This window comes from Conger conger, chromosome 11 (assembly GCF_963514075.1).
Source record: "Conger conger chromosome 11, fConCon1.1, whole genome shotgun sequence".
NCBI classification, from domain to species: domain Eukaryota; kingdom Metazoa; phylum Chordata; class Actinopteri; order Anguilliformes; family Congridae; genus Conger; species Conger conger.
This window is the reverse complement of record NC_083770.1, coordinates 41154827-41219826: the sequence shown is the minus strand read 5'-3', so window position 1 is coordinate 41219826 and position 65000 is coordinate 41154827. Positions and strand designations below refer to the sequence as shown.

Sequence of the window (65000 nt, the reverse complement as noted above, 5' to 3'; positions counted from 1 at the left end):
AATCAGTAGTGAACGTGGTTGAGTTGGTTAATCAGCAGTGAACATGGTTGAGATGGTTAACTGGTGAATGTGGTTGAGGCGGTCATTTGCCCAGATGTCAGACGTCAAACAGTAAACAGTAACGACAGTAAAAACACTTGCGCTCTGCTCAGACGGAGAGCAGTAAAAACACTGGGCTCCGCTCAGATGGAGAGCAGTAAAAACACTGGGCTCCGCTCAGACGGAGAGCAGTAAAAACACTGGGCTCCGCTCAGATGGAGAGCAGTAAAAACACTGGGCTCCGCTCAGATGGAGAGCAGTAAAAACACTGGGCTCCGCTCAGATGGAGAGCAGTAAAAACACTGGGCTCCGCTCAGATGGAGAGCAGTAAAAACACTGGGCTCCGCTCAGATGGAGAGCAGTAAAAACACTGGGCTCTGCTCAGATGGAGAGCAGTAAAAACACTGGGCTCCGCTCAGATGGAGAGCAGTAAAAACACTGGGCTCCGCTCAGACGGAGAGCAGTAAAAACACTTGCGCTCTGCTCAGATGGAGAGCAGTAAAAACACTGGGCTCCGCTCAGACGGAGAGCAGTAAAAACACTGGGCTCCGCTCAGATGGAGAGCAGTAAAAACACTGGGCTCCGCTCAGACGGAGAGCAGTAAAAACACGGGGCTCCGCTCAGACGGAGAGCAGTAAAAACACTGGGCTCCGCTCAGACGGAGAGCAGTAAAAACACTGGGCTCCGCTCAGATGGAGAGCAGTAAAAACACTGGGCTCCGCTCAGACGGAGAGCAGTAAAAACACTGGGCTCCGCTCAGATGGAGAGCAGTAAAAACACTGGGCTCCGCTCAGACGGAGAGCAGTAAAAACACTGGGCTCCGCTCAGACGGAGAGCAGTAAAAACACTGGGCTCCGCTCAGACGGAGAGCAGTAAAAACACTGGGCTCCGCTCAGATGGAGAGCAGTAAAAACACTGGGCTCCGCTCAGACGGAGAGCAGTAAAAACACTGGGCTCCGCTCAGACGGAGAGCAGCAAAAACACTGGGCTCCGCTCAGACAGCTTAACCCCACTCAACCCTCAGAGCATTCATCACTGCACACAGAGCTTGGCAGGTGAACTTCACACTGGCCTTGCCAGAGCTCACTCTCGCTCTCCTCTCTCTTCTCTCCGTCTCTCCCTCCCACTCTCTCTCCCTCGCTCCCACTCTCTCTCTCCCGCACCCTCCCTCCGTCTCCTCTGTTGAACATCTCTCTATGTGTCTCTCCTGAGCCTGTGTCCCTCTTCATATTCTCTCTCAAATTTCTAATTCAAAATTCTTTACTGGCATGACAGAATACATAATTTTGAATTTGAAATCTCACTCAAATTCAAATTGCTTTATTGCCATGACAAATTTTTAAATACATATTGCCAAACAATTATTATCAATCAAAATAATAACGAAGATAAATGTAATAACAACAACAATAAATAGAAAAGATTCAAACACATTTGAATCAACAGTCTCTCTCTGTCTCTCTCACTCTACAGGTAGGTAACAGGGCTAACTGCCAGCTTAACAATGGGTAAACAATTCTTATTTTCTTTAATTCTTAATTAATTCTTATTCATTCTCACAATTCTCAAGCATTTCAGCTCAGTTTCTACTGTTCCTGATGTCTGTGTCCATTATCCTTAACCTTCTCTTGCTTTCCCTCCTCTCTTCTCTATCTCTCTCTGTCCCTCCTCTCTCCCTTTCCCTCTTAATCTATTCCTTAATTCTCTCTCTCTTCTCCCTCCCTCCCTCCCTCCCTCCCTCCTTACCCCAGACTCTCCCGTTACCCGGCCTGTAGACCGCACTGGTAAATCATTCAGACGGTATCCGGGTCTCGGGTTCGAGTTTCTGCAGCCTGCCGGTTGATTGCGGCGCGGCCTGTTATCTAATATACTGTACGCACCTGTGTTCTGTGTCCCGACTCATCTTTAATTCACCCGCGCTGCCCCAGGTCCGCCGCGCAGCGAGCGAGCTCATCGATGGAGACGCCGACACAACGCACGGTCACCCCTGGAGACGCGCGGTCACCCCTGGAGACGCGCGGTCACCCCTGGAGACGCGCGGTCACCCCTGGAGACGCGCGGTCACCCCAGCGGACGGGTGACCGAGCGCCGGCCAAACGCAGCCATCGCAGAAACGACAAACACAACAAAAGTATTCTACTTTCTTCATCTTGGCCGAAAGTGGAACTTTGAGAGCTGAAAGATCACTTGCATGTATGTGTGTGTGAGTATGTGTATATGTACATATCTGAAATGTGTATTGTGTAATTGTATCCTTACAGTGGAAGTTTATTTAAAAATAAATAGTTAAAAAAGAAAAGTACACTTTTATTGGGGTGCTGTTCTCTGAAGAGGTGAGCCTTAATATGTAATGGTAATGGCCAGTGTGACTGGCTGTCAGGGCTTGGGTCAGCACATCTTTCTGGAATCTTCTGTTCCATGGCGTCCAGCTCGGGGGTAGGGACCACCTATACACTTCACACACCTGTACACCTGACCGAGCTGTACACCTGACCCACCAGTATAACTGAACACAGGTACCTGCCTGTCCAGGTTCCACTGCAGTTCAACGGCATTCTTGTCAGACCATTTCCCAATCATAATTTTATTACTTCCTGGGTTAAAACAAATCTCCCCCTACAACTTGTGAGAAGGAAGTTATAAGATAAGTTCAGTAGTTGCTTGATTATTTCTACAGCATGAACCCAGCGATAACTCAAGAATAGCACGGGCCCAATAACCCAGGAATAGCACGGATCCAGGTTCAGCAGAGAGGTGTAACAACAGCGCACTAAAGGCAAGGTGAGCGAACACAGCACAGCTAAAGAGCAGACTGAACCAAAAGTGCCTTGTCCAAAGGAACAATCAAATATAATAATAAATGTTCAAGTGAACACAATGGTCCCTCTATAATCTTTCCCCCACAGTTTAGTATCCACAACAAAACAAATTAAGTTGCTTCCTACGCAATCAAAAGCAAGGATCCCACAAACTGGCATCTCCCAACAACATCAGGTAATGTAAGCTGTGTCTAAAGGAAAAACAGCTCATATAAGATCACCACCTCGTCTTTCCAGTTGGGTCTCAAATCTGGCGATGATTATTTTAGATTTAGACACAAAACTGTAAAACAGGTCAACTTGCTAAAATGTTTAGCAGCTAACAGCAGCCATTTTGCTCTATGAGCAGCCATCTTCTTCCCCTCTAAATAATGACCACTTCCTGTCACAGGTAAAGCTCTACTGAGGTTTAAAGGCACAGTGCACAATTTTATTGCACACCATTGTGCAATAAAATTCAGAAACATTAAAAAAGGCAAATACATAAACACATGAATGCTTTAATTTTTTTATGTGGCCATGTCACAACCATTTAGACAGATTTTCTGCAGGTTTAAAATAAGCATATATTTTCACCAATAATCAGAAAAAAAAAAGTTTGTTCTGCTTATGATGGCGTATTTTCAAATATTCTTGAAGCAGGAGTGTTTTCAAGTTTTGCCAGTGTCTGAAGAGTCGAAAGTATTTAAAATATGTGTTTGAACCGGTTCTTTAAATTTCACAACAAACACAAATACTTCTACTCAGACACACCTAGAGGATCCAAACCCTTCTTACTGGGAGAGTCCTGCAGCACTATTTAACAACATCATAATCTTCATAATACTCTTCAGAGAAATTATCATGTTCATTCAGAATGGATTTGGTAGCAATGGAACCCAGTGAGATCACATGACAGGGAAACTCCTGCCCAGGTGCATGCTGGGACCTATCAAAGCGGTTTCCTTTAGTCTGTAAAACAGCTCGCGAACACAGGGAGCGAGGGGAAATTTGGAATGGGAACAGACCGCAAAAAAAAAATCCATCTCAATCTCCCGGATAAGAGTTCAGGTCTGGTCTGAACAGGTTTGAACCGACCCAAACCGGCTTTTTGAGAATGGTGGGCTAGTTTTTTTTTTCCCTTTCTTCTTCTTGCATTCCAATCGGAAACCCATTTTTAACTCTGCCTGTCTGTCTCCTGTGCACTTTGTTGTTGAAACAGTTGCTCCTGATTAGGGGTCCGTCAGGGGCCCGGGGAGAGGGGGGCATCAATGCCACAAATAGCTTTTCACTCCTCCTTTTCTCTTTTCCCTTCCCCTCCCCTCCCTCCCTCTCTCGCTCCCCCCATCTGCAGCCTGACCTCTGCTGATCCCCTCTCTGATTCCTCCTCCTTCAAAGGGCCCCAGGACGTCCGTAATTGGAGGGGATGTGACGGCCAGGGGCCCCTCTTTGGGGTGGAGAGGCCCAGTGTGGCTCAGGGGTCGTGGGGAGACACTAACTCTGACGTGCAGGCTTCGGCCTACACCGCCCAGCTCAGACCGGCCTGGAGCTGCTTACTGTACACAGGCTCTACAGCCAATCACTGACTACTGAGGCTTAACACTGCAAAAACAAAACAACAAGACAAACTCAACAAATATTTGAGTGCTTATATTGAGACTATTTCTTCATAAAATAGTTTGACTCATTACCCCATTGCATTACCCCATTGCTTAAACCAAGCGCATATTTTTGACGTAAAGATCTGAAGTCTTATTACAAGACTGAAACACGGTCCTGCAGGACTTGAGGACCCCTTAATGGGACAGGGTTTCCACTGGCCCAGATCTGACCCAGGTCAGAAACAAGCCACTGAAGCGCAGCGCAGTTACTGGTGGGCCAACATCGCCCGAGTCCACGAGTCCCCTGTTTGCTCGACTCCCTCCATTAAAGACGTACAGACAGGCCAACAGACCACAGAGCCTCCCTCAGCTTCTCTCCCTCTCTCCTCCCCCCCTCTCTTTTTCTCCTCCCTCCTTCTCTCCTCTCTCCCCCCTCTCTACCTCTCCCTCTCTCCTCTTTCTTTCCTCCCTCCTTCTCTCCTCTCCCTCTCCCTCTCTCCTCCTCTCTCTCTTCTCTTCTCCCTCTCTCCACCTCTTTCTCTCTTCTCCTCTCCCTCTCTCCTCCCCTCCCTCTCTCTACCTCTCTTTCTCTCTTCTCCTCTCCCTCTCTCCACCTCTCTTTCTCTCTTCTCCTCTCCCTCTCTCCTCCCCTCCCTCTGAAATTCACTGAGGCTTAGCTGGTCCGTGGGCCTCATTTGCAGAGTGCTGGCCTATGATTAATTAATCCCCAAAACTAGCCGAGCCTGACTGAATTATTCATCCTGCTCTGTGTCTGTAATTCACCCCCCCCCCCACCCCTGGAGTCTCAGGTCCCAGGCCCGGGTTGGGGGGGTCAGGGGGGTAGAGCGTGGAGCAGGGGGGGTCCGCAGGGGGAGATGACGTGGTCCACAGCCCGTGTCATTAAATAACAGCAGCCCAATTTAGCTGAAGCCGAGCGTAGGAGACCGGGGGCCCGGGGGGGCCTATGGGGGCATTAGCATAGGCTGGAGAGAGGTGTGTGTGTTACTCAAGCCTCCCCCACCCCCCCACCCCATGGCCCCCCTGGATCTCCGGCAAGTCTGAGTGGAAAAATGACCCCCCCCCCACCCCCCCACCCCCCCCCCCCCCATGTTCTCACTGAGTCATTCAGCAGCTCCCTGCACCTCCCTCCCCCCTGAGTCCCCTGGGCAGTCTGATTGGTTGCGATGCCAGAGAGGCTGACGGCGTTACGAGTGTGGAGTGGACTCTCCCGCGGAGGATTGGAGCGTTCGGCCCGATAGGGTTCCACACGAGAGCGTCTGAAACATGCGCCGGACGGCCGACAGGAAGACTCTCTCTCTCCTTCTCTCTCTCTCTCTCTCTCTCTCTCCCGGTCTCTCTCCCGGTCTCTCCATCTCTCCCGGTCTCTCCATCTCTCCCTCTCTCTCCCCCTCTCTCTCTCTCCTGGTCTCTCCATCTCTCCCTCTCTCTCTCCCCCTCTCTCTCTCTCCCTCTCCCGGTCTCTCCATTTCCCCCTCTCTCTCTCCCCCTCTCTCTCTCTCTCCCTCTCCTGGTCTCTCCATCTCTCCCTCTCTCTCCCCCTCTCTCTCTCTCTCCCTTTCCCTGTCTCTCCATCTCTCCCTCTCTCTCTCCCCCTCTCTCTCTCTCCCTTTCCCAGTCTCTCCATCTCTCTCCCTCTCTCTCCCCCTCTCTCTCTCTATCTAATGTAATGTAATGTATCTCTCCCTGTCTCTCTCCATCTCTCCATCCCTCCCTCTCTTTTCCTCTGTGTGACAGGGTCGGGGCATTGTTTGGCTTGGTGAAAGAGGAGGCAGCAGGCAGGAAGGCGGGGTGACACCTGAAGCTGGAATCGGAGAGTAGAAAGAGAAAGCTTATCCTGAGGTGGGGGCGTGGCGGTGACCAGGTGGGTTATTTCTACCGCTATCTACACTCTCAGAAATACAGTGGCAGTGGAGGTACATTTTTGTTCTTCAAAGATCAAATTTACCAAATGGACCCTGAACGTACAGAGATGTTCTTTTTGTTTCCCAAGCAAAAAAGGTACAGATTAATCATGAATTGCTGATTAGGAGTACAATTTGATGTACATATAGGTTACAGCATGCCTCATCCCCCTGTTTTCCCTACTGTAGGGGTCAGCTGGGTGGAAAGAATGTACGGAATTTCCAGGGTCCTGAGAGAGAGAGAGAGAGAGAGAGAGAGAAAGAGGGGAGAGAGAAAGAGAGGGAGAGGGGGGTCTGGAGGTCTGTAGAGGGTGGTCTATAATCACTCGAGGCCCAGTAGTGTGGCACTTTCATATGGACACAAAGAAACCCTTGTCTTCACTTCTATTCTTTCCTTTTTTTCTCCGGGATTGTGGGGCTTCTCCCGGACGAAACAGGCCGGAGTGATTAGTGTATAAGTCTTAATTAGTTTCTGGGGATTAAAACTGATGCAGATTTGGAGCAGTGGTGAGGCGGGGTGGGGGGGATGCAATCGACTTGCTAAATGATTATATTATGCGTAGGTGTAAATTGGGGTTAATACCTGAGATAAAACAAATGGCTTAAAAATTCCCAAATTGCTTTCCGCGGCATGGGGATTTATCCAAATGCTAATTATCAATAATGCATTTCATGCAGTCTGAGTAAGACTCTTCCAGCTATTTATTCATAAGTAGAGCACATGTCGTAATTATGTTCATTTTCATACCGGCAGGCGATTGGAGGCAGGTTGGAAAAATGCGGAAAATCGAGAGAACGCTCCGTTCTGGGGCATGGCCTCAAGGGTGGGGCGATTTTCCGTTGGCTTAAAAAAGTTAATACGATAATTCCCACTGTTAGTCGGAGAATCCTACAGGACTGAATTTATAATTCCCACTATTAGCTGGAGAATCCTACAGGTCTGTATTTATAATTCCCACTGTTAACTGTTGAAATCTACAGGACTGTTTTTATAATTCCCAGTGTTGACTGTACAATCCTACAGGAATATTTTCATAATTCCCAGTGTTGCCTGGATAATCCTACAGGACTATTTTCATGATTCCCAGTGTTGCCTGGAGAATCCTACAGGACTATTTTCATAATTCCCAGTGTTGCCTGGAGAATCCTACAGGACTATTTTCATAATTCACAGTGTTGCCTGGAAAATCCTACAGGACTATTTTCATAATTCACAGTGTTGCCTGGAAAATCCTACAGGACTATTTTCATAATTCACAGTGTTGCCTGGAAAATCCTACAGGACTATTTTCATAATTCCCAGTGTTGCCTGGAGAATCCTACAGGACTATTTTCATAATTCCCAGTGTTGCCTGGATAATCTTAATTTTAATACCTGACAGTAGGTGTGGCCGGTACATTCCAGGTACATTCATACTGGGCTGAAAGGGAGCCACACAATGTTCAACTGCAACACTTCAGATTTGCAGCAAGAGAAAAAAAATGATTCATGTGAGTGATCTTCTGGTAACAGATGTGAGTGATCTTCTGGTAACAGACAAAGTGCTTCAGTAACTACTAGCAGCCAGATAAAATAAACTGTTTTAGCTGGCTTCTGCTAGTTACCTAAGATGGGGAAGTTCTCCAAGAATAAACATTTTCTGCTTTCCAACTGCCAGAATTTTCTACAATCTTGTCACAGAAATGTGATTCCTCAGAGCCTGGTGTTGTGCTGAGTGGGTCTGTGTAAATAAACACAGTGAGATCACAAAATGGCCGCTTGCCTGCTAGCTGTTTGCTTTGAGGATTGTGGTTTACTGGTCTAGGTCCACCGGATGGAGATCTGCAGTGGAAAAGCAGTCAGCATTGCTCACAGAACATTCACAGAAATCTCTGTGAAAATTCTTGGATGTTCAGAAAATTTTGTTTTTAAGTCACTAGGAACATGTCAAGTAAGAATGTAAAAGTTTTTGTGTTCATTTAAAAAATATCTGCAGTTGTCAATGAAGAGTCACCAATGGGATCCAGAGTCGTTTAGGGAATTTTCCCATAATAACATCATCTCACAACAAAACTGGAAATCTACTGGAACACCCCAATGTTCTTTAAATATTTCCCATTTACGGGGAAGTGGGCTAGTGTGCCTACCCCTCAAAGAATGATCCCACACCAGTGCTATCCGCTCTTTCAGAAATACCATGACAGCGGAGGTGCAATTTTGTTGTTCAAGGATCAAATTTCCCAAATGTACCCTGAAAGTACAGTAATGTTCTCTTTGGGTGGAAATGAGAAAGCTTCAAATCAAAAAAGAAACAAATGAATTGTACATTGCTAGGGCTAGGGTTACAATGTGATGTGCCTGTACAGTACCGCCCTGCCACCCCAGAAACGTTCCCGATGCCTTTCCCTTGGTTTCCCCACTGCAGGGGTCAGCTGGGTGGATAGAATGTACACAATCTCATGCACCTACAGGGTCCGCCCCAGCAACAAGCATTTGCTGCCCTTAAGGGAACTTTTGGTACCTTTATTTCTGAGAGTGGCCAGGTCGGGCTTCTGCCTTCAGTGACCCGGCTGTAAGGGTCAGGGTGTCTCGGTGTCTGGACCCGCAGGTCTCCGCTCTCTCACCCGAGTCAGACAGACGAATGCGATGGAGCGTGTGTTCAGGTCCGCCCCTCCAGGTGCAGACGTGCCTAATGAGGCTGTCCGTACCTGCCCTGCTGCTCCAGTAATTAGCCCGGTGGCTCAGGCCCAGGGTTCAGGTCAGTAGCTCCGGTGACCAGGCAGCCAGCCACGCAGAGGCGTCTGGGCAGAGATCAGCTCAGATCCGCCCACACGCTGGGCTGCGTGGCTACAGGCTAGCCGTGGGGAAAAGAATATATACATACATACTTATAACCTTACGAGGCCTTGAGTAGATGTGTTGGAAAATTATTCTGATCTGTGATATCCATCAATATTGATTTACTTTTCCACCTTTGTATGAAGCTGAAATACAAGATAGAGGCAAGACCACAGGTACAAATAAAATGACCATTATGCTTTGACTAACTTCCTCATCCACAGTTAATTAAAGGGATTTACTGGGCAAGTGTGTGCATGTGTGTGGGTGTGTGTGTTTAGGGGTGGAGGGGGGTTGTGTGGATCTTTTTCTTGCATTGGCCAGTCATGACAACAGCTGTCAGCTGTAGCTTACCTTAGCCGTAGCGTGGCGCTAAGGTTTGTATAGGACTGTGTTAACTTGGAAGCTAAGACTGTGTTAAACAGATGCTAACATGATAGCATTGTGATAGCATTCTTCTGAGATACAATTCTTTTCATCTCTCACCTTAGCAGCTGGTGCACAGAAATAAATGTACAAAAAGTGCAGAGAGAAGGTACAGATGCTTATTGCTGGGACTACATGAAATTGTACCCCTAGCCAGCAATACATAATTAATTTGTCTCCTATTCATTTGTACCCAAAGAGACCATTACTGTACTCTCAGGGTACATTTGGTAAATGTAAAGTCTTGAAGAACAAAAATGTACCTCCGCTGTCACTATATTTCTGAGAATGTAAAATGGTGAATCTGCGGGCTTGTTGTTAATTTGAGTTGGAGCGAAAGGGGGGGGGGGGGGGGGAACAGTGGGGTGACTGTTTCCGTGGCTGTTTTGGAGAGAACATCCCCTGCGTACCCACAATGCACCACGGGCGGTTCTCTCCCTCTCCTGTCAAACTCCGACACGGAAATTAACCCCTGTGCCTGAAACTCGGAGGGTAGAACAGACGCTTGGCCTCATTCTAGGACCCCCATCAACCTGACCCCCCCTCCACACTGCACCCCCCCCCCCCCCCCCCACTGCCCCCCCTCCCCCTGTCTCTGAGACAGCCGAGTTTCGCCAAGCGCCGATCCCCCACAACAACAGCGATCATGTGACCCGGGATGCCTCGCTAAAGGTCAGGTTGCCGTCTCACTGCTGGGGCAGCCAATGGGGGAACTGGAGCGAGCGTGAGCGAGAATCTTCCCAGCATTCCTCTCTGTATCCGCTTCTTTCCTTCTGAGGGAATGTCAAAGCCAGGGGCAATTTTATTACCCCCAATACCAACCCCCCCCCCCCCCCCACCTAAACCATCCCATCTCATCCTCCACATGCCCCACTGCCCTCTGGGTACCCATCAGCCCTTGGGCCTATCTCTCTCTGAAAGGTCAGAGTGTCGGTGAGGGTCGGACGTGAGTCTGACGGATATCACTGAAGCGTGACACCATCCCCTTACACACACACACGCACACACTCGATTAATAAAACCCACTACTGTGTGAAAATGCTACTTAACACAATATGACCAGCTGTACACATGCGCACACACACATTCACAGACACACTCTCACACACGCAGGCGCACGCACGCACACAGACATGCACACACACACTCACATACACACAGACACACTCTAACAAATGCAGACACATGCACACACACTCACAGGCTCACTCACACACACGACACACACTCACAGACAGACATGCACACACACACGCACACACACTCACAGACAGACACGCACACTCACACACACGACGCACACTCACACACAGACATGCACACACACACGCACCCCGCTAATGCACAGAAAAGCTGCTAATACGTCCGGTCTCTCTGGTGCAGGGGTGTTAACCTCGGGTCAACTGTTCATGGCTCAGTATGATTTTATTGAATTCTTCTTTTTATTACTACAGATGGGCCTGTGAATTATCCCTTAACCACAAGAGAGAGAGGGGGGGGAGGGAGGGAGAGAGAGAGGGGGGGGAGAAATGGGGGAGATTGAGAGGGAGAGAGAGAAAAGAGGAGAAAGAAGGAGAGAGGGAGAGAGAGAGGGAGGGGGAAAGAGACGGCAGGAGATTGAGAGAGAGGGAGGGAGGAGAGAGAACGAGAGAGAGGGAGAGAAAGACACGGTGAGTGAGGGAGAGAGGAAAGAGTGAGCAGGAGAGCGAGAGAGGGAGGAGAGAGTGCGAGGGAGAGAGAGAAAGGGAGAGACTATATAAGAATGCTGTAAATGTAATTCTAAAAGTTGCTGATAGCTGCATATCAATGACTGATCTATGGATTAGACACCAGCATCCTTCTCACTAAGCAAAAAGAAGAAGAGACTTTTGTTGATCAGGAGATCTTTTTTAAAAGTCAAAACACTGACTAAAAATTGTGACTAATCGAATAACTTATTTGGTTTTGCTGTTTCATTAAAGGGCATGGCATGTTTACCCTCAGCATTTCGGATTTAAAGAAACAGCATCTCTTCTAAATCTGCAGATATGGTATCACTGAGAACATAACATGAACAGCACACCTAAAACAGAAGCAGGTTGAAGTGCCATTTTTCACTGCACATTTCACTGAGATTAATGATATTTACTGAGAATATTAAATAAAACACAGCATTGACCTGCAGTCAGAGTTTATCATCAAACAGTGATAAAGATGTATTTTAGTGTTGCAGCCAAGTAGAGTTTGTTTAATGTTTGTGTACTCTCGGTGCGGATAAAGCACAGTTTAACGCAGAGTACGAACATCCTTTTAATGCAGAATAATTTGAGGAGGGAGAGAGGGAGAGGAGATGAAAGGGAAAGTCCCAGGTGAAACTTCCCTGATGTGTTCATGTTGTTCCGTGATTCTAATTAGACCCCCCCCCCATCTCCGCCCCCCCCTCTCCGCCTCGCTGAAAGAACGCGTTTAACTCACTGGTTGCTGCTGCCGACATCACAACCAACCGAGCGGGCAATTAAGCCGTTAATGAACGCCTTCGTGGAAAAGAAAAAACCGGGGGGAGAGAGAGAGAGAGAGAGAGAGAAAAAAAAGGCCAACAGATTCCCCAGCAAATGACTAATTAACAGGGACAAAATGAAAACGTAACTCTGTTTTTCTGCAAAGCGTTTCTTCTTCTCCCGGCCTACACCGCCCTCGCGCATCTCGCCTCCGTGACGGCGGTGTTCCGGAACGCTGGCGCTGAGTGCACGCTCGTGAAGGTTCCGGAATGCTGGCGCTGGGTGCACGCTTGTGAAGGTTCCGGAATGCTGGCGCTGAGTGCACGCTTGTGAAGGTTCCGGAATGCTGGCGCTGAGCGCACGCTTGTGAAGGTTCCAGAACACTGGTGGTGGGCGCACGCTTGTGAAGGTTCCAGAACGCTGGTGCTGGGCGCACGCTCGTGAAGGTTCTGGAATGCTGGCAGGGGCCACACGCTCGTGAAGGTTCCGGAACGCTGGCGCTGGGCGCACGCTCGTGAAGGTTCCGGAACGCTGGCGCTGGGCGCACGCTCGTGAAGGTTCCAGAACGCTGGTGGTGGGCACACACTTGGTTCCAGTTACAGCCATAGTGTTTAAAGAGTAATTACATTTTTTGGTTTTAGCTGTAAACATGTTTGTGTCTCTGCTTCATAGTGAAACATTTTCATCCACGCCATTATTTAAACATTTATGAAATATAATAATTTTTGCATAAAAAACTGTCAAGTTTGAATGCTTTCTGCAGTGCACTTTAACCCCACCCAAATTGTGATGTCAGCTTAATTGCAGAGCCATCTTTAGCGAGAGAATGGCATTTGTGTTTTTTGTTTGTTTGTGTTGTTGTTGAGGGTCTTCATTGATGTGACACAGATATCATGATGATTAATGAGATTACTGCCCCACCCAGACATTATCATCACATGATCTCAGACAGCCAATTAGGCCCAAGAAGACTTGTAGGAAGATGCTTGCCAAGCTTTTAGGACAGTGGATATCAATATGACAACGGTGTGATTTAATCCTGAAGTGCATTTTTAATGTGCAGCTCCCAGAGGAGAGCCTTACCTCATGATGTAGGATCAACAAGAGATACTAAAGAGGGCAGAATGGAAGGAGAGAGAGAGAGAGAGAACAGGGAGAGAGAGAGAGGGAGAGAGAGAGAGAAAGGGCGAGAGAGGAGAGAGAGTATTGCCATTTATATATAATCAAGATGTATTTTTATTGTCATTTTTTATTTCTTTATTTTTTCTTCATGTTCCATTTTCTCATCCAGCACACTTTGTCAAGCCAATAAAGCACTGAATTAAACTGAGAGAGATGGAGGGAGTGAGAGAGAGAGAGAGAGAGAACACAGAGAGAGGGAAAACAGGGAGAGAGAGAGATGGAGAGAGAGATGGGGAGAGAGTGAGAGAAGAGGGATAGAGAGGGAGAGAGAGAGTGAGAACACAGAGAGAGAGGGGGAGAGAGAGCGAGAGGGATAGAGAGGGAAAGAGAGAGTGAGAACACAGAGAGAGAGGGGGAGAGAGAGTGAGAACAGAGAGAGAGAGGGGGGAGAGAGAGTGAGAGAAGAGGGATAGAGAGGGAGAGAGAGAGTGAGAACACAGAGAGAGAGGGGGGGAGAGAGATGGGGAGAGAGAGAAGAGGGAGAAAGAGAGAATGAGGGAGAGAGAGATGGAGAGACGGTATGTTCATCTGCAGGTGGGTCCTCAGGGGATCAGCCTCCATTTCATTACGCATCCGACAGCAGAGGGCTGAGCATCAGGCCTTTCATTTAGTGTTCGACTGAGGGGGGGGTCTCACTCCACAGGAATCTAACATAACCCTCCCTCTCTCTCTCTCTATCTCTCCCTCCCTCCCTCTCTCTCTCCCTCTCTCTCCCTCCCTCCCTCTCTCTCTCTCTCCCCCTCTCTCTCTCTCTCTCCAAGGACAGCCTCGCTCCGTGTGACTCTATCACGTGTGGGAATCTAACCAGGATTCAGCAGCCTGCTCTCTCAGTCAGCGGCTAACGCGCTAAGTCCCTCCACCACCAGCGCAGAAAAGACCAAGATTCAGCAGCAAGGGGCTGAGGAGCGGTTTTCCGAACGACGAACGATGGCAGGGCCGGAATTCTCACTCACTCCGCTCGGCCGGAATTCTCACTCCCTCCGCTCGAGGGTTTGAACGGGGAGGGCGGAAATGGAGCGGCTTCCTTCCGCTAACAGGGAAAGTACCGCGAGGATGATTGTGATGATAATTGTTATTATTATTACAATCATAATGCGGTAACTGGGAGAAATGATCGCTCGCTATTGGGTTGCTGATTGCAGGTAATTGGCTCAGCTTGCCAGCCATAGGGGACATCTCTCCTCCATGACACTGATCATAATTGTAATAATTTTAATAATGACAGCATCAAAAACTTCAAAAGAACCTTCATCCAGGTAAGGGGAATGGATGAGGAGTAAACATTTACATGTGACACACGCACACAAACACACACAAAACACAAACACACACACACACACGCACAGAAAACACAACTGTTTTTGAAAGGCAACCTAACTTGCAAACAAAAACACACATGCACACACACACAAATGAAAATATGTACACACATAAAGAAATGCGAAGATTATATAACAAACAAGAACCATATATGCACAGACACTCTCACATGCACACACACACTCACATGTACACACACATAGGGTACCTGCACACACACACTCACACGTACACACACATAGGGTACATGCACACACATAGACACCATACATGCACACACACACACACACACTCAGACACACACACTAACACTCATTGTGTGCACACACAAATACAGAGACACACACACACACACACACTGTGCACACACACACACACCCAGACACACACACTAACACTCATTGTGCGCACACACAAATACAGAGACACACACACATACACACACACTAACACTCATCATGCATAAACACTCACAGAGACACACAGACACACTCACACACGCATACACTCACACACAACATGCACACACACTCACATACAGACACACACAGTCACACACACACACACACCGTGCACACACACACATACACACATACTAACACTCATCGTGCACACACACACATACAGAGACACACAGACACACACAGACACAAATGAAGCTACATCAGCAATCAACGCCTCTCCATCTGGAATGACTCCCAGCGGAGTCCTGAAATCAGCGCTGATATCTTCCTGTGTGGCTCCTTATTCAAAAACAACCCCCCCCTGTCCCCCCCTCAGTTCCCCATCCCCCCTTCCCAATTCTCCTATCCTCTCCCCACCCTCCCCCTTTCCCCCTCTCCCCCATGCCCACCCGCCCCTCCTCTCCCCCCAGCCCTTTTACCCCATCTCAATTTTCTGCCTTCTGCCCCTGTCAGACAGCTTTGTGTATGTGTGTGACTGTGTGTGAGTGTTTGTGTGTGTGTATGTGTGACTGTGTGTGTCTGTGTGTGTGTGACTGTGTGTGTGTGTGTGTGTGTGACTGTGTGTGTCTGTGTGTGTGTCTGTGTGTCTGTGTGTGTGTGTGTGTGTGTATGTGTGTGACTGTGTGTGTGTGTATGTGTTTGACTGTGTGTGAGTGTTTGTGTGTGTGTGACTGTGTGTGTCTGTGTGTGTGTCTGTGTGTCTGTGTGTGTGTGTGTCTGTGTGTGTGTGACTGTGTGTGTGTGTGTGACTGTGTGTGTCTGTGTGTGTGTCTGTGTGTCTGTGTGTGTGTGTGTGTATGTGTTTGACTGTGTGTGTGTGTCTCTGTGTGTGAGCACACATATAATATGCTCACTAAACCTTTTTCTCCTCCTTCTGTTCTGCTCTCTTCCTCTTTCTCTATCAATCTCTCTCTTCCTCCCCCTCTCTCTCTCTCTTCCTCCTCTTTCTCGTGCTCTAGTTCTCTCGCCCTCTCTCTGTTGACAATGGGCCCTTGAAGGAGGAGAGGTGGAGGAGTTGAAGGAGGAGAGGTGGAGGAGTGGTGGATGAGTTTGAAGGAGGAGAGGTGGAGGAGTTTGAAGGAGGAGAGGTGGAGGAGTTTGAAGGAGGAGAGGTGGAGGAGTGGTGGATGAGTTTGAAGGAGGAGAGGTGGAGGAGTTTGAAGGAGGAGGTGGAGGAGTTTGAAGGTCAGTTTAAATAAAAACACTCCAGCCTGTATGACACTCTGGCTGTACACAGAATTAATGTAGCTGTCACACGCCACACTCCCAGGCTGAGTGATCGACCTGTACGGGGCTGAGAGAGAGAGGGAGAGAGAGAGCAAGAGAGAGGGGGAGAGAGAGAGAGGGGGGGAGGAAGAGAGAGAGAGGGGGGAGAGGAAGAGAGAGAGAGAGAGACAGAGGGAGAGAGAGAGGAGGGTGGGAGAGGAAGAGAGAGAGAGAGGGGGAGAGGAAGAGAGAGAGAGACAGAGGGAGAGAGAGAGAGAGGGAGAGAGAGGGAGAGAGGAGGGTGGGAGAGAGAGAGAGAGAGAGGAGGGTGGGAGAGAGGGTGGGAGCGAGGAGGGTACAGAAAAAAGAGAGGAAAGCAGGATAGAAGACAAAGAGAGAGAGATTTCAGATTTCAGACAGGAGTACAGACCCCAGCGGTCTGGACTAGGCCCTGTGTCGGTCAGGCGGGGCTGCAGCAGGTTGGGACGTCAGGGCCTGATGGACAGGTACTGAAGCTCCACGATCCTCCCCCAATCTCACCGGCCCTTTCAGCTCTTAACCAGTCACAACCAAACACACACAGGAACACATACACTGGGACACACATGCTACGCAACCAAACACACACAGGAACACATACACTGGGACACACACACGCTAGGCAACCAAACACACACAGGAACACATACACTGGGACACACACACGCTAGGCAACCAAACACACACAGGAACACATACACTGGGACACACACACGCTAGGCAACCAAACACACACAGGAACACATACACTGGGACAAACACGCTAGGCAACCAAACACACACAGGAACACATACACTGAGACACACGCTAGGCAACCAAACACACACAGGAACACATACACTGGGACACACACACCACTAGGCAACCAAACACACACACTGGAACACACTGGGTTATTAAGTTCAGTCCAGTGTGTGCATCAAATCACACTGCTACATCTATACGTATATAGTTATTTATAATATATGTATGTATAGATATTATATGTATGTTGTTCTGTAATGTAATATATAAATAATAAATCGTTCCATGTATGTAATTTATGCATGTTATGTAGACATGTTTTTTAAAGCATTCCCATTTGAATTTTAGATTTTGTGATATATTGACATAATGCTCTCACAATGTGGGGCTGATGCATATTCATGTTATTTATATTGTAATCGCAGCGGTTGGCGGTAATGTAGGGGGAACCGGAGCGCGTTTACAGATCGTTGCTCTCTGCGCGTCTCCGGGTGCCGCGCGGCGTCCCGCTAAACGCTCGGGAAGAGGACCGCTGCAAGGCAGAGGCCGCCACGGGAACCGCCAGAGACAACGTCTCCCACGACTCTCCTCTGCGCATCTATTTCTGTCGTCCAGCGTCGGACATATTTCATATTTCACACGTGTAGCCTACGGTTACGGTGCACGACTGGGACCCGGGAGGTCGGTGGGTCAAGCCCCGGTGTAGCCACAATGAGATCTGTGCATCTGTTGGGCCCTTGAGCGAGGCCCTTAACCCCACATTGCTCCAGGCAGGATTGACCCCTGTTTAGCGTAATCAACTGGAAGTCACTCTGGATAAAAGTGTCAGCTAAATAACAGATTATTATTATTATTATTATTATATGTACTAATACCGGCCTGGCGGCAGAATCCCTCCAGATTTTTAACTCCCAGCAACACAACAAAATGGCCGCCAGGAGCCGTGCCCTTCCATCTCATCTTCAGTTAGCGGAGGATCTGAAGGGGCGAGTCAGTCCTGTTCCAAAGCAAAAAAAGGATTTCATTAATAATTAAAAACTGTGGAAGTCTTTATGATGCCTGGTGGAATTCCTCAAGGGATCTGCAACACGACTCCGGAAACGCAGAATAGAAGTACATTTTTAACACCTCCACAAAAAACCTGCGATTTTCACGTGGGGTCGACCTGGGTGAAATCAGTATTTCTAATGTTCTGCCTGCAGCCTGAAGCCTCTGCAGATTTTTGATGATCTGATGATCTTTAAAAATATATGGATATGTTAAGATATGTTACTGGTTAGTAATACAAAAAAATATTTCCCATGTATCTCTACACACTCAGAAATATATAGAAATATATGTATATATATATATATATATATAATATAGAACCTAAAAGGTACTAATGCTTGTCAGTAGGGTGGTACACTATAGTGGATACATAAACTTGTACCCCTCACCAGCAATGTATCATTAATTTAGTAGCTTTTTTGCTTGGAAAACATACTAATTTGTACCCAAAGAGAACATTACTGTACATTTGTAAAATTTGACCCTTGAAGAACGGAAATGTGAGAGTGCAGGAGTGGTTTACAGGTGAATGAGTGCCGGTATGTAATGAGTTAAGGTATTTCAGAGTCACGTTTGACCCAGCAGTCATGGCGGCTGCTTCTGAACCCAGCGCTCTCGCAGTTCAGGAGCTGATATCAGGAGCGGGAGAGCAGTCGTTCACATGGCCATTATACCCGCGGTTACAGCCATGATCTGCATGTTTATTCCCTGCTGTCTGGGCGGGAAGGTGTGTGATTGAAGAGCAGCGTTGCCTACACCCGGGGAGATGGAGTGGAGGTTACCGTGGCGATAAATGAACCTACACCCCCGGCAACGAAGCACCTCCTTCATGCTTGCGTCCCCCTCGGCTGATTTTCCCTGAAAGTCGCTGATGCCAGGAGGCTGTGCTCTGGGCGGTGGTTTGGGGGATGGGGGAGTCGTCCAGGAGACCCCCCCCGGCTGAGGCTGACACCTCCACTCTGACATGGTCAGAGAGCGTGTAAACACCCCAGCTGTGTCTCCCAGGTGCGTCTCTAACGCCACGGGGCACGCCCGTGCAGATTCCACACCAGTCTCCTCAGTAAGTCTCCGACTGAATTCTCCCAGGTAATTGGTGGCCTGGTGCAGTATCCCTGAATGTGAATATTATGTGAATCAGGGACTGTGGAGCTCGGCCATTGTACCCCAGAGCAAATGTATTTCACCTGCGCTGCTTCACTGTATATACCGCCATATAAATGTAAAAAAGGAAAAGAAGAAAACATTAAGTGCTGTAAGTTACTGTAGATGAGAGTGGATTTAGCCCTTTATGGTGTGAAATCACAGACACGTGAGTAGAATGTTCTTAGCTGAACATTCTAATGTTGATGATGTCACAATCACTACTGGAGATCGACAGCAATGGAGTTCTAGAACACTGACTGGGAATTTTTACAAAAAAAAGACATTCCAAACAAAAACCCCTGACTCTTCAAAAGGTTCAAATAAAATTAATGATCGGGTGACAGGAAGGGATTAAGAGGCGGACGTCACAGATGGTGCACTTGCAAGTAAGATGCTGCACTCATGGGTAAGTGAAGGGCATGAACAGCCACTCACGCAAAACACTGGAGAAAGTCAATTAATCATGAGATAAAATATGAATCAGAGAAAGAGAAAGAGATATGCTGGGAAAAATAGAGAAATATATAGAGAAAGAAGGAAGATGGTTGAGAGAAACAGAAGAAAGAAAAAGATGTGTAGAAAAGAGAGATGGAGAAAGGGAAATGGAGAGAGAAAGATGTAGGAGAGAGATGGATGCGCTCTGTGAGAGATACTAGTGGTGACAGTGTCTCCACGATCCGGGATTGGAGGGGGGGAATTGTCGGGGGAGCGAGGCGAGATGGGGGAGAGGCAGGCGTCGTTAGTGAGGACGTAATCCTGGCTAATTAAGGCTGTGTATGACAGCACTGTCAGGGCTGAGTGATCCTTCAGACGCCGTCGCCGCGGTGACAGGGCTCAGAAGCCCAGACGTTCCTCTCTTCTGTTTCCACGTTCCTCCACTCCCCAACTTCCCCTTCTCTTCCCCATGTTATTATCATCTCTGTGTCTAATTGCAAGTCCCTGGGCAGAACACATTAAGGAGGCGTCTTAACAACCGAAAACGACGCAGCCTTAACAACTGTCCGCGCGCGCTTCCAGAGCTGAACTACAGACGTTTCTCTGACGGAACCGGGCTGCAGGTCACCGTCACGGAATCGACTGCGGAACCTGTTGCGTTTAGATAGTAGACGTCGTCGGGTTTGGATCCGTCCTGAAAGGGTTCTGATCTGATGGATCACTGTTCCACTGCCTACGGCTAGGCGTTCCACAAAAGACCAATCCCGCTCTCAACCTAGTGAAAATATGCATTCTGTCGCGTTGAATAAAGATTTTAGTTGAATTTAAAGAAACAAACTCATAACCGGCATGCTGCTGGTCGCTTTCCAATTTAATTGCATTTCATTAAATGTTAATGCATTTTTTTTAAAATAGAAAAACTGTCAAAAAGGAACTATCTATAAAAAAAGGGGGGGTTAGCCTATAATCTAGTGGATTATTACCTTGACTGGGTCTGACAAACGCCAGTGTGGCCACAATAAGATCCTTACAAGTCTTGGGCCCTTGACTGAGTCCCTAAACCTCACATTGCTCCAGGGGAGATGGTCCCACGCTTAGTCTAATCTACTGTAAATTGCTTTGGATAAAAGCGTCAGATAAATAAGGAATGTAATGTCATGGAAAGCAGTGTTATATCAGCACAGTATCCTCCCATAAAGGTGCTGAAGCTGAAACGCTGTGAACTCAAGAAAATACCTGCTCAGCAAACATCCACATTAGTGGCGAGTGCATCTAGCAGGTATTTGCACGGGTAAATGTTCATCTCTTTAATGAGGTGAAGAGTAAAACAAATAAACAAACATCATTAGGGCATTAATCAAGCCGGTGTCAGTGTTGATTTTGGCCGGAATCCAGCAGGGGAGACATAATTGAAGAAAGCCCAGCCCGGGGTGTGAGAGCTTCAGTCCACAGGGCCTCCCCACATTAGAGTGGATTAGACGTCTTTATTGTCTGTTTCCACAGAATTATTCTCCAGCATTACTCTATAGCGGCGGGGGATAATCATTGGGAATGCCGGCCCGCGCTATCTTACATTTAGAAAGGATGCTGCAGCAGTGAGATGGGCCAACAGTCTCAGCATAGTTAATAATTAAAACACAAGACTCAGGTCCTGAGACTTCTGCAGCATAACCACCATCGTTTAAGCCAGAATAAGCGCAGGCAGAATCTTTTGATTAATAGTCGACAGGCTCATTTATAGATCATATTTCACAGTCCCATAGACCTGATCCAGGACTGAATCTCACAGTAGCTTTGTCCGGTACTGTGATACTCTAATAAGGCTAATCATGTTTAAGAGACAATACTTACTGAGTATAACGCACACAAGCAAAGAGGTAAATTAAGCTGAAATCATAATTATTACGCTGAAAATAGCATTAATTAGAACTTAAATAGAATTAATATAAAGCCCTGACTCGCTGAGACACTGCAGGAATGAGACAGTATGTGAGGAGAGGAGGATTACGCCGATCTGTAAAGGAACCTCAGAGCTGCTCCAGGTCCTCACTCCTAGTCCTGGAGAGCCGCAGGGTGTGCAGTGGTCCTCACTCCTGGTCCTGGAGAGCCGCAGGGTGTGCTGGGGTCCTCACTCCTGGTCCTGGAGAGCCGCAGGGTGTGCTGGGGTCCTCACTCCTGGTCCTGGAGAGCAGCAGGGTGTGCTGGGGTCCTCACTTCTGGTCCTGGAGAGCCGCAGGGTGTGCTGGGGTCCTCACTCCTGGTGCTGGAGAGCAGCAGGGTGTGCTGGGGTCCTCACTCCTGGTCCTGGAGAGCCGCAGGGTGTGCTGGGATCCTCACTCCTGGTCCTGGAGAGCCGCAGGGTGTGCTGGGGTCCTCACTCCTGGTCCTGGAGAACTGCAGGGTGTGCTGGGGTCCTCACTCCTGGTGCTGGAGAGCTGCAGGGTGTGCTGGGGTCCTCACTCCTGGTGCTGGAGAGCCGCAGGGTGTGCTGGGGTCCTCACTCCTGGTCCTGGAGAGCCGCAGGGCATACTGGGGTCCTCACTGCTGGTCCTGGAGAGCAGCAGGGTGTGCTGGGGTCCTCACTCCTGGTCCTGGAGAGCCGCAGGGTGTGCTGATTTTTGGTTTCACCTTAATATCAGTGACCAATTCAGACCCAAAAAAGCATGTGAGGTGAGTTAACTGTGTAATCAACTACTTTAATTCTTCAATTAAGTGCTGAGTGACAACAAAAGCCAACACACCCTGTAGCTCTCCAAGACCAGGAGTGAGGACCACTGCATTACACCCTCCTGTCCTGGTTTGGGGTGGTACAGACTTCCCAAACCTCTCGCAACCCAATCCACTTATCCTCCAGGGTTTATTCTCCACTTAACAGCCCTGCACACTCCCAGAAATAAAGTGACAGTGGCGATGCATTTTTGTTCTTCAAGGATCAATTTCCCAAATGTACCCTGGAAGCGCAGTAGCGTTCTCTTTGGGTACAAATGAGAAAGTTTCCCAAACAAAAAAGGTACAATCTAGTCATATATTACTGGCTAAGGGTACGATTTTTGCACCGATAGGGTACTGCCCAGCCACAAGCATGTACCATTTGTACCTTTATTTATAAAGTAGCTCAGTGTAGGGCCAAATGCAGACTGGTATGGGGGCAGCAAACAGAGCGATATGAACACAGACTTTAGGAATGTATGTGCTAGAGCGTGATGATGCAGTGAGGTGATTCAGATTGGAAGAATGTGCACAACATGGTGGGCGCGGTTAATTTTGGCACAGGGTAGAGTGATCCGATTGGCTTATCTGCCTGCGCTATGTGGGTCTGTTTAAGAAAGGTAACGGCCCCCACTCCCAGCTGCCTGTGTGGGAGAGGGAGAACTATTTCTTCGCCAATTAAATCGGGCTTATTAGGTGGCAGGTTGAAAGAGCCAGGGCTGGGAATTTAGCCAGGACACCGGAGAACCCCCTACTGTTTGCGAAGAGCGTCATGGGATCTTTAATGACCACAGCGAGGCAGGACCTTGGTGTAATGTCTCGTCTGAAAGACGGTGTCTCCTACGGCACACCATCACTGCACTGGTGGAGCCCCCTGTTTTACAGAAGAACCTTTTTCTTTTTCCGGGAGAATTTTGTGGAGATTCGTTTTGAAATCTCGCTGCATTTAAAAATGAATCTGCAGTTCATCTCTCTCTTCCATTCTCCATCCTAAATGAAGTAGGGGGAAAGTCTTATATAATTGCACATTCATTTTCATGTAAATATTATTTTTTGAAAAGAATACAAATATTCCACAATAAATAATCATTATGTAAATCAATATCTGCAAAGGGAGGACCGTTACGTATTTTGAACAGCAATTCGTATTTTACGATTTTGTTTGTTGACATGATTTTCTTCAATTAACTTCAGAGTTCAGAGGTATCACCACTGCTTTGGCAGCATATTTCCTGTCATTGTCAAGCTGCTTGGATTTGAATTTGAATTTGTATTTACAGGCTCTTGTGTTCTCACGCATTGCGGCTACGCTAAGCTACGCTACGCTACGCTACGCTACGTGTGGCCATCGGCCCTCTTTCTGCGAAGACGCTTTCACTTCCTCCCGGTCGGTGGGGGATCTTTGCCGGCTGACTGCGTTTAAAACAGAGCCCTTTTCTCATTTCTACACTGGGCGCACGGGAGGCTTAAACAGCTTCCCTGCTCCCGAGTGAGGCAGATGACTGAGTGGTGAGAGGGGGCTAAATTACATGGTGGCGCGGGCTGCTGTGGACCCGGCTCCTCCCTCGCAGTGTGCGACACGCTCAGACGCCCCTCTGAAAGGTAGCGGGCGGGCGGAACTCTCCTGCCCGTCGGAACGCGCTGCGGAATCTCCGATGCTCCTACAGCTAGGCAACAGGTCTCTCGCCGCGGCAACTGCCTCCCGGTCCAAAGGAACCGAACACAGATATAACACGGCTGAACTGAACAAAGAATAATCCTGTTATTTTTTACTTAAATGTGACATTCACGCTGATTTTACAGTACGTATCCTGGCCTAAAATAGCAGCAGTGTTTAATAGATCTGCGATCTCAAATATTTATTTGAAATACTCTGACTTGTCAGCTGGTAGTATAATTTGTAATTATATCTGTACAATCTAGACAAGTGGTCCTCACACCTGGTCCTTGAGAGCTGCAGGGTGTGCTGGTTTTTGTTGTTACACAGCACTTAATTGATCAATGAAAGCAGTTATTACACATAATTAACTCACCTGGTTTCCTGGGTCTGAATTTGTTGTTGATTTTAAGGTGAAAATAAAAACCAGCACACCCTGGGGCTCCCCAGGAGTAGGAGTGCGGACCCCTGTTCCAGACGTTTCTACCCAAATGTGTCGCAAATCGATGTGCAATCATATCATGAGTGCGTCCAAATATACTGCTCTGAATATTGGTGACTCCGTAGGCTGATAAAGGTAAAAAAATTAACAGCATGCTCAGTCAACTTACCCTGTATAAATAAAGGTTCATAAATAAATATTGATGTATTTTATTAGTTTAATTTCAGGATATTTAATTGCCATAAGGACCAATAAGTGTGGCTGTTTGTGAGTCTTCTTACAGGGAACTGCACACAAACTCATTGGTTAAAAACACCACAGAATCCAGTTTGTTTTCCAGGTCATACAGTGTTTTATTTAAGGAAAGTGGAGCGGGGGCTTGGTCCAAATGTCACCGCCTCGTCCTGGGTCTGAACGTCCCGTGGATCTGGTGACAAACAGGCCGGGTCACCAGCACCTGCTACCTACCCCACCGCCCCTCCACCCCCCCTCCACCAGTCTGTCCTCCTGTCACAAACACCGCCCCTCCCACTGGGACTTCAGTGCGTAAAACGCATTGGGCCGCGGCCGTTAAAGTTTATAGTCCGCTGTAAAGTGGGTCTGGGAGCGGTCAGCTGGTTTTTAATGTAGTGCTCTTGTAATAGGAGCCAATGATGCGGCACGTCTCTGCGTTCTCTGCGTGTCCCGTCTCTGTCTCTAACCCCCGGCACAGCCAAACTGTGCCCCTGAGGGCCGGGACACTCAGCGATATGATCTGAATAAAACAGAGCGCTGTTTATTCACCGGATGTACGGTTTCAAACAGGTGTGCTGCACGTCTTCACACGTCTCTCCATTGAGAAAGCTGCTGCAAACATTCACCATTATCAATGAATTCATGTAATGTATTATTAACTTCATTATTAACAATCTCAGCTGCAATTCTTTTTGAAGAGGCATCAGTAAAGGTTATTTGAAAATAAAAATGATTATTCTCAAGTAATTTCACTCAAAGTTATTCAGCCCTGCTGCAGGAAAACACCTGTGTGCACAGGAAATAGGTGAGCATTAACTCTACCCAATGGAGCAATGCGTTATTCAGTACTTTTAAAGGTAGCACACCTGTGTGAATAGGTAACAGGTGAGTGTTCACTCTACCCCACCTGAGCACTGCACCCATACTAGTGATGTGAATATTCATAAGCTGGGTTATGAGGAAAGATCCATAAATGTGTGTGGCACTCCCACAAGTATGGTGACGATGATTGATTAGTTGATTGATTAGTTGATTGATTAGATGACTGATTACTGGATTTATGGATATACTCATATATAAAAATATATTCAGTAGAGAGTACAAAATAGTACTGTTTTTATTTTTTAAGTAATTCTGTCATAAATTAAATAATAAAGACAGACAGAATGAAAGGATAGGAGTGTGTGTGCATGTGTGTGAGTGTCTGTGTGTGTTTGTGTGTGTGTGCGTATGAGTGTGAGTGTCTGTGTGCATTTGTGTGTGTGTGTGTGTCTGTGTGTATTTGTGTGTGTGTGTGCGCATGTGTGTGAGTGTCTGTGTGTGTATCTGTGTGTATGAATGTGAGTGTCTGTGTGTGTTTGTGTGTATGAGTGTGAGTGTCTATATGTGTGTGTGTGTGTGAGTGTGTATCTGTGTGTATGAGTGTGAGTGTCTGTGTGTGTGTGTGTGTGTGTGTGTGAGTGTGTATCTGTGTGTATGAGTGTGAGTGTCTGTGTGTATTTGTGTGTGTGTGAGAGTCTGTGTGTGTTTGTGTGTGTGTGTGTGAGTGTCTGTGTGTGTATCTGTGTGTATGAGTGTGAGTGTCTCTGTGTATTTGTGTGTGTGTGAGTGTCTGTGTGTGTTTGTGTGTGTGTGTGTGAGTGTCTGTGAGTGGGAGTGTGTGAGAGTGTGTATGTCAGTGTGTGAGGAGTGGATTAGTGGGATTGGGGGGTGGGCTGGGTGCAATAGTGGTGCGGTCATGTCCATTTTTACCCCGGTCACAGGACCGCAGTGTTGGGTTAGCCGGGGGATGAGCCCCCACTCCCAGAATAGCCCCCGGGCCTGAGACAGAGGGTCCTAACCCCCCCCCCCCCAACCTGCACACACTGCAGCTGCAGGGGCCTCAATCGGCTTCTTCCACACCCCAACACCTTCCCTGCACCCCCCCGCCCAATTTACACCCCCCACCCCGGCCCACAAATTTCCAAGCAGGACAGAAATACCCCCCAGCCGTAGCCTGGCGCATGCCGGGGATCATTTCCAGAGGGAATAATGAGACAGAAATACTGCCTGGCCCTTCAGACAGTGCTAGCGCTGACGCTAACCGCGGTTACCACGGGGAGGAGAGGGACCTTACAGCCAGCCAGAGGACGCAGAGCTCATCGGAGGTCACTTTGCTTGGACAAAAGGAAAGTAAGGAAAAAAGACACTTCTTTTTGTCGAACAGCAATGGCCACAAACGAAGAACAAGCTTACTGTTGTGTGAATAGAAATGGAAACACAAAAGAACATCTAAGAACTTAAAGTTTGCTTATTTAACACTGCTACTGCACATAAACATCCCTAAAAGGATTTCTGTTGAATCACTACCTTGGCCAATGCCCAGAAAGTGTGTCTGATTAAACCATAAAAAACACGAATACAACATCATTTTTAATCATACTGAAACTATAATATCCCATAGTGCATTTCAGATTTTTGAGAATAGAAGAAAAATGTGCACATTCTGTTCCTGAAAGACTGAAAAACATACATCTCCACACATGCAGCGTCATAACATGCAGTGTTTTAAAAACAAAAATGAATAAGTTATGGATTAATTACATGATCAAGTAATTTCTTGTGCTGTATTTGTGCTGTCTTATAGATTTTGATTCTAGGCACATTTGCTGGGCCCAGCTAATATGAAATAAAATATCTGCTGATTTTGACATTCTGAAAAGAGGAGGGCTGTAGGGTTTTAAGCAGCTTTTCGGACTGCTCTGCAGACATATGGAGGGAGGAGATATTATTTCAGAAGTACAGCTGCTATAATAGCTGCAAATCTGCTTGAGGAGGAAGCGTCGGCCATGTTAGTTTTCCTCTGCAGACAGGATGCTCCAGACCGCAGGACTTCTGCTAACTTCAGGACGGCCAAGGAGCACGTCCACAAGTAAATACTTGATACTTGAACATCCCAATTTCCCTCGGGATGAATAAAGTATCTATCTATTTATCTCAAATGATACTGAGTTTAACAGGTCCTCTGCCATCACAATCTCCTGGTCCAAATGAACCAATAAATGTGAGGATGGACATGGATTATTTTTAGTCAAGTGGTAAATGGGAAATTCACACCAACAATTCATGGATCCTAATTTTACAAACACTTCTGCAATTTCTCCAAGGGAAAAAATGTTTTGTTCAGAAAATTACAGGCCTATTCCTTGTCCGTGTTGCTGGAAAGCGATAAGGGACTCTCAAATGATTATTTTACCCAGGTCTTTATCGATCATATCTCAGGCCCAAACACCCTCAGAGGTGTCCCAAATGTCTAAATACCTTTGCCCCGACTCTCACACCTATGTACCTCCAGGGGCATCATCTTGTGATTACATTGTGGGCACAGGGCATCCCACACTGACCCCCCTGTAGGAAGGGTGTGTAAGGGGGGACAGGGTCTCCTGTGGGGCCCGAACGCTCCATGCTTTTATTATCCATGAACCCCCTCTCCCCTTCACACACTGGAGGTGCCGCACTGGTGCTAAGTGAGGTAATAGCCAATTGATTTAGTTTGTTTTTTGTCAGTGTCTGGTCATAAATCACGTAATTTGCCAGGGGTTTGGGGGTCGGGGAACTCCTCTGTTTGCATTGGGAGTGTGTCAACAATTAATCTACCACTTGACTCCCAACCACACGCACGCACACACACACACACACACACACACACGCACGCACACACACACACACACGCACACACACACACGCACACACACACAAACACTCTCACGTATAAACACACACACACACACACACACTTATACAGTATTGTTGTTGAACTGCAGGGTTGTTTGTCTCTATTTTGTAATCGGCACAGTGAATTGTAAACGTGATTCATATGCACAGGACACATGGGATGAAGATAAAGGATCCCCCAAACAAAGCATGGACGACCGTCTCACTGTCACAATGCATTCTCACCAAAAGTGCTCATTAGAAATACCTGTGAATACAGAACACATAGCAGTTTCTCAGTCATGAGAAAATGATTCAGAAACTCAGATTGTTGAATCATCTTAACTGAACATTCTAAAGCTGATGTAACAATCACTGCTGGTGACAGAAGCACACGGAATTCTGGGTAATCATGTTCCCTCCCTGGGTTTTCCTCAAAGGAAACAGAAAGTGGGAATGCTGCAGGTGGTGGTGGGGGGGGGGGCGGGCATCGGTTGATCTGGGGGGGTCTGTGGGGCAGTCCACAGGCATTGCACCCCCCTCCTTCCCTTAGAGAGTTCCACACAGTGGCACTAAGACAACCAGCAGAACCACCCAGATAACTGTGGCCAGCTGTGTCCATTCCACAGTAGACCGAATAAAACCCCGTCCCATCTGGTCTGGGGGGCGGGGGGGTAAGTGAGACAGGGGCCGGTCACCACCATGAAAGGACGCTCCTGTTCCTCAGGGTTAACTGAGATGGGGGGGCTGTTTTCGAAGCAGTTAGACAATCTGTTTGGTTTGGGGTGGGGGTGGGGGGGGGAGGTGCTGTCGGACTGTCAGGGAATTTGACGGGCAGACCAGACAGGAGGGAGAGAGATGGGGCAAGGAGAGGGGGGGGGGGGGGGGGAGTGACAGAGGTGGTCTTCTTCTCCTGGGGGGGGGGGGTTTGAAGAGATTCCAGGTTTTTAGGTATTCAGTAGCCTGATGATTCCCAGATGTGTGTGAGTGTGTGTGTGTGTGTGTGTGTGTGTGTGCAGGTGTGTGTGAGTGCGTGAGTTTGTGTGTGTGAGTGTGTGTGCAGGTGTGTGTGAGTGTGTGAGAGTGTGTGTGCAGGTTTGTGTGTGTGTGTCTCATGTCAGATAGCTCTGCAGCAGTCTCCTGGTGCTGGTTGAGGTCGGTGCTGAAAGACAGGCAGGTGCAGATTTACAGCTGTGCACGTTAGCACGTTAGCGCAGCACCGCACAGAAACAGCCCAGCCTACCTGCCTGCACACGCACACACACACACTCACACCCAAGGGCAGGTTAGCAGCATATATTAGGCACTCGCTGACTGCTTGTGGCGGGAGTACATTTGTCAACATATTACAGTGTGTCAACACTCCAACAACGAGGCCCAGCAGGGCTCTGCTCCGGGCGGCCGACTCTCCCTGGTCTGCTTCCGGTCTGCCTCCCGTCCGCCATTTCCGTCCGTCCGTTTGAAAAAGCCGCCATTTGCACACGACGGTGGAGAACACCCTCGTGAAAAAAACAGCTCAAGCTATGTTTTGAAACAGCTGGTAGCTGGCAATATCTGGTCATAGCTGGACTTTACACCAGGGAAGCTCTGTCACGTTGCGTGTGCATTCTGGACTTGCGATTACTTAGTTGACTCGTTTCACCATATTTCGGTTCTCACCCACCCCCCTTCTGATTAGTTTGCTGACTGGATGTTGTGTTTGACCATCTCCTCGTCCTATTGGGCTCTGATTCTCGCCATAGCCACGCGGATGCTAAACTAAGCTAAACCAGAGCGTCAGGAAAACACGCCTCCTCGGACCGCCCGACGGTCCACCTGCCGTTCCGGATTCTCCGCTCACATCCAGTCTGGACGGGAGCCCCGTGACGGAATATCTGCTCAGCCCATTAATAAGTAAACGCCCGGGTGAAAAAGCCACCAACACCAACCACTGCACGGATATATGGCGGTATTACTTATTTATCCGGCCGAGCTGAATTATTTATTGTTTATTCCAAATGATCTTTTTTTAAGGGGGGGGGGGGGCATGTTAACCGAGGCGGGGGGGTGACCCACATTGCCGAAGCGGACCGCGGTGTTAATGATCCTGACCCACGTGTACGGATGCTGGAGGGGGGCGGGACTCTAATGATCTCGTTACCAACATCAAAGGGCAAACTGCGAGGGCCATGCCCCTGCCTACCATGAGGGGCAGATAAATTACCCCCCTTCCCTGCCCTTTGAAGTCCACTCGCCATCCACTCTAACAACCACAGGCCCAGCCGGCTAACCGCCCCGCCACTAAATTAAGCACTTATAACTGCCCCAGCCGGAGTTACCATGGGAGAGTCAATACCCCTGACACAGGCAGGGGGGAGGGAGAGGGAGAGAGAAAGGGGGGGGGGGGGGGGGGGGGGGCTGGTTCTGAATCTCCTGGTTCTGTGCGGTTCTGCAGTGTGGTTCTGCTCTGGTTCTGTAGTACATTTCTACTGTGGTTCTGTTCCTGTTGTCCCTCTGTTCCAGGGTCTTGGTGTGGTCCTGTTTCAGGTTCTTGGTGTGGTTCTGTTCCAGGTTGTTCCTGTGGTTCTGTGTTGGGTTTCTGTGGTGGTTCTGTGTTGGGTTTCTGCAGTGGTTCTGTGTTTGGTTTCTGCAGTGGTTCTGTGTTTGGTTTCTGCAGTGGTTCTGTGTTGGGTTTCTGCGGTGGTTCTGTGTTGGGTTTCTGCGGTGGTTTGGTGTTGGGTTTCTGCGGTGTTTTGGTGTTGGGTTTCTGCGGTGGGTTCTGATCCAGGTCGCAGTGGCTCCGTGGTGAGACCAGCGTGAGCAGGGCTGGGCCCGGTGAACCTCGCTCCAGACGAGGTGAGAACGGGCACACACGGGGTCACACTCCGAAGCCCCAAACCCCACGTCTCCGCCCTCCTCTCCGAGGGAGCCTACGCAGATCAAACACTCTGATACACTTTCATAACCTCAATATTTAATCTCATCGCTGCGGGACCTGACCTGCGCACACACTTCATCGGGCGTTTGGAGTGGAAGCCCTTTTCAGCCCCTCCAGGAGCAGGAGAGGTAGAGATACAGACCCATTAATCTGCCGGCTTCTGATCTGCGGCCAGACACAGGCCAGAGCTATCAGTCAGTGCCATCGCCCAATGGCCTTTATTTCAGGAAAACCTTCTGATTCACCATCTTTTGACAAGTGCTTCGAGCAGGTCCTTGAAAACGATACTCCCATTTTGTCAAGTGCCGTGCGTGGAAAAAAAAAGGTGGCTCAGGATTGGAGAAATTTATATCGAAATCCCTGACGTGGTTTCTGAATGCTGGTCCCATCCCAAATGCCAGGGACGTTTTGTAAAAGTACCGCAACCCGTGATTTACTTCCCCAGACGTCAGGGGCTGACAAATAAACAGACGCTGAGTAATTCCCAAAGCCATGGCCTTTGTTTAGGTCGCAAGCTTGGGGGAGCGATTAGGTGGAACAGAGGTGCACAACAAGGGCCGATCCGTTTCAGGATTTTATGCCAACTTCTGCTCTTAATGCCGTAATTAGCTCAATCATATCTTGATCTGACATTTGTATGAATTTCTTAGTAATAAGAAATTCTAAATTGAAATGGAGCCCCGTTCACTTTGGTATCTTTGAAGCTCAGTATCTCGAAACCACTGAGAACGCAGATAGAACCTTACAGGGTCACGTGATGACTGTGCCTTGCGGGTCTCCCACGGTGACGTCTCTCTGAACCTTTTCATTCAAGTGTTTACAGGAAAAGTTCTCAAAGAGGGCACTGCCCTTTTCACTGTTGCAGAAAGGTCCTTCAAGTGTAATCACTCCCGAACATATAAATGGTAAATGGTTGGCATTTATAAAGTGCCTTTATCCAAAGCGCTGTACAATTGATGCTTCTCATTCACCCATTCATACACAGACTCACACACCGACGGCGATTGGCTGCCATGCAAGGCGCCGACCAGCTCGTCAGGAGCATTTGGGGGTTAGGTGTCTTGATCAGGGACGCTTCGACACACCCAGGGTGGGATCGAATCGGCAACCCTCCGACTGCCGGACGACTGCTCTTACCTCCTGAGCCAATGTCGCCCCACATATCAGGACAGTGTGTCAAAACAAGTGCTGTGTAAACCACTTTGACTGGGTGGGACTGCCCAGTGAAGGCAGTCGACTACACACTCGGAAATAAAGGAATGAAAAGAGCCTAAAAAAGTACTGTGCTTATTGCTGGGGCAGCACCCTATTGGTACATACAATCTAACTCCTGCCGAGAAATATATAACTAATTTGTACATTGCTGTACTTTCAGGGTACATCTGGGAGATTTGGTCCTTGAAGAAACACTTTAGTGCAGCAGCCGAATCCAAGCGCCTAAGTTCTTGGAATTAAAGAAATCCAGTAAGTACAAGGTTCAAGGACTCAATTAGACCCCTGCCCCGATTGGACTCACACCTACTCTGTTAGAGTTTAATTAACACTGGCCATTTTACTGTGTGGACATAAAGTCCGGCCAGACTGTCGTCCGGACCGCTGGCCGTGTTGTTGGGAAGCAGACCGATAGGCCCCTGCTGATGTGGTCACCTGTCAGGCAGAGCGGTGCTAATGTTCAGCAGCTGTGTAGCTACTGCCTCTGGAACCCGAACATCAGCCGCTGGGGTCCACCTGGGCCCGGTCCGACCCCCCGCGGTCCCGCTGCGGTAGAGTCCGTACGGTCCAGCGAACTTGGGGCGAAACGGTTCCCCCGAAGGAGCCGCGGTTTAAAGCGCGGCGGGAGTTTTTTCCGTGGCCTTGCAGAAGAGCTCTAAGTCAGGGAGCGGTGCGGGCGCCGGAGGGGCCGTATAACCGGCGTGTAAAAACCCGCCGTTTACTGCACCGTAAAGAGTTACGCCCGGCGTAAATAAAGATGGCCGAACAGCCCTTTTAAAAAACTGAAAGAAACGAGGACGATCAATACGCCGTTAAAACCCTTCCCCAGGACGGCCTCTGCAGGCCCATCCACACAGGGATGGAGTGACACGGGGAGAGGAACACAGTGCTGTCCACATCAGAGTCTGGATCGCTTATTTTCAGGCTGTCCTACAAGCGATACGAAAACTAAAACTGCATTTGAATGGAGCTCTATGGGAATTTGGGGGTGGGACTGGATTCGTGTAAATTATGCTGACGGAGTATGGAACACATTTGTTGGGTAGTTGGGTTTAAGTCATTAAGGGTCGAAGGTATCAAATTAGCCTCAAACCACCATGCTGCTGCCACATATGCAGCAGATATGAAAATAATTAACTAAAAAAACTAAACTAAAATTTTTTTTTTTTTAATATTTCCTTTCCACTCGTTACGCATTGATGTGTGTCATGGATAATCAATGCTTTTATCTGAAGGCTTTAAATTAAAGTTATTGAAATATAAAAAATGCAGCAGAATCATTTTAGCCCTCATTTTAGCTACAGGGTATTTCTAAGATCAAAAATAAACAAAAAAAACTTCCATTAAATAAATTATTAAGTGATGAAAGCATCAGCGGAAAATGATCTGGATTCTGATAAAGGAATGCAAAAATATTTCTGCTCGTCTTGTCGACAAACGGCAATCAGGCCATAGGATCCATTGTGTTCTTCTGAACACAACCTGAGGTCAAAGGTCATTTACATGTCACATGACAGGAAGTTTTGGGCTAGTGTCATGAGGATCACGGCACCTGCAAGCGTTGCATTGGATTCCAGCCAGGTCATTTGAATCTTTTGAGCAAATTCCACGTGCAGGGCCAACAGAATAACGGAAAAATGTCACACAAGAAAGCACTCGGTAAGACCAGCTCCTTCCCCTCCCTGAAAAGGCTCCGAAAAAGACCAAGCAAAGGCAGACGTGTCTGCGGATCTCACAATGGGAAAACAATGGCACCAATTAATCTAATGCAAACGTGTCGAAGTCAGAAGCCATGTTTTTAGAGTACTACTGCAGGGAGAGACCGAGTGCTGAATTAGACTTCCAGAGAGAAAGAGAGAGAGAGAGAGGGGGGGAGAGAGAGAGGAAAAGAGAGGGAGATAGAGGGAGAGAGAGGAAGAGAGAGGGAGAGAGAGGGAGAGAGAGAGAAAGAGAGAGGGAGAGAGAGAGAGAGAGAGGGAGAGAGAGGGAGAAAGAGAGAGGGAGAGACAGAGAGAGAGGGAGAGAGAGGGAGAAAGAGAGAGAGAGAGGGAGAGAGAGAGGGAGAGAGAGGGAGAAAGAGAGAGGGAGAGACAGAGAGAGAGAGGGAGAGAGAGGGAGAAAGAGAGAGGGAGAGACAGAGAGAGAGAGAGGGAGAGAGAGGGAGAAAGAGAGAGGGAGAGACAGAGAGAGAGGGGGGGAGAGAGGAGAAAGAGAGAGGGAGAGACAGAGAGAGAGGGAGAGAGAGGGAGAAAGAGAGAGAGAGAGGGAGAGAGAGAGGGAGAGAGAGGGAGAGAGAGAGAGAGAGGGAGAGAGAGGGAGAAAGAGAGAGGGAGAGACAGAGAGAGAGGGGGGGAGAGAGGGAGAAAGAGAGAGGGAGAGACAGAGAGAGAGGGAGAGAGAGGGAGAAAGAGAGAGAGAGAGGGAGAGAGAGAGGGAGAGAGAGGGAGAGAGAGAGAGGGAGAGAGAGGGAGAAAGAGAGAGGGAGAGACAGAGAGAGAGAGGGAGAGAGAGGGAGAAAGAGAGAGGGAGAGACAGAGAGAGAGAGGGAGAGAGAGGGAGAAAGAGAGAGGGAGAGGGAGAGAGAGAGGGAGACAAAAAGAGGAGAACAGAGTAGCTGCTGACTGCAGTGCTTTTGAGAAAGGATGGGAGTCTGGATGAGCAGAGCAGTGTCTCGTTCAGGAGAGTAGTGAAGTAATGCTTTGTATTGACAGCCTTGGCGAGTGTCGTCAGAAGCACAAGCAGGCAGTTTTTTCGACTGTTTAAAAAAATGAAGTTACTTTTTTTTTTTTTTACACTTCTGTGGGAAAAGTAGCTTTTGAATGGAATTTGCATTTATGGGAACATTTCCCAGGCCTATGGCAATGTTTGATTCATTAATAAGTGAATGACATTTTGGCACATGAGCCAACACTGTACACACATACATGCACTCTCATGTGCATAAAGACACACACACACACTCTCATGTGCATACAGACACACACACACACACACACAGGCAGTAAATAGCAAAAGCCAGTGAGCAAGTTCATTTCTAAGTCTGGTGGGCCTGCCTCAGCTACCTTCATAGTCAGCAGACTTGAAATAATCAATGTAGAGTGAAAGAGAGAGAGAGAGAGAGAGAGAGAGAGAGAGAGAGGGAGAGAGAGAGAGAGAGAGAGAGAGAGAGAGGGAGAGAGAGAGAGAGAGAGAGAGGGAGGGAGAGAGAGCCGGTGAATCGATCAGAGATCCAAAAATCAATCAGCAACTTAATTGCTCCTGGGAGAGAGAGCGAGAATTCCATTGCTTTTCCAAAGCCCTTCCCTGAATTTACCATTCGACATGCAGTACCATTCCATCCAGATTCATCCCTCTCGCCTCCTGAAGCCACACTTATTGTGGCTACACCGGGGCTTGAACCAGCGACCTTCAGGTCTTAGTCATGCACCTTATCCACTGGGCGACAGGCACCTCATCCACTGGGCTACAGGCACCTCATCCACTGGGCTACAGGTACCTCATCCACTGGGCTACAGGTACCTCATCCACTGGGCTACAGGTACCTCATCCACTGGGCTACAGGCACCTCATCCACTGGGCTACAGGCACCTCATCCACTGGGCTACAGGTACCTCATCCACTGGGCTACAGGTACCTCATCCACTGGGCTACAGGCACCTCATCCACTGGGCTACAGGTACCTCATCCACTGGGCTACAGGTACCTTAGCCACTGGGCTACAGGCACCTTAGCCACTGGGCTACAGGTACCTCATCCACTGGGCTACAGGCACCTCATCCACTGGGCTACAGGTACCTTAGCCACTGGGCTACAGGCACCTTAGCCACTGGGCTACAGGCACCTTAGCCACTGGGCGGCAGGCACCTCATCCACTGGGCTACAGGCACCTTAGCCACTGGGCGAGCCCCTATGTTCAGCTGTGTAAATGTATGTACAGAGCCAAAGGTTCACCATCCAAGTTAATTCTGATGAAAGCATCTGCTAATGTCCACATACATGGAGATGGAGATTAAGGTTCTCTGAAGAAGGCATTAATAAAATGTCAAGGTTTGTTGGATGTGATTTTCTCTCTCTGGTAGACTGAACGGTTGTTCCTCTCTGTGATTCTGTGATTGTGCATATGCATATATGCGCATGTGGGAGTGTGTATGAGTGATTGTGTGTGTGTGTGTGTGGGTGTATGAGTGATTGGCCATGTGTGTCTGTGTGTGCATGTGGGACTACATGTGTGTGCATGTGTGTGTCTGTGTGTGCGTGTGGGAGTGTGTGTGTGTGTGTGTCTGTGTGTGCATATGTGTGTGTGTGTGTGTGCGTGTGGGAGTGCGTGTGTGCATGTGCGTGTGTGTGTCTGTGTGTGCATGTGTGTGTGTGTGTGTGTGTCTGTGTGGGAATGCGTGTGAGTGATTGTGTGTGTGTGGGAGTGCGTGTGTGCATGTGCGTGTGTGTGTCTGTGTGTGCATGTGTGTGTGTGTGTGTCTGTGTGGGAATGCGTGTGAGTGATTGTGTGTGTGTGGGAGTGTGTGTGTGTGTGTGCATGTGTGTGAGTGTGTGTGTGTGTGTGTGAGTGTGCATGTGTGAGTGTGTGTGTGTATATATATGATTGATTGAGTGTGTGTGTGTGTGTCTGTGTGTGTGTGTGTGTGTGTGTGTGTGTGTGTGGGAGTGTGTGTGTGTGTGCATGTATGTGTGTGAGTGTGTGTGCGTGAGTGTGCATGTATGAGTGTGTGTGTGTGTGTGTATATGAGTGATTGAGTGTGTGTGTGTGTGTGTGTGTGTGTGGGAGTGCATGTATAGAGGGAACATCACCACCGGCTTCATCAAAGCACATTTTTAGAGGCTGGGATTGGTCTCCGTGGAGCAGCAGGGGTCAGAGGTCAGTTGGAAGGGGGTTTCTGGGACAAGGGAGGGAGGGGTGAAGAGAGAGACAGAATGAAGGGGGGATGGTGGATGCAGGGGCCAGGCTCTCTGAGGAGCTCCCGAGGTCAATGGCCCTGGTTTCAGATCGACCACATCGAGCCGCCAGCTATCCGCGAACACAATGACAGACAGCCGCGGGCCACAGAATCCAAACTATGGATCCTCCCCACAAATAAATACGTAAATACGTACGTACACAAATAAATACGTAAAAAAGAGAAGAGAAAGAGACCAAAACAGCAAACACAGAAATAAGGTCGGCAGAATTTGAAGGGGCAGGGGAAACTGACAGGCAGAGCTACTAACACATGAACTGGAGAAGTTAGCATCCTTAAGAATTCACATTAATGTGAAAAATCCCTTGTGTGTGTGTATTTGTGAGAGTGTGTGCCTGTGTGCGTATGTGTGTGTGTATGCATGTGTATATGTGTATGCCTGGTGTGTGTGTGTGTGTCTGTGTGTGAGTGTGTGTGTGGCAAATCGATGGGGCGGAACCAGTAGATTCCACTCGGAGGGCTGCATGGCTGAAACTTAGCAACGGCCGTCACGGGGACCCAACGTCCCCAGAGACCCTGCCTGGTCAGACACATTCATTACCAGGAAAGTGTGTGTGTGTGTGTGTGTGGACTACCACGAGTGTGTGTGTGTGTGTGTGTGTGGACTACCACGAGAGTCGGGTGTGTGTGTGTGTGTGTGTGTGTGGACTACCATGAGAGTTGGGGGTGTGTGCGTGTGTGTGTGTGGGTTTGTGTGGACTACCAGGAGAGTGTGTGTGCGTGTGTGTGTGTGCGTGTGTATTACCAGGAGAGTGTGTGTGTGTGTGTGTGTGTGTGTATTACCAGGAGTGTGTGTGTGTGTGTGTGTGTGGATTACCATGAGAGTCGGGTGTGTGTGTGTATTACCAGGAGAGTCGGGTGTGTGTGTATGTGTGTGTGTGTGTGTGTGTGTGTACGGTTTACCAGGAGAGTTGGGCCAGATTAAAAATTCATGCTGTTTACTGCAACAAAGGCCTGTGCTAAAGGACGGGGACTCAGGGTCTGGGGCTCTGGGGATGTGGGGGGATGTGGGAGATGTGGGAGGATGTGGGGGGGGTGTGGGGGATGTGGGGGATGTGGGGGGACGTGGGGGCATGTGGGGGGATGTGGGGGATATGGGGGGATGTGGGGGATATGGGGGGATGTGGGGGATATGGGGGGATGTGGGGGCATGTGGGGGATGTGGGGGATGTGGGGGATGTGGGGGGATGTGGGGGATGTGGGGGGATGTGGGGGGATGTGGGGGGATGTGGGGGCATGTGGGGGGATGTGGGGGGATGTTGGGTTAGATGTGGGGGGATGTGGGGGATGTGGGGGGATGTGGGGGGATGTAGGGGCATGTAGGGGGATGTGGGGGGATGTGGGGGGATGTGGGGGCATGTAGGGGGATGTGGGGGGATGTGGGGGATGTGGGGGCATGTAGGGGGATGTGGGGGGATGTGGGGGCATGTGGGGGCATGTGGGGGGATGTGGGGGGATGTGGGGGGATGTGGGGGGATGTGGGGGCATGTGGGGGGATGTGGGGGTAACTGTGCTAACATACCGCGCTCACGCAATAACGGGGAGTCACACAACATTCACAACACGGGTTAAACAAACTCAGTCTGCTACAGCAGCTGGTGTTGCTTTACCACGGAGCAAAATGGTACTGCTCAGTACCGTATATCTCAAGGGTAACTAACACATTATATCCCAGTGTTTCGGTTCTCTACGTGTGAGTTTGGGTTTCATTTTGTTCTGCGTATAAATCCGTTGAATGTTCTGGAGGGTAGTGGACAAGTTGCACTTACTGTCTCTCTTGGGACTTTCTCTTTTCTTAGGAAGAGAAAAATACGGGGGCGGGGGGGAGGGGGGGGATTACGAAAAAAGAGGGGAGTGTCATGATAAGTTCCCTCAGTAAAATCACAGTGACGCACAATCATATTCATAAACAATGGGTGTCATAATGTTTCTAGGCTACAGTCTGCAATAGGACCTGAAGTAGAATCAGTCAGACAGATAAAGAGACGTCATGTGCAGGTGCTATGAGCGCAAACCCACCACCGCCAAACTGCCCACTGCAGTGCTGGGGGCCTCTTTATGAGGTTTGTGCAGTGTTAATCACTGATTGGTCAGTGCTGGAGGCCTCTTTATGGGGTATGTGCAGTGTTAATCACTGATTGGTCAGTGCTGGAGGCCTCTTTATGAGGTTTGTGCAGTGTTAATCACTGATTGGTCAGTGCTGGAGGCCTCTTTATGGGGTATGTGCAGTGTTAATCACTGATTGGTCAGTGCTGGAGGCCTCTTTATGAGGTATGTGCAGTGTTAATCACTGATTGGTCAGTGCTGGAGGCCTCTTTATGGGGTATGTGCAGTGTTAATCACTGATTGGTCGATACCGGAGGCCTCTTTATGGGGTATGTGCAGTGTTAATCACTGATTGGTCAGTGCTGGAGGCCTCTTTATGAGGTATGTGCAGTGTTAATCACTGATTGGTCAGTGCTGGAGGCCTCTTTATGGGGTATGTGCAGTGTTAATCACTGATTGGTCGATGCTGGAGGCCTCCTTATGGGGTATGTGCAGTGTTAATCACTGATTGGTCAGTGCTGGAGGCCTCTTTATGGGGTTTGTGCAGTGTTAACCACTGATTGGTCGGTGCTGGAGGCCTCTTTATGACATATGTGCAGTGTTAATCGCTGATTGGACGATGCTGGAGGCCTCTTTATGGGGTATGTGCAGTGTTAATCACTGATTGGTCGGTGCTGGAGGCCTCTTTATGAGGTATGTGCAGTGTTAATCACTGATTGGTCAGTGCTGGAGGCCTCTTTATGGGGTATGTGCAGTGTTAATCACTGATTGGTCGATGCTGGAGGCCTCTTTATGGGGTATGTGCAGTGTTAATCACTGATTGGTCAGTGCTGGAGGCCTCTTTATGGGGTTTGTGCAGTGTTAACCACTGATTGGTCGGTGCTGGAGGCCTCTTTATGACATATGTGCAGTGTTAATCGCTGATTGGACGATGCTGGAGGCCTCTTTATGGGGTATGTGCAGTGTTAATCACTGATTGGTCGGTGCTGGAGGCCTCTTTATGAGGTATGTGCAGTGTTAATCACTGATTGGTCAGTGCTGGAGGCCTCTTTATGGGGTATGTGCAGTGTTAATCACTGATTGGTCGGTGCTGGAGGCCTCTTTATGGGATATGTGCAGTGTTAATCACTGATTGGTCGGTGCTGGAGGCCTCTTTATGAGATATGTGTAGTGTTAATCACTGATTGGTCGGTGCTGGAGGCCTCTTTATGGGGTATGTGCAGTGTTAATTAGTGAAGTCAGCTAAGTTCATCAATACTGGTTCCCGTGGCGACGCTTGATTGCTGCAGCTCCACAGGTGGGTGAGGATGGGCAGGGAAGGGGGATTACCCACAATCCACTCCAGCAGCTACCATCAACTATCTACACACACATACATGCATATTACCCACAATCCACTACAGCAGCTACCATCAACTATTTACACACACAAACACGTGCATTACCCACAATCCACTATTGCAACAACCATCAACTATTTACACATACACATACATACACACACACACACACACACGCACACACTCACAGCTACCATTAACTATTCACACACACACACACACACACACACGTGCCTTGCTCACAATCCACTCCAACAGCTACCATCAACCATTTACACACACAATATTTTATTTTACTTTCATTGCAGGTTTGACATGTGAAATTGCACAGGGTCTTTGACAACTGCAAGAAACGGACGGCCTGCTCTTAAAAGGCTCCTGTCACAGCAGCAGAAGGAGAACTCGGTGGGTAAAAATAACAGGGCACGCAGGTCACAGTGAGCAGATATCAGCGTGTGATAGTGGTTCGCACTCTGCAGAGGTGGCTTTTCACCCAAATTGCAGAAATAACTTGAAAACCAGTTACTGAACCTGCACTTATTTTGACATGAACAGCAGGTGTGTGTTGCCCTTAATTGCCGATAGGCCAAAATTCCAGGACAGTTGAAAAACAAGTCCAAGCATTTTTTGAATGTTTGAAATACTTAAAATTCATGTTTTTTTTGTTTTTTTTGTGTGGGGTTTTATAAAAACGTCCGGGAGGAACATTTCAGAAGTTGTGGAACTGTGGCGATTCAACAACCAGACCACTAAACGCACAGCTGGGTTATCTTCATGGGCGGTCTGCTATAAGTGATACCACTCCCTCTCTCCAAACAGACCCTGCGGCTCTCCTGGACCAGGGTTAGGGACCCTAACAGACCCTGTGGCTCTCCTGGACCAGGGTTAGGGACCCTAACAGACCCTGCGGCTCTCCTGGACCAGGGTTAGGGACCCTAACAGACCCTGTGGCTCTCCTGGACCAGGGTTAGGGACCCTAACAGACCCTGTGGCTCTCCTGGACCAGGGTTAGGGACCCCAGCAGAACATGTGGCTCTCTGGGAGCAGGGACTCAGTTGTGCACTCACGGATACCATGCAATTTCACTGTATTAAAAACTCCGACACAATACAGTGTCAGTGATCTTCAGTGAGTCTGCTCACCATTGTGAAGCTAAGAGATCTCCAATCAAGGGACCCAACATTGACTGTGCGAGAGCAAAAACTTTATGCACTTCCGAGTGGGCCAGCAAGAGATACGATGATCACTTGTCCTTTCAATAAACCCTAACCTGCCCAACCACCGCACCCCGCCCATTCCAATAATCCTCACAGTTTGGCTTTCAAACCAAGTGCCGTTGTGACCGGCCACATCCATTGCACATCAGTTGCAGCGACGCTCTGTCACTGGACTCTAAACTCGCCTTAAAGCTGCTCATGTCTTCAATCTGCCCCTCTCCGTCTCGCTGTGGATGGTGGCAGGGATTCGGAGAACAGAGATGACTCACCTGTGTGACTGGGCCAAGTGCACCTGGGGGTGGGGCATCTTACCTGAGTCAGGTGAGTGATTCATAACCACAGGATTTCAACCTTGGGTTCTTCTTTGTTCCTTTATCTTTACAGGTCCCTACACTGTACATGATTTAGTTCTTGTACTCAGAACACACTTCACCCTGTGGGATCTTGATAAAGATCAGCGCAGTGTTGTCACTTGTAATTTTGTGCAGGAATCCCTGGCTTGCTAGCCATTGTATGCTTATGCATTACTTTTTCCAGAAGCCATGGAAGAAATTTGAGACCCCAGTAAGAAGGTCCTGGAGAGCCGCAGGGTCCGCTGGGGTCCCCAAACCTGGTCCTGGAGAGCCGCAGGGTGTGCTGGGGTCCCCAACCCTGGTCCTGGAGAGCCGTAGGGTGTGCTGGGGTCCTCACTCCTGGTCCTGGAGAGCCACAGGGTGTGCTGGGGTCCCCAACCCTGGTCCTGGAAAGCCGCAGGGTGTGCTGGTGTTGTTAGGGTTAGGGTTAATTTTAGGTTAGGATTAGCATTAGGATTGGTTTTGGGCTTGGGCTAGGGCTAGCGTTAAGGTAAGGTACTGTGCTTTCACAGATTTTGGCACAGTACACTAATGTTAAGGTTAGGGTTGGTTTTGGGTTAGGGTTAGTGCTAGGGTTGGTTTTGGGTTAGGGTTAGCGTTATGGTAAGGTACGCAAGGTCGGTGGTTCTAATCCCGTTGTAGCCACAATAAGATCCACATAGCCATTGGGCCCTTGAGCGAGGCCCTTAACCCTGCATTGCTCCAGGGGAGGATTGTCTCCTGCTTAGTCTAATCAACTGTATGTCGCTCTGGATAAGAGCGTCTGCCAAATGCCAATAATGTAAGGTAATGTAATGTACTGTCCTTTCACAGATTTTGGCACAGTCCACACATGCACTTACCCCAGGGCGGTGCATCTGCTCACTGCCAACATTCATGTCAGCACAAGACACCTGCGGAAATCGTTAATTTGACTTAATGCACGGTAGATCCTCCAATCGCTGCCAAATGATCCAACTTTACACACCAGAAGTGTCACTGATGATAAAAACGCATGGAGATGAATAATGACCAGGAGATAATGACCAGTTAGGAGACAGCACATATCCGAGACACAAACAGGGCAACAGCAGAAATAAACTGCTGTTGCAAACAACAAAAACAACAGAAATCAGTCCCAATGTTTGCTGCCGTTTCTTTGTCAGACCACACTTAGAGTATTGTGGGCAGTTCTGGGGACCGCTCTACAAGAAATACATGGAGGTGCTGGAAAAGGCTCAAAGAGGGGCAACCAGATTGATTCCTGGGATTAAAGATAAATGCGTCTGGAAAGATGTAATCTCTTCAAGTTGATAAAAGGAGACTTCAGGAAAATTTGACTGTTAATCCCTTTAATGAATTTAAAAGCCTCAAAGTGAACAACAGGAGCTTTTCAGGTTGAGTTCGGTTCGCAGGACGAGGAGGTTTAAATGGTAATTAGGCCCAAATGGAAATTAGCATGAAGGATAAATTCCGCACGTATATTAGGAAGTTTTTTTTTCACACAAAATGTGGTCATTGTGTGGAATAGCTTGTCAGGACATGTAATGAAGGCAAAAACACTGGAGGTTTTCAAGACCAGGCTTGGTAAGGTGCTAGACACTATCTAGCCTTTAGGCAAACTAAGCTGTAGGTACACTTTAGTGGGAGGAAAAGGCGAGCATTGGTGGGTTGAATAGTAAACTTACTGTCCATTCATTATTTCCTCCCTCTGGCAAAACAATATGGAAAAGGATTAAAATGGTGAATTATTTTATAGGTTTAAACTTATAACTAATACAGAAGTTTATTAGCAAGGGGGGAGGGCGATTTTACCCAGAGGAGAGGGTGTTAAAAACAGTCCCTTACACACCTGCACACAAATGGCATGCCATAACCTTCCCTCCCCTTCTCCCTCCCTCTCTCTCCAATGTCCAGCTTTTTCTTAAGGGCAGTAAGTGTAATTAAAAGCATAACCACTGTCAGTTCCTAAAGTATTCACTTCATCCATATACCAAATGCAAACATAGAAACTGGAGGATGGGGGAGGGATAGGCATTACACTACCTGTACTTATCAACAGTGTGTGAAAATGATCATCATTTCTCTCTCTCTCTCTCTCTCTCTCTCTCTCTTACACACACACACGCACACACGGCAGCACCACTCTATGGTTTACCTCCTTACACCCCTGTTCAGGCTCTGTCAGCGCTCTCAAATCCAGCTGAAGCATGTACACACACACTCTTCAGCTCTAGTGCGCTGTATATCCACTTCTGCTAAAGCAACAGCAGCCTAGCACCCACTCTACTGTGAGCACTTTCCAGTGATAGAGACAACCCAATCAAAGCAAAAGGCGCTTATGTTAGCAGTGTGTATGAATGTGTGCATGAGTGTAGTGTGTGTGTGTGTGTGTGTGTGTGCATGTGTGCATGAGTGTACTTGCATGTGTGTGTGCATGCGCATTATGGCCCTGATGTTTTACAAGTACATCACCAATTATATTTAGTTCTTCAGATAAAGCACTGAACATGGGCAAGATCTGCAGGATATTACAGCACAGATATCAACATTTACGGTCATAGTGCCCGTCACTTTAACCTGCTGATGAAGATACCGTGTTTCTGATATCCTACTGAGATAATAGTTGAAATTGAACATTTTAAATGATTAATTTTATTATTATTGTAATAAGCACATTCCTGTAAGTTCCTGCGGTTTGTGGCAGTACTGACTGCTACCCTTCGGCATGTTGAGAGGCCCCTGTGTGATTGACAGGTGGGCGGGGCCATTACGCGAGTCTCAAGGTTTAACAAGTGCACGACAAAGGCCTGCGGTGAAGTCCTGTCAATCAAGCGCAGAGCTCCGCCCCCTCTTTGCTGCTTTTAGAGTTACTCACAGAAGTGAAAGGAGGGTGTGGAATTCGGTTTTTATTCTTCCTTCTCTCCCCCCCCCCCCCCTCCACCCCTCAGATCAACTGTTTTTATTTTACAATCATAATTTACAAAAAGGATGGAGGAGTGTGAGAAAAACAAAAAAACAAATGGTCACACAGTAAGGTTTCGCAAGCTTCCAGGAATCGGCATGAACTAATTAAGACGTTAATCTGTACAGCTCTGAGAATGTATTTGTACATCATTAATACATGTTAACAACTACATTAGTTAATGCCAATTCCTATTGGAATGAAAAAGTCAGTTAATGTATTTGTTCTTGGTTAACTAATTATATGTTCATCCTATGGTTTGCTAATGTATAAATATTCATGTATAAATACGTTAGTTAGTTGTTAACAAATGCAATAACGTATGAAAAGTAAATTTCATGCTTAATTAAGGAATTTTCCAACATGAATTCATGTTAACAACTACATTACTGCTTTAATGGCAATTCATGAACCTTACACTAAAGGTTCTAAATTCTAAAAACAGAAAATAAAGTAAACAAACATACAAGCAGACAACTTTACACCAGGATTACACTGTCAAGTAAATGAACTAAGACAAACAAAATCTATTATTACAAAAATGTTGTAACTGTTCCATGTAGAGGAATGGAGTGCAGAGCAGAGCATGTTACACGTGGCAATCGTGTTTTAAGAGATACGGGGAATTCGTTTTTTTTTTTCAAGTGGGGGTGAGGGCAGAAGGCAGTGCTGTGGCAGGACAGCAACGGGGCCCAGGGTTGGCCATTGGCCACCAGGCACTCCCAGCACTGGGTGTGGTAACCGTGGAAACAATCTGTGTGCAGCCTGTCACCAGAGTGTCACTTGTGGCCGGCTGCCAGCGGCCGTCGTTAACGACGACCAGGAAACCGGCGGAAATCTGACAGTGAGCCGGATCCTCAGCCCACAGCAGAAATGCGCGGGCCTGTAGAAACACGAAAGGTGCTTTTCAGCCGTATGAAACGGGCTCCTTTCCATCCTGGATGTCGATTGGCTATGACCTTGTTCTACAATAATTGTAAATCCGATGCAGTCGCAGTTAATCGAACAGCTTGTTTGTAAACCGAATCACTCCATGTACCGACCATTACTTACAGGACAAATATTACAAAATGGATCATATTGCCTCAGCAATTAATCATTTCTGCTGTAACTATTTGCTGTATGGTGAATACAGTCACAGACACATACAGCAGGTTTGCTTTATTGCCTAAGAATCAGTCCCATACTGAAAAATCACTTTAATATTAAAACGTACATAGGATTATCACCACTGTTTCATGCACATTCATCTGGTTCTCCTCACTCATTGGCTCATGGTATTAGTTTGTTGCAGTAAAAATAGTTGTGATCCAAGCCAAGCTCTGAATACCTATGCTGGCGCAGTGGCCCAAAGCCTTATGATACCTGCTGTGCTACCAGTCCATTGGAATTCCAGGGATTTGCTTTGCTCACAAACCAATGGGCAGCTCCTTCTGAACAATCACAATCACAATCACAATCACAATCACAATCACAATCACAATCACAGGTTTGTGAAATGAAGGCTCCAATTGGAGGCAGCGATTCAAGCCAACTGAGCCATTGATCTATGGCATTACACTGAATTTAACCAATCAGATTAATCTCTGTTCTCTTTCCAGACTCTCTAGCCTATAACCTTGCCTTGTGCCAAAGAGGGGTGTGTGTGTGCTAAAGGGGGTTGCTTATGTGTCACATTGATAAGTGTTTGTGTTGGGAAAAAAAAAGTGTCTTGATCTTTTAATGACCTTAAGATCTTGTTTTTTTTTTCCCTCTCAAGTGGACAAGTAGAAAATATTAGCTTGCTTTAAGTAACTGATTGCTTGACAAGAGAAATTTCCTTACCCCACAAATCCTGAAATGAGTCAAACTGTCTTACCTCATTGATAGAATTTGTCTTATTTAGCAAAAAACTAATAGGATTATAAGTCTAAGAATAAAATACTTGTTGAGACTCATTGCAGAATGAAAACAGGTAGTGTCTGCTTGTCCATAGCCTTTTTAGGCTGTTTCTATCATTACCCAGCATGCTATGCACAGCAGTCAAGCCCATGATCAGTTATTCAGCCATAAAGATGTCGCTCTGTACCATCTGCCCTAAAATAAACATGTAAAAAAGTTAAATATCTCACAAAACAGGATCAAGCGTGGCCGATTAGCATAGATTCCCATCTCCTTTGAACACTGCAGCCCTTGAAGGTGCGTGTCGGGATGTGTCGGGTTGATGTTGGAGAATCCCAGTGCTATAATAACTAACAGACTGAGTAACTGTGTGACTGACTACTGACTGACTATTGACTATGAGACTGACTACTGACTATGAGACTGACTACTGACTATGACACTGACTACTGACTGACTACTGACTATGAGACTGACTACTGACTATGAGACTGACTACTGACTGACTACTGACAATGAGACTTACTACTGACTATGAGACTGACTACTGACTGATTATCTTTTGTTGGCCCTGTTTCACCTCCATGTTCCAAGTTTATTTTAGGGGCAACAATGTCCCTCCCATGTTCCCTGTCTGGAGTACCCAATATGTAGATGCCCTTCTGCAAGACCAAATCGAAGCTGACTGTACATTACTCAACCGTTCCTTTCATAGCCTTCGAAAAGCTCCTGCGCTAATGTAGGAAATGTCCTCCTTCAGAGACGTGATGGAAATCTGAGATACTTTTCCGTAGAGCTGCAGTTTGTTCCATGATATCTCTGATCACTTAATTTAATCTTCCTCGGAGCCCAAGGTTTCCACAAGCTCTCAGAACACTGTAATCTTTTCCTAGTTTATCCTAAATCACACAAAAATGTACCCTTAAAGCCAAACTCAGGTCGTGAATTAAAATGTGAAATCTAACAAGTGCTCACACACTGGATCGTGCATTCGGAATCTGAAATCACTGTTTACATAGATCCTGGCCACTTTATGGTCAATAAAAAAACGGATATTTAAAATAATTCTAGGGAAATAAATTCAAGTGTTTACAATTACGCCCATAAAATGGATTCCTGACGATTCTGAAAAGCGCCGTGACCACTTTAACGCCCACAACTCCCACCATTAGACACTGAAGTGTTGGGAGAAAAAATCACCTCAAGTTTTCATCCCATTAGACGGTGAAGTTGGGGGCGTAAAATGCCCGAGCCGGAGTGTTACATTCGTTCTCCCTTAGCGGAGAATAATTACCACCTCTCGCTCGTGGGCACATCCAGTTCACAGGGATAACAAATCATTCAAGCACACATCTTGCGAATGTGAAAATGTGGGTGTGTATCGCGACAGCAATTTAATATTAAGAAATTAAGAGAAGCAAGGTGTTTAAAATTAAACTTCAATTTAAATTTTAAAGTAGGTAATCTAGCAGTAATTTAGCTTTTCTCTGGGGGGGATACTTGTTAATCCAATAATTTCAAGGCAAGGTGACTCTTCCTGAAAGAGCAATCTGAACTTCTCACCGCGAGAAGCGTCTTTCTGCAATCAGGGAACTACATGGGGACGATCCAGCTGTTAGACACAGGTTTTTAATAACCTCTCAGACTAATGAAATAGTGTAGTTTCAGGCTGTAAATAAGTCCATATTGCATCACAAGAAGAGGAAGAGACAGAGGCTGAATGAGTATGAACATAACTCATCACTCAGATAATCAAACCTTCATTTATCTCTATCTCTCTCTTTTGCTCTCTTTATCACTCTCTCTCTCACACACACTCTCACACTCACTTTATCTTTAGTTATGTTTACCTGAGTACATGTATGTAAAATATATACGTAAGTACAAGTGAAAAGAGCTGACAGTTTTAGTCCGGAAATGTACTTTATTAAATCTCTCATCTCATCCCAGCATGGCCCTGTTTCACAAAGCAGGATTACTGAGTTAGCTGGATAACTGCACTGAGTAAAACCCACAAAGCAGGATTACCGAGTTAGCTGGATAACTGCACTGAGTGAAACCCACAAAGCAGGATTACTGAGTTAGCTGGATAACTGCACTGAGTGAAACCCACAAAGCAGAATTACTGAGTTAGTTGGATAACTGCACTGAGTGAAACCCACAAAGTAGAATTACTGAGTTAGCCGGATAACTGAACCGAGTAAAACCCGGAACAGCTCTTTTTACTTCAGACACCATATCTGATGCTGACTGTCTGCAGTAGACAGGGGCTTTCTTCACCCTTCTCCAAAAATATGTATATATTTTTAATGCATGTACTAAGGTGAACATTCCTGAGAATGTTTACAGCAGATGTAAGGTTTTCATTTCTCTGCACATATTTATTTGTTATTACACTTGTATTTGTAGTGCACAGAAAAGTATTTGAATCCAGAACAAATACTATTTGAGCCCAAGGAGGTATACCACAAAGTAGGGTCACTGGGTTAGAGGGATCAGTTCACAGAGTAAAACCTGGAACCTTTTCAAAACTGGAACACGGGCTGAAGTAAATTAGCTGTTCCGGGTTTTACTCTGAACTTATCCAGCTAGCCCAGTAATCCTGCTTTGTGAAACACCCCCCAGGTCTGGTTCTGGCTTTGGCCCAGGTCAGATGGGGTGATGCTCAGACTCTACCGCGATCAACATACCAGACTTTAGCGCTATCAATGGGCTGCAAATGTGCCCTCCTGTTATTGCTGTGGTGTTGCTGTGCTCAGCACCTTATCAATAACACACTTCCCCCACCCACCCCCCACCCCCCCACCCTCGTCCACTGCACCCATAAATCTCTAGAACCCCCCCCTGGCCGCCAACGCACGGCAAACAGGAAGCCTGCGAACGAATGTTAATGGATGGCGGTAAAATACAGCGCTAAAGCGGGCGAGAAAAGAGGGAGGGAAGAAAGAGAACACACGTCCGCCAGTCTCTCCGCCAGACCCTGGCCCGGGGGTGGGGGAGGCCCTGTGGGACGGAGAGACGGACGGACGGACGCGGAGGGACAGGCCGAGACGAGGTTTGCTAGGCCGCTCGCCAGTTTTCACTCTGACGTACAAGCCGCACGGGTGCGTGGGCGCTGGAGTCCGTCCTTCCCGTTCACCCGGGATTTACGACAGGACCCGCGGCGCACACCAAACTTGGAGAGGAGCGGATTCCGAACTTTGGGAATTCACGGGAGCGTCGGAGTCGCAGCTGAAGCGAGAAGTTTCTCTGCACTGGAAGGAGAGAGAGAGAGAGAGAGAGAGAGAGAGAGAGAGAGAGAGAGAGAGAGAGAGAGAGAGCAAGAGAGGGCCGACTGCACAAACACAGCGAGGATTGGAATTACGTCAGAATGAAAATCTAATATTTAATGCATTTTCTGAGCTTTGGAAGAGGGGAAGAGAGAGTGAACGGAGTGGAAAGTCTGATGGCTGAGAGGACAATGGGGTAATCCAACCCCAGAACACAGAAGGAACCTCACACAGCAGTGCGGAGCGGGCCAGTGAAAACACTGTCTGACCACAGACCTCAGAGGAGACGACAGACCAGGGTGACTGGAGAACGCAGGGTGAACCCTGCGCTGTTTGAGAGGGAGGGGGGGTCCTTCTGACATTCAGCACACATGCGCATGTATGGTCTGGATTGAACACCTGAAACGCTACATCAATACAATTCCTGGTTTCCAAGGTTCAATTAAAAATGTCATCTAGTGTGACGTCCGCTGTTATCGTTCAGAATTAATTTCCCATTTATGTTATGATTGTGAAGCACATTTATGAAAGCAACAAGCTTTTCAAATTTTCATGGAAGCTCAGGACTGCTCTCAAAGTTTACCCGCATGTAAAGAGTTAAAGAATAGGCGACACACACATACACACACACACACACACCAGTGTGGCTGCCTGTTCCTGGCACTCAGGCTAAGGGTGGGGAGGTTGCCAGCACCAATCCAAAATGACAGAGACACAGCATGCCTGTCCACAGCTAATTCAACACACCGACAAGAATTTAGTTTAAGGGTCATTTATTCCCAAAGTAATATACAGTAACTACGCAGCTGTGGTGAGGGTGTTTAAGAGCCATGGGGCGCGTTCACAGGGGTTACATTTTCGCAAGAAATATTTCACTCGGTCTGCATTTCTGCATGGACCCAGTGAGGAGGAACAGCTAAAGCTGGAGTCAACATGAATCCCGTCTAACGCAAGAGTGCACACTTTTATCAACAGGATTAAGTATTAAGTGCAAAACCTTGCATTTCAAGGTCACAGCCTGTTCAAATGTATTTACTACCCGACACACACACATACACATATATATATACACACACACACAGAGACACTGTATCATGGCAGGGGTGTTTGTCTTAACCTGAATATTGGCAGGAAAAAGTGTGTGGAAAGTGAAGTTCAGTGGGAGGAATCCTGGTTAAAAGGTAAACTGTGTCTGCGTGTGTGTGTGTGTGTAAGAGTGTGTTCACTGCTGAGGCTGTTTTATCGCCCAGTTGCAGATCCAGTGCTGACACAACATGGGAAAAAATATAAGATTTTCAATATGCAGCAGCAGGTGTTCGCATTGTTGTTGCGATAATTGAATTGAATTTCATATTCATTATCAAAACTTCAACATTTTAGTCAAACACGGACACATGTGCAGACACAGACATGCAGACGCACACACACTCAGTCACACACACACTTCCACTTTTGGAAAAGTACTTCAGCCAAAAAAAAAAAAAAAAAAAAGACCAAGAGGGAGGGAGAGAAAGTTGGAGTCTAAATCCTTCCAACATTTCCAAACTTCCATCGCTTATAAAATGTTCTTTTCAGCCATGTTTCCATCTGAAAAGCTGTCCAGAGTTTTGTTTATGAAGCAGATTATGGCTGTTGTAGCAACCCAAGTGTCTCCTCCCCCCGTGCTGGGAACGCTCTGCTCAAATAAACATGCGTGCTCCACTCTGCAGTAATGTGTAACGGATTAAACCCCGCTGCCCGGCCGAGGAGTGTGTGTGTGTGTGTGAGTGTGAGTGTGAGTGTGAGTGTGAGTGTGTGTGTGTGTGTGTGTGTGTGTGTGAGAGTGTGTGTGTGTGTGTGTGAGTGTGAGTGTGAGTGTGAGTGTGAGTGTGAGTGTGAGTGTGAGTGTGTGTGTGTGTGTGTGAGTGTGAGTGTGAGTGTGAGTGTGTGTGTGTGTGTGTGTGTGAGTGTGTGAGTGTGTGTGAGTGTGAGTGTGTGTGTGCGCGTGAGTGTGTGTGTGTGAGTGTGCGCATGAGTGTGTGTGTGTGTGTGTGTGTGTGTGTGTGTGAGCGAGTGTGTGTGGGAGAGTGTGTGTGTCTGTGTACAGTACTGTCCTCGGACCCACACTGCCCACACACACACACACACACACTCACACACACACACACACACACACACCCAACTTGTATGACCTGAACGTCCTCTTCACACACTTGCACATACGACTGGAATGTCTACACACGCTTTTGCGTAGTGGACCATCGACACACACTTGCATGTATGACCAGACCATCTAACACACCCACTTGCATGTACTACCGGAACATCTAACACTCACACACACACACACACACGTGCACGCACAACCGGATCGTCTGTGCTCTGTAAGGAGCAAGTGTGTCTGGTTCAGAGCACTGGGGCCCTCCCCCCCAGATGTGCTTCACTGGGGCTCAGAGTGGGGGGCTGGGGTGCAGTGGTTAGGGAAACGGACCTGTATAGATTTGCATCCCAGATGGACTGATGCAGTCAGGCCCCAGAGCTACAATAACACACTGTATTATACTTGGCGGATATTCCCTGAGAAAATATTGAGCTTTATAAATGCATATAGTCATTTCCACAGTTCCCCTTGATGAGTGAGTATTTTAATAAGTAAATAATATACTTGGCACTTTCCACTAAAAGTCAAGTCCTCAAAATGATCTTTTTTCGCTCTGGAATAATGAGGGGGTAAATGAGGTAGAGCCTCGTCACTGGGTGTCTGACCACAGAGCCCAGTGTGACCCCTGAACTTTAGTCAAACGGCTGAACGTGATCGAACGAGCTTCTGATGAAGTATGTGACTCACAGCTGCCCTAAATCCCCTCTGAGCTACAGGAACGCCCTGTGCCCCGAGTGAAATCATAAGGAGACATAAACCCTCTTTCGGGGTAAGGACCATGGGTTGATCATTTATATGTCACACTTGCTAAAAATCCTACAGAATCCTCCTAGTACCTTCACGGAGCATTTAACAGTTTAGAATGTCCTGAAAGATGATGGTCCTCCATCGATTTCCGGGTCAGTTGAGAAATGAGGAGACGAGGAAGCCAGCCTGGAGCCTAGTGTCTACGGTACATGACTGGGACCTGGAAGGTTGCTGGTTCAAGCCCCAGTGTAGCCACGATAAGATCAGTGCAGCTGTTAACTCCACATTGCCCCAGGAGGGATTGTCCCCTGCTTAGTGTAATAAACAGTTAGTTGCTTTAGATAAAACTGTCAGCTAAATAACAAATTATATAATTTTATATAAGGATAAGATAAGCGATTAACAGGCGCCGACCGGGTATAACAGGTGAGGACCATGTGACAGGAAGTTGGATAGTTCTGTACTTACGCACAGGAATGAGAGATCTCTTTGGAGCGAACGGCTGCGTTCGGTGAGGAGCGGAGTTTCTCGCCCGGCTCCCGGTCTGAATGCGTCATGCATTCTGCCTTTAATCAGCCAGACCAAGGGCTTTATGGGAGCTGGGCCAAAGCTTCGCATCACTAACGCATCCCGAGACCACGCTCGCGTTTCCTCCCACGGTGGCCGTCGACGGGAAACACTGGACCGACGCGTCGGACAGCACGACCGCCAGCGCCGCCTAACCACGCTCGGCCTTCTGGGTAACGAGCCACAGTCAAGGGACATCACCTATTCCTCTTCCTCTTTAAGGATCTTACTCTATCTTTGCACTTGTATAGGCTTTGCTTTAAGGGGCTGTTAACGCTGTAGTAATACATTTAATCACTGACCACCGACTGGGCATTAAAAAACTGGCTGTTAGATCTGCTTATAAACAGATTGCGAGGTTGTAAACAGTTTCCAGGTTGTGGGAGGGTGGTAAATAGGCCGTTTTATGTTCCATGAGTGAACAATTAGACCTCAGTGTGAGCTAATGCCACACATTAGTGAATAACAACCGCAATTCAAAGCAGTAGAGTCCAGTACGGTAGTGTGGTATTTCCTACAATACTGCATGTCCTTCCTCGTGATTAGATCGTCGGTATGCTCACAGCAGACTGTTCAGTTGCATTAACTGAGATGTTTTCATTACTTTGAATCCATAAATTGCAGCTCCACAGGGATTTAGTTACTAGGAGATCGTGGTGGGGATTCTCTCCTCTAATTACAGGACTTCCCAGTGCACGGAAGCCGCCGCAGATCCATAAAGCTGGCTCTGATCCGTCCTTCCGCCGCCCGTCATTCCGAGACGGGTGAGAATAAAGGATCACGCAGGCGACCGCAACCAGACCTGGAATCGCAGTGGCTTTAAACGAGATGAGTGTTCTCACCTTTAAAGGAGAAAAAGCGCAATCATCAAACACTAAAGAAAAGGCGGCCAATTAAGGATCCATCAGGGATGCCTTTAATTCCTGCCACACAAAGAGGTCTCGACCACAGGTTTGGCACTGCAGTTACTATAAACGCCACACAGAATACAGCCACAATGGATAATGGATGGAATTCGTTCCGGGTTTTTGTTTTTTTTAAAGGGCCGATCATATCGCCTCAATAAAAAAATACATATTCTAGAAATTGCAGCTTGATGAGAGCTAATTGAGAGCTAATGGTATTATGGAGAATGAGAATCTTTTACATCTGTGAGCATTAACCTTCAACATTTTCCTTTTATATTCTTTAGGGGGGTTTGCACCTGTGACATTGGCTATCATGAACATACTGTCTGTCTGCTGATTGGTCTTTTTTGCACCTGTTGTCTGTTGTCATGGCAACAGGGCCTTTCTTTCTTCTTTCTTGGGGGCCCAACAGACGTCTTGGTCTGGAATGTACATCTCGCTTAGCCCCCTCCCCTCTCCTCTCCTCTCTTCTCCACTCTAACCCCACCCCCACTCCCCCTTACCCTGCCACCCACGCTCCAGAAAAACTCAAATGTGCCAAAATCATTACATGTATTACATTACAGGCACTGGGCAGATGTTCTTATCTAGAGTGACATACTGCAGCGTAGGACATCAATGCTGCTCAGCAATACCAAAGCGTGGTATCACCAACATTAAACCACAACATCAAAACCACCTGCTTAAACCAGTTTTATCATGATTACAAACGCTTTAAACTGTATTAACCTGTCTACAAACACTTAATATTTCATTATGTGATATGTGTACTTTATAGAAACAGAGAATCATTAATTTCATTCAAAAGTTTTTAATGGAAATGTCCCCTCAATGCCTTCACTTTAGGCCTGCCCTCACAGAGTTTATGTGATTGGTTAAGTCCCCAAAACTGGGTGTCTATCACCCTAAACTCTGCTCTCTCAGGCGTGTGTCAGTGGTGTAGGTCCAACACACAAGGCTAGCACCAGGGTGTTGGGTTTGTTCTGGGTTTTAACACATGAGGATTTGAATGTGAAAATGTTTCTGCCAGTGTGTAAAAGCTCTGCAGAGGCAGGTATCGGCAAACTATCGCAGACAGACTGTGAGATGTCACAAGGTAGAACAATAGAAGACCTTGTGGTGTCTAGCATGCTTTCCACTGACATCCACAAGAGTCAGGTGTAAAAACACGTGTCGCTTTTCGGCGGTGCAGTAGTTTGTGCGCGTGTAGCAAACCTTCGAACAACAAAGTACATTTTATAAGACTTAAATAAAAACATTGCATCATTAGGAGTGCTGTTGAAGTCCACCGCTATGAGACCCATGCGATGCTTCGGAGCTCAGTGCTGTTTCAAAACCAACATGGGTGGTTATAAATACCTTTCCCAACCATGGTGGGTAGAACAGCGCTTGAGACCCAGTGCATGGTGGGAGGATTTTCCATAGCTCATTAGCATACAATCCATATTTAATACTGTTTGGCACATTCTGCCCTTCACCAGTGTCATGAACAACAAATCAGGTCTTTAAACACCTCCTACATGACACGGTATCATTAATACATTATAATATACATAATAAATCATGCGATCTAAACAAAACAAATGCCTTTGGTTTTTGAGAGAAAAATCGATGAGGAAAAACAGACTCTGTGGATCTTATTGCGCCGCATTGAAGTCTTTCGGGGGAAAATATCGTGGGAAACGGGAAGTTATTTGTCACGTTAAAATAGACCTCACTAATAATTTATCCGGGATAATTAAAGGAGTGACCCTGGAGGCGGGCTGGTGAGAGGAGAGTGAAGGAACCCGTCGGGTCGGCAAGCAGCACCGCGCTGCTTCCATTTCAAACATACCACCAAACGGTATATTTACCGTCCGTGAGAACAGCCAGCACCAGATCGCTCAAAACCCGGTCTGCGGGTGAAATGATTAGAAGAGAGGAACCACGGAACGCTGGAACAAGACATCAGTCAAGCCCGTCGTCCCCGACGGGGCGGCTCGGTTACCCCATTTCACGCCCGGTTCACGCACTTGCCGCGGTTTGGAGTCTACACCACTCCTGTAACGGTAGACGCTTGGAAAAACTCACAGCAACGCCAGGACTATCAGGCTGCCAGTTCTGTGGCTATCAGCTGCCGTGTGAGTACGGCCGCTTGTCAGAGAGAGCCCCAGGGCCTCAGCCCAAACGTACACTCCTTTAGCTTTTCACCAAAAATTCACCTGCATTCAGATTCATAACAGCACTGAAACGGGATGCAAATGGACAGGAAAAAGCCTTTTGAAAAGTTCTGAACATTCAATTTTCCCTTTCAGGACAGGACAAGGACTTGTTTTTCCCAATTGCCAACATTAAACACTACAGTTAAACACCCAGGTCAGACATGACTCACCAAGACTACCAGGTCTTGACAAGGATAAGACAGTTTAATGAATTCTCATCCCAGCCACCCCCTGGTCCACAACCTCTTTAGGTAGCTAAATGCTACCCCCCCCCCCCTGATCAACAGTCTGCAATAGCAACCACAGCCGGTCCAGCAACCATATATGCAGATAGGGAGGGACAAGTGGGATGCTAGCTAATATGAAACCAACACTGTGCAGCACATTTATGTTGTAGTTATGCTGACAGAAAAACCTGGTTAACAAGCTCACAAACCGGACCATATCCAGGACCTGGTTAAAGGGGACGTTGTACCTCGAAACGTGAAGCAATGTCCTCCATTCTTCTCACAGTCTTCTTCTAAATGTTCAGCTCCAAAACTGAGAACAAAAGCAAATCAAATGTAAACTTAGGCTTCAGAGCAGACCACTAACATAAAATCACTCACTTTCATTTGTTGTCTCTCATTAAGATACGGCATAGCAGTGTAAATACAATATTTTAAAATATTCACACACAACAAAAATGTAATTACTTGACAATTCCAATATAAAAGTTTTTTTTACTAATATGCTTAACTCTGAGCACAACTGACTCTGAGCGAGGCGGCCATTTTGGATAATTGACAGTAACAGGATGCAGCCTCCATTCTAACTGACAATTCATACATCCTCCCTCGTCCCCTCGGGTCCTGTGACCTGGAAGGCGCTAACTGTCTGCCATGACAGGCCATGTCCAAACCGTTTAATAATAAAAGGAAGGAAACCTGACCCGTGCCCCTCACGCCTCTTGCTGAATGATATAAGGATGTGTCCACTATGGGAGATATAAGCTACGTGTGCAATGTAAACAAGATTACAAAAGATGTTAATATAAAGCTGATAAGAAGGGAAAGCAACATAACAATTACTGCTCATCACAAAGCGTACATGACTCCATAAAAAACATGAATAAAAGCCTTGCAGACAAATGGGAAGCCGAATATTAATGATTCCAATGCAAATTTGTCATAGCATGTTGCTGTAAAGCGTAGCTATGCCTAGTTGGTCTAGCTGGGTATGAGCTAGACAAGCATCGTGGTCAAGCTGGTCATAAAGCTGGCCAAGCTGGGTATGAGCTGGTCAACCAGCTACCAGCAGTTTCAAAAGATAGCTTTAGCTGGTCAAACCAAGCAGTCAGCTGGTTTGAACTGGTCACCCAGCTACCAGCCGTTTCCTCAGCAGGGTATACGGTTATATCGGGCAGTATTTATTTGGTTTTTGTCTGCACCACAGGCTTAAACTACTCACGAATAATTAGACAGAAAGGCTAAAACAATTTGAGCCAGAACCTCTGCAAGTTTCCTTTGTGAAAAACAACTTACTTTGACACAAGCTAACTGGAACAGTGCAAACCACGTTGATCTGAATAAATATCCCAGGAATTAAAAGTGCCCCCCAAAAGAAACATAAGGACACAAAACCAGCAGGTAGCACCTCGTTTGTGTCCATCAGTCAATGATTAGATTTGATAGAGGTATCCCCAAAACACAGGACCCATATGAAATCCAAACTTGACCCCTTAAGAGACAAACCTCAAACAGTTCTTCAAAACAAAAATGAAAAAGCTGAGCACAAAACAGTGCAAGAATGAAATGAAATCATATTGGTTTCTTTTAAATATTTTAATTGTAAACCCGAGTGGTATGGTTTTCAAAGAAAAAGCTTCATATTTTTAATTAGTGTCTGGAAAAAATAAATAGTTAGCCTTTCCACTCATGCAGATCCATACAGCATTCACAACACTAAATGTCCTGACATTATGGCATCTTTAGCAAGATTATGAAGTAGCCGTGAAACATATCCATACCTCTATTGAAGTCTAACCATATTGTTCTAGCCATGCCAAAGTCACGAGGAACATTTAGCGCAGAGGGAGGTGGTCACCAACAGACAGGGAGTCAACATAACAGAAAAAGCCTCAGAATGAATCAAGAGCCACTCCAATCTCTAATTTACCAAGGCGTGTATCCAAAATCAACCTCGCCTTCACTCCAAAATAACCTGGCACCCAGCTTAACCTCTCACATCTCCAGCGGTTCCTTCAACATCTCTTGGGGCCATAGGTGGAGTTGCTTGGGTCTTTATAAAGGGCTTAAGGAAGGCAACGGGAAACACCTGGGCGAGGTGCTAATCACCCTCAGGTGCGTGTACCTGTAGGCCTGTGCTCCTGGAGGCCTTGTGGCTGGGCTGCCCATCCCGTAGGTATTCACTCCAACCCGAACAAAGCACACCTCATTCAACACCTAGAGCAGGGCTGGCCAACCCTGTTCCTGGAGATCTACCGTCCTGTAGAGTTTCACTCCAACCCGAACAAAGCGCACCTCATTCAACAGCTGGAGATCTCACTAAGCTCCTAATTACTAGAATCAGGTGTGCCGAAGTGAGACAATTGCAGCCTTTTAGAGTGTGAAAGCATGAATGCAGGATTACTCTCAATGGATTATACTTTGAAAGTGAACCTGCATACTCACTGATAATAGGGAATTAATTTAATCAAGTCTATCAAGAGAAACTATTATTGCTGTTATTAGCCATTATCCCATGCTGTTTTGATATTATAACAGTTTTGTCAGATCGGTTCTGCTGTTAAATCATATATTTATCTATCTATTTGATTGGCTGGCTAGCTCCAAAGAACTGAATCCCGCCCGTGGATTGGCTACAAGGTGGGCCGCGCTGAAGCAAATGGCCGTATCATTGTGATGTCATAACTTCACGGAACTCCAAACGGCTCTTTTAACGGATTTATTAGGGGGCTGTGCATTTTAATACTTCCACAGTGTTTTTTATAGCATGTTAAACTACTTCATACTCCACATAGCAAGGGAAATTATGTTTTCCACGATATGGGCCCTTACGGGCAGGCCTGACGCAGTGCTGGAGTCACTGAGGGCTGTAGTTAATGAGGAACCTGGATGAGATGAACAGCCTGTTCATCATTATGGATTATGTTTCTAATCCAGCACATGGCACAGAATCACTCTCCCTCTCTTTCTCTTGTCTGTTTTAATCTCCAAAACATTTATTTTGGTGCCTTCTCTCGTTGCAGGAAGGGTTAAAAAAGAGGAGGGTGGCGGGATATCTGATATCTGCCTTTTCTGATTGGATGAAGGGTTCTCAGAACACCCTCTCTGATTGGAGGAAGGATTCGCAGAACACCCTCTCTGATTGGGTGAAGGGTTAAAAAAGAGGGCGGCTTCAGCAGTGTCCTCATTGTTAGGACAGTGGTCCTGTTCTTTCTGCTGCTTGGCTCATCTCATCCTGGGGTTTAATGTTCCTAGAAGTTGGCGGGAATAAAACTGTCACATGTCGTGGAAAACAAGGACCCGGGCGATTTATGGGGAAATGGGAACATCACTTTCTCTCGCGTGTCACCACGGCGAGCAGCAGGGAATGGTTATTACTCAGAGCCAGAACTGGCCCCTCCCTCAGAGTGAACATAGCAACACACATACATGCACTTACACAGACACACACATGCACGCACTAACACAGACACAGACACATACATGCATGCACTAACACAGACACACACATGCACACACTGACATAGACACACATACATGCATGCACAAACACAGACACACACATGCATGCACTAACACAGACACACACATACATGCACTTACACAGACACACATACATGCACTAACACAGACACACACATACATGCACTTACACAGACACACATACATGCACTAACACAGACACACACATACATGCACTTACACAGACACACATACATGCACTAACACAGACACACACAAACATGCACTTACACAGACACACATACATGCACTAACACAGACACACACATGCACGCACTAACACAGACACACACATGCACACACTAACACAGACACACACATGCACACACTGACATAGACACACATACATGCACGCACTAACACAGACACACATACATGCATGCACTAACACAGACACACACATGCACGCACTAACACAGACACACATACATGCATGCACTAACACAGACACACACATGCACGCACTGACATAGACACACATACATGCATGCACTAACACAGACACACACATGCATGCACTAACACGGACACACACACACATTACATTACATTACATTATTGGCATTTGGCAGACGCTCTTCTCCAGAGCAACGTACAGTTGATTAGACTAAGCAGGAGACAATCCTCCCCTGGAGCAATGCAGGGTTAAGGGCCTTGCTCAAGGGCCCAATGGCTGTGCGGATCTTATCGTGGCTACACCGGGATTAGAACCACCGACCTTGTGTGTCCCAGTCATGTACCTTAACCACTACGCTACAGCCCGCCCCTACACATGCATGCACTAACACAGACACACACACATGCATGCACTAACACAGACACACACATGCATGCACTAACACAGACACACACACATGCATGCACTAACACAGACACACACATGCATGCACTAACACAGACACACACACATGCATGCACTAACACAGACACACACACATGCATGCACTAACACAGACGCACACACATGCATGCACTAACACAGACGCACACACATGCATGCACTAACACAGACACACACACATGCATGCACTAACACAGACGCACACACATGCATGCACTAACACAGACACACACACATGCATGCACTAACACAGACGCGCACACATGCATGCACTAACACAGACACACACATGCATGCACTAACACAGACACACACATGCATGCACTAACACAGACACACACACATGCATGCAAAAACACACACACATAAACATGCACAAACACAGGCAGCCACTCACACAGGGACACATACATACAGTACACACACAGAGCAAATTTCAAAGTTTAATAATGCAGAAATACAGCTCGGCCAGTTTGTGTGTATGTGTGCAAGCGCATGTGGGCTTATGTGAGCGCGTGTGTGCACCATGTACCGCATCTGAGAGAGCCTGATAAAACAGTGAAAGGCGGCAAAGACGTTCACCACCCAACCCGGGGCAGTCGGGACGGGGGTAAAACGGCAGGGCAAAAGCGAAGCGGACGAGCGTGAATGAGTTCTACAGCCCCAGCACTGCCCCTACGCTGAGCGTCATCACAGCGTCGGGAACGACTACCAGACCGGCTTTCTAAATCATTCTCTCACCCCCCCTCCCTCCCCATGTCAGACGATTTCCCTCGGGTTAGCGTCCAGCCGACACTTTGGGGCGTCGGGAACCGGTGTCCTGTACCTGCAGGTCACAGACGCCCGTCAGAGGAGTGCGCCGCTGCGATTGGTTGACCGAAACAACAAAAACAAAAGGTTGCCATGGCGAGGATACTAGTTTACTAGGCTACCGGTTTTTATGAATGAAGATGTTTTGTTAGCATAGCTAGCTGGCAGAGTGGACCGGTTTGTTGGAGAAGCTGGTTGCTATAGTAACGATGCCCACTGTCGCTGAACTATAAAAGGAAAAATGTCGCCAGACACAGGTCTTTTCGGAGACGCTTTGTCACCGAAGCGTAAATCTGCCTTCAGTGTCTGCAGTCCGCCCCATCCATGTCTGTGACATCACCTCCCAGATTCTCAGTGTGTGCTTTCATAATGTAAGTGTACCCTTACCCATTCGATTGGAAAGAGAGTGTGTTAGAGAGAGGAGTAGATAACACAAGAGAGAATGTGATAATTCAGGGGAGAGAGAGGGAGTAGGAGAGAGAGAGAGGGAGAGAGAGAGAGGGAGAGAGAGAGAGGGAGAGGGAGTGAGAAGGAGAAGAGAGGACAAAAGGCAAGGTGTCCCCAGGCAGTACTGTGAGACAGATAAAGACCTTCATTTTGCCGGTGCTAAAGGTCATGGTTTAGCATGCAGAAACTCCTCTATCCCCCCCCCCCCCCACTACAGAAAGTCCTCTACCCCCCCCACTGCAGAAACTCCTCTACCCCCCCCCCCACTACAGAAACTCCTCTATCCCCCCCCCCCCCCCCCCCCACTACAGAAAGTCCTCTACCCCCCCCACTGCAGAAAGTGCTCTACCCCCCCCTCCCACTACAGAAACTCCTCTACCCCCTCACTGCCTCTGCTGTCACTGTGAGGGGTGCTCGACCAAACCCCCCCCCCCCCCCCCCCATCCTGGAACTGACTGATGTCATCCAGGTGAGTCGCATACGTCAAAAAGCAAGGTGTTTGCTTTGCTTCGAGTGAAATATTCCATGGTGCATCAGGAAAGGTATTTTTTGTGACCAAGAGAGAGAGAGAGAGAGAGAGTGTATGTGAGTGTGTGAGTGAAAGTGTGCGTGTGTGTGTGAGAGAGAGTGTACGTGTGTGTGTGTGTGTGAGAGAGAGAGAGAGAGAGATTGTATGTGTGTGTGTGAGTGTGTGAGTGAGAGTGTGTGTGTGTGTGTGTGTGTGTGTGTGAGAGAGAGAGAGAGTGTATGTGAGTGTGTGAGTGAGAGTGTGCCTGTGTGTGTGAGAGAGAGAGAGAGAGTGTGTGTGTGTGTGAGTGTGTGAGTGAGAGTGTGCGTGTGTGTGTGAGAGAGAGAGTGTACGTGTGTGTGTGTGTGTGTGAGAGAGAGAGAGAGAGAGAGATTGTATGTGTGTGTGTGAGTGTGTGAGTGAGAGTGTGTGTGTGTGTGTGTGAGAGAGAGAGAGAGAGTGTATGTGAGTGTGTGAGTGAGAGTGTGCGTGTGTGTGAGAGAGAGAGAGAGTGTATGTGTGTGTGTGAGTGTGTGAGTGAGAGTGTGCGTGTGTGTGTCAGAGAGAGTGTACGTGTGTGTGTGAGTGTCTGTGTGTGTGCCTTTCCGCCTACGTGTGTGTGACTGTGTATGTGTGCATGTGTGTGTGTGTGTGTGTTAGTTTGTGTGTGTGAGTGTGTGTGTGGTGCTTTAACAGACGGTAATGTGATTCACTATTGATTAGAACAAAATAGACTTCATGCATCATTCATGTTCTCTATCAATCTCCCATCGCCTGTTTCCCAAAGCTGTTAGTTTTAGAGATTAAAAAAAGTAGAAAAAAAACTAATTGCCAAGAGGAGATTTCTATTTTATTTAATTCTTTCTTTTAACAAAAGAAAAAAAAAGAATCATCCTTGAGATGCCAAACTGTTCTGTTCCATCTGGTATTATGTCTTTAAAACCTCCCCCAAAACAACAAATTCTTGCACCCCCTAGTTTTGAGGTAAAACAGCAAAGTTTGGAGAAAAAAAAAAGAAAATAAACACAGGAAGTGGGTAACATGACACAGGAAACCCAGTGAATGCTGGGAGTGAGGGGCGGCCGAGCTTCCTGTCAGAGAGGCACAATGGTGTGTGCGGGGCCAGAGCCCCTATGTCCCCGCTGCCGTGCCGAACAGAGGGGCCAGGCTGATAACAGCGTTCTCACACTGAGTACAGCACGCCTCTCTCTCTCCCTCTCTCTCTCCCCCTCTCTCTCCCCCCCTCTCTCTCCCTCTCTCTTCCCCTCTCTCTCTCTCCCTCTCCCTCTCCCCCTCTCTCCATCTCTGTCCCCCTCTCTCCCTCTCTCTCTCCCCTTCTCTCTCTCTCCCCCTCTCCCCCTCTCTCTCCCCCCTCTCTCTCCCTCTCTCTTCCCCTCTCTCTCTCTCCCTCTCCCTCTCCCCCTCTCTCCATCTCTGTCCCCCTCTTTCCCTCTCTCTATCATTCTCTCCCCCCTCTCTCTCCCTCTCTTTCCCCCCTCTCTCTCTCCCTCTCCCTCTTCCTCTCCCTCT

General features: G+C 47.5%; 1 long non-coding RNA gene across 1 annotated transcript; it reads left to right on the top strand.

Moving 5' to 3' along the window:
* The first annotated feature begins 26749 nt into the window (after window positions 1–26749).
* LOC133140136 (uncharacterized) lies at window positions 26750–41280 on the top strand. The gene is made up of 3 exons (XR_009709990.1): window positions 26750–26879; window positions 32693–32781; window positions 41197–41280. It is a non-coding gene; the product is annotated as an uncharacterized LOC133140136 (long non-coding RNA).
* The last annotated feature ends 23720 nt before the right edge of the window (window positions 41281–65000 follow it).